This window comes from Triticum aestivum, chromosome 5D, assembly GCF_018294505.1.
Source record: "Triticum aestivum cultivar Chinese Spring chromosome 5D, IWGSC CS RefSeq v2.1, whole genome shotgun sequence".
Taxonomy (NCBI): domain Eukaryota; kingdom Viridiplantae; phylum Streptophyta; class Magnoliopsida; order Poales; family Poaceae; genus Triticum; species Triticum aestivum.
In genome coordinates, this window is record NC_057808.1 from 309208441 (window position 1) to 309280529 (window position 72089).

A 72089-nucleotide genomic window follows, 5' to 3' on the forward strand; every position below is an offset into this window, starting at 1 on the left:
CACACACCGAGTGGTGCATTAAGGACATAAGCCTTCTGCGCAGCAATGAGGATAATCCTCAGTTTACAGACCCAGTCCGCATAATTTCTACTATCAACTTTCAACTAAATTTTCTCTAGGAACATATCTTAAACAGTAGAACCAAAGCGTAAGCTATGACATAATTTGCAAAGACTTTTTGACTATGTTCATGATAATTAAGTTCATCTGATTATTTAATGAACTCCCACTTAGATAGACATCCCTCTAGTCATATAAGTGATACATGATCCGAATCGACTAGATCGTGTCCGATCATCACGTGAGCCGGACTAGTCATCAACGGTGAACATCTCCATGTTGATCATATCTACTATACGACTCATGTTCGACCTTTCGGTCTCTTGTGTTCCGAGGCCATGTCTGTATATGCTAGGCTCGTCAAGTCAACCTAAGTGTTTCGCATGTGTAAATCTGGCTTACACCCGTTGTATACGAACGTTAGAATCTATCACACCCGATCATCACGTGGTGCTTTGAAACAACGAACCTTCGCAATGGTGCACAGTTAGGGGGAACACATCTCTTGAAATTTTAGTGAGGGATCATCTTATTTATGCTACCGTCGTTCTAAGAAAATAAGATGTAAACATGACAAACATCACATGCAAATCATAAAGTGACATGATATGGCCAATATCATCTTGCGCCTTTTCATCTCCATCTTCGAGGCACGGCAAGATCACCTTCGTCACCGGCATGACACCATGATCTCCATCATCGTGTCTTCATGAAGTTGTCTCGCCAACTATTACCTCTACTACTATGGCTAACGGTTAGCAATAAAGTAAAGTAATTACATGGCGTTTTTCATTGACACGCGTGTCATACAATAAGTTAAGAAAACTCCTATGGCTCCTGCCGGTTGTCATACTCATCGACATGCAAGTCGTGATTCCTATTACAAGAACATGATCAATCTCATACATCACATATATATAATTCATCACATCCTTTTGGCCATATCACATCACATAGCATACCCTGCAAAAACAAGTTAGACGTCCTCTAATTGTTGTTGCATGTTTTACGTGGCTGCTATGGGTTTCTAGCAAGAACGTTTCTTACCTACGCAAAAGCCACAACGGTGATATGCCAATTGATATTTACCCTTCATAAGGACCCTCTTCATCGAATCCGATCCGGCTAAAGTGGGAGAGACAGACACCCGCTAGCCACCTTATGCATCAAGTGCATGTCAGTCGGTGGAACCCGTCTCACGTAAGTGTACGTGTAAGGTCGGTCCGGGCCGCTTCATCCCACAATGCCGCCAAATCAAGATAAGACTAGTAACGGCAAGAAAATTGAAAAAACCATCGCCCACAACTAATTTGTGTTCTACTCGTGCATAGAATCTACGCATAGACCTAGCTCATGATGCCACTGTTGGGTAACGTAGCAATAATTCAAAATTTTCCTACGTGTCACCAAGATCAATCTAGGAGATGCTAGCAACGAGAGAGAGGGAGTGCATCTTCATACCCTTGAAGATCGCTAAGCGGAAGCGTTACAAGAACGCGGTTGATGGAGTCGTACTCGCGGCGATTCAAATCGCAGAAGATCTGATCTAGCGCCGAACGGACGGCGCCTCCGCGTTCAACACACGTACAACCCGGGGACGTCTCCTCCTTCTTGATCCAGCAAGGGGAGAGGAGAATTTGAGGGAGAACTCCAGCAGCACGACGGCGTGGTGGCAAATGGAGCTCGTGGTTCTCCGGCAGAGCTTCGCTAAGCACTACGGAGGAGCAGGAGGAGTTGGAGGAGGAGAAAGCTGCGCCAGGCCAGGGGGTGCGGCTGCCCTCCCACCCCCTCACTATATATAGGGGGAAGGGGAGAGGGGGCCGGCCCCTCTAGATGGATCTAGAGGAGGAGGCGGTGGCCAGGGGAAACCCTAGATGGGTTTGGGCGCCCCCACCCCCTAGGAAACTTGCCCCCCAAGCCGGGAGGGGCGGCTGCCCTAGGGGTGGCGCCCCCACCTCTCCTGGTTACGTGAGAGGGGTTGGGAGGGGCGCACGGCCCCTTAGTGGGCTGGTTTGCCCCTTCCCCTTGGCCCATAAGCCCCCCCCCAACGCTTGCCGGGGCCTCCGAAACCCCTTTCAGACATGATGGCCATAGCCTGGTACCCCCGGAACAATTCCAGACTCCAATACCCTTCGACCAATATACCGATCTTCACCTCCAGACCATTTCGGAGCTCCTCGTCATGTCCGGGATCTCATCCGGGACTCCGAACAACCTTCGGTAACCACATACTATTTTCCATAACAACTCTAGCGTCACCGAACCTTAAGTGTGTAGACCCTACGGGTTCGGGAACCATGTAGACATGACCGAGACACCTCTCCGGCCAATAACCAATAGCGGGATCTGGATACCCATATTGGCTCCCACATGTTCCACGATGATCTCATTGAATGAACCACGATGTCGGGGATTCAATCAATCCCGTATACAATTCCCTTTGTCTATCGGTATGTTACTTGCCCGAGATTCGATCGTCGGTATCCCCATACCTCGTTCAATCTCGTTACCGGCAAGTCTCTTTACTCGTTCCGTAACGCATGATCCCGTGGCTAACTCATTAGTCACATTGAGCTCATTATGATGATGCATTATCGAGTGGGCCCAGAGATACCTCTCCGTCATACGGAGTGACAAATCCCAGTCTCGATTCGTACCAACCCAACAGACACTTTCGGAGATACCTGTAGTGCATCTTTATAGCCACCCAGTTACGTTGTGACGTTTGGTACACCCAAAGCATTCCTACAGTATCCGGGAGTTGCACAATCTCATGGTCTAAGGAAACAATACTTGACATTAGAAAAGCTCTTAGCAAATGAACTACACGATCTTGTGCTATGCTTAGGATTGGGTCTTGTCCATCACATCATTCTCCTAATGATGTGATCCCGTTATCAATGACATCCAATGTCCATGGTCAGGAAACCACGACCATCTATTGATCAACGAGCTAGTCAACTAGAGGCTTACTAGGGACATGTTGTGGTCTATGTATTCACACATGTATTACGGTTTCCAATTAATACAATTATAGCATGAACAATAGACAATTATCATGAACAAGGAAATACAATAATAACCATTTTATTATTGCCTCTAGGGCATATTTCCAACAAAATCAGGACTTTTTCTCAATGTTCCACCTGCCAATATCTCAGGAGGCAGCAGCTGAATTGGAAACCTTGGAAGGATGATTGTTCAATCTTCAGAGAGATCCGACATTGTCTGATGTTTGGATTTGGCCTGGAAAGTCTGGACAGTTTATAGCAAAGAGCTTCTACGACATCATGCATACACACCTCCCAACTATTCAACCCTGCAAGTGGCTTTGGCAGAGCAGATGTACTATGAAAATCAAAGTTTTTGGTTGGCTCCTCTTTTTTGACAGGCTCAACACAAAGGACATGTTGGTCCGCAGGCATTGGGGGTCTCCTACGGCTGATAATCTATGTGTCATCTGTAATGCCTTTGTTTTGGAGGATAGAGCTCATCTATTCTTTGAATGTAATTTCAGTGCCAGGGTTTGGAATTACCTGCAGATCGATTGGTCACATGGTTCAAATATTCAGCAATGTATATCTCAAGCAAGGCAGAGATTTGGGCATCCTTTCTTCTTTGAAGTTATGCTCACAGCTGCTTGGAATATTTGGATTCTGAGAAATGGGAGAACTTTCAGGGGGGTACAGGCTACTTTTGCTGCCTGGAGGGGTAGCTTTGTACATGATATTCTCCTCCTATCTCATAGGCTTAAGGATAGCATTAAGTCTAGGCTTGTAGATTGGGTTAACTCCCTCATGTAAATGTAAGTTTTTTCTTTCTTCTAAATTAGGCTTGTAATTTGTATCTTCCTCTGTACAGTTTGTTTTAAGGCTGCAATAAAGGGCTGTGGGGTTTTTACCCTACAGTAAATATTCAAAAAAACAACACATTATTTGAGATAAGAGTAACATTAAGTAGTAAGAGCAAAAAATTAAAGCAGTAAAAGCAAAAATTAAGCAGTAAGAACAAAAATACCATGATGAACTTCTCTGTGTTTGTGCGAGTCAACACATGAACGTACGGGAGGCAATGCAGAAAACTAGATGTACGGAAAAGAGATATTACAAACAAGCTATTGTCATGATAGTTGAATTGCAAACCCCGAGGCATGATAGAAGAGAAAACAAGCTAGTACTTCACATCAGTCAGATTTTCAAAAGCTACAAAACAAGAGAAAACCTGTTGGGAAACGTAGCATGCAATTTCAAAAAAATTCCTACGCTCACGCAAGATCTATCTAGGAGATGCATAGCAACGAGAGGGGGAGAGTGTGTCCACATACCCTTGTAGACCGAAAGCGGAAGCGTTTGACAACGCGGTTGATGTAGTCGAACTTCTTCTCATTCCGACCGATCAAGCACCGAACGTACGGCACCTCCGAGTTCTGCACACGTTCAGCTCGATGACGTCCCACGAACTCTTGATCCAGCAAAGTGTCGAGGGAGAGTTCCGTCAGCATGACAGCGTGGTGACGGTGATGGTGAAGTGATCTGCGCAGGGCTTCACCTAAGCACTACGTGAATATGACCGGAGGCATAAACTATGGAGGGGGGCGCCGCACATGGCTAACAATGTTTGATGTGTCTTAGAGGTGCCCCCGCCCCCGTATATAAAGGAGGGAGAGGGGAGGAGGCCATCCTAGGGCGTGCCAAGTGGGGAGGAATCCCACTTGGACTCCTAGTCCTATTCGCCCCCCCCCCTTCCTTCTATCGGAGGGGGAAAGGGGGAAGGAGAGGGAGAGGGAGAAGGAAAGGGGGGCCGCGCCCCCTCCCCTTATCTAATTCGGACTCCCCATGGGGGGGCGCCACCCCTTTGTGGGCTGCCTTGCCTCTCCCCTATGGCCCATGTGGCCCATTACTTCCCCTGGGGGGGTCCGGTAACCTCCCGGTACTCCGATAAATACCTGAAACACTCCGGAACCATTCCGGTGTCCGAATATTATCGTCCAATATATCAATCTTTACCTCTCAACCATTTCGAGACTCCTCATCATGTCCGTAAACTCATCCGGGACTCCAAACAATCTTTGGTCACCAAAACACATAACTCATAATACAAAACGTCATCGAACCTTAAGCGTGCAGACCCTACGGGTTCGAGAACTATGTAGACATGACCGAGACACCTCTCCGGTCAATAACCAATAGCGGAACCTGGATGCTCATATTGGCTCCCACATATTCTACGAAGATCTTTATCGGTCGAGCAGTTATGACAACATGCGAGTCAATAATCTAGTTCACGTCGCTATGTGATTAACACCCAAAGAGTACTAAGGTGTGATCATGTTTTGCTTGTGAGAGAGGTTTAGTCAACGGACCTGCCACATTCAGATCCGTATGTATTCTGCAAATTTCTATGTCTACAATGCTCTGCAGGGAGCTACTCTAGCTAATTGCTCCCACTTTCAATATGTATCTAGATCGAGACTCAGAGCCATCCAGATTGGTGTCAAAGCTTGCATCGACGTAAACTCTTTATCACCTCCATAACCGAGAAATATTTCCTTAGTCCTCTTAGGTAACTAAGGATAACTTTGACCACTGTCCAGTGATCCGCTCCTGGATCACTATCGTACCACCTTGCCAAACTCATGGCAAGGTACATAACAGGTTTGTTACACAGCATGGCATACTTTATAGAACCTATGGCTGAGGCATAGGGAATGACTTTCATTCTCTCTCTATCTTCTGTCGTGGTCGGGTTTTGAGTCTTACTCAACTTCATACCTTACAACTCAGGCAAGAACTCCTTCTTTGACTGATCCATTTTGAATCTTTCAAAATCTTATCAAGGTATGTACTCATCGAAAGTCTTATCAAGCGTCTTGATCTATCTCTATAGATCTTGATGCTCAATACGTAAGCAGCTTCACTGAGGTCTTTCTTTGAAAAACTCCTTTCAAACACTCCTTTATGCTTTCCAGAAAATTCTACATCATTTCTGATCAACAATATGGCATTCACATATACTTATTAGAAAGGCTGTAGTGCTCCCACTCACTTTCTTGTAAATACAGGCTTCACCGCAAGTCTGTATAAAACTACATGCTTTGATCAACTTATCAAAGTGTATATTCCAACTCCGAGATGCTTGCACCAGTCCATAGATGGATTGCTGGAGCTTGCACATTTCGTTAGCACCTTTAGGATTGGCAAAACCATCTGGTTGCATCATATACAACTCTTCTTTAATAAATCCATTAAGGAATGCAGTTTTGATACCCATTTGCCAGATTTCATAAAATGCGGCAATTGCTAACGTGATTCGAACAGATTTAAGCATCGATACGAGTGAGAAAATCTCATCGTAGTCAACACCTTGAACTTGTCAAAAACCTTTTGCGACAATTCGAGCTTTGTGGATAGTAACACTACCATCAGCATCCGTATTCCTCTTGAAGATCCATTTATTCTCTATGGCTTGCCAATCATCGGGCAAGTCCACCAAAGTCCCTTTGTTCTCATACATGGATCCTATCTCAGATTCATGGCCTCAAGCCATTTTGCGGAATCTGGGCTCATCATCGCTTCCTCATAGTTCGTAGGTTCGTCATGGTCTAGTAACATGACTTCGAGAATAGGATTATCGTACCACTCTGGCGCGGAACATGCTCTGGTTGACCTACGAGGTTCGGTAGTAACTTGATCCGAAGTTTCATGATCATTATCATTAGCTTCCTCACTAGTTGGTGTAGGCATCACGGGAACGGTTTTCTGTGATGAGCTACTTTCGAATTCGAGAGAAGTTACAATTACCTCATCAAGTTCTACTTTCCTCCCACTCACTTCTTCCGAGAGAAACTCCTTCTCTAGAGAGGATCCATTCTTAGCAACAAAGATCTTGCAATTGGATCTGTGATAGAAGGTGTACCCAACAGTTTCTTTTTGGGTATCCTATGAAGACGCACTTCTCCGATTTCGGTTCGAGCTTATCAGGTTGAAGCTTTTTCACATAAGCATTGCAACCCCAAACTTTAAGAAACGACATTAGGTTTCTTGCCAAACCACAGTCCATACAGTGGCGTCGCAACGAAATTAGACGGTGCCCTATTTAACGTGGATGCGGCTGTCTCTAATGCATAACCCCAAAATGATAGTGGCAAATCGGTAAGAGACATCATAGAACGCACCATATCTAATAAAGTACGGTTACGACGTTCGGACACACCACTACGTTGTGGTGTTCCAGGTGGCGTGAGTTGTGAAACTATTCCACATTGTTTTAAATGAAGACCAAACTCGTAACTCAAATATTCGCCTCCGCGATCAAACCATAGAAACTTTATTTTCTTGTTACGATGATTCTCCACTTCACTCTGAAATTCTTTGAACTATTCAAATGTTTCAGACTTGTGTTTCATTAAATAGATAAACCCATATCTGCTCAAATCATCTGTGAAGGTCAGAAAATAATGATACCCGCCGCGAGCCTCAACACTCATTGGCCCGCATACATCAGTATGTATTATTTCCAATAAGTCAGTAGTTCGCTCCATTGTTCCGAAGAACGGAGTTTTAGTCATCTTGTCCATGAGGCATGGTTCGCAAGTATCAAATGATTCATAATCAAGTGATTCCAAAAGGTCATCTGCATGGAGTTTCTTCATGCGCTTTACACCAATATGACCTAAACGGCAGTGCCACAAATATGTTGTACTATCATTATCAACTTTGCATCTTTTGGCATCAATATTATGAATATGTGTACACTATGATCGAGATTCAATAAACCATTTACATTGGGTGTATGACCATATAAGGTTTTATTCATGTAAACAGAACAACAATTATTCTCTAACTTAAATGAATAACCGTATCGCAATAAACATGATCCAATCGTATTCATGCTCAACGCAAACACCAAATAACATTTATTTAGGTCCAACACCAATCCCGAAGGTAGAGGGAGTGTGCGATGGTGATCTCATCAACCTTGGAATCACTTCCAACACACATCGTCACTTCGCCCTTAACTAGTCTCTGTTCATTTTGCAACTCCTGTATTGAGTTACTAATCTTAGCAACTGAACCGGTATCAAATACCCTGGGGTTACTATGAACACTACTAAAGTACACATCAATAACATGTATAGCAAATATACCTTTGTTCACTTTGCCATCCTTCTTATCCGCCAAGTATTTGGGGTAGTTCTGCTTCCAGTGACCATTTCCTTTGCAGTAGAAGCACTCAGTTTCAGGCTTAGGTCTAGCTTTGGGCTTCTTCACGGGAGCGGCAACTTGCTTGCCATTCTTCTTGAAGTTTCCTCTCTTTCCCTTGCCCTTTTTCTTGAAACTAGTGGTCTTGTTAACCATCAACAATTGATGCTCTTTCTTGATTTCTACCTTCGTCGATTTCAGCATCACGAAGAGCTCGGGAATCGTTTTCGTCATCCCTTGCATATTAAAGTTCATCTCGAAGTTCCAATAACTTGGTGATGGTGACTAGAGAACTCTGTCAATCACTATCTTATCTGGAAGATTAACTCCCACTTGATTCAAGCGATTTGTAGTACTCAGACATTCTGAGCACATCCTCACTGGCTGAGCTATTCTCTTCCATCTTGTAGGCAAAGTACTTGTCAGAGGTCTCATACCTCCCGACACGGGCATGAGTCTGAAATACCAATTTCCGCTCTTGGAACATCTCATATATTCCATGGCGTTCAAAACGTTTTTGAAGTCCCGGTTCTAAGCTGTAAAGCATGGTGCACTAAACTCCTAGGTAGTCATCATACTGAGCTTTGTCAAACGTTCAGAACGTCTGCATTTGCTCCTGGAATAGGTTTGTCACCTAGCGGTGCATCAAGGACATAATTCTTCTGTGCAGCAATGAGGATAATCCTCAGATCACGGACCCAGTCCGCATCATTGCTACTATTATCTTTCAACTTAGTTTTCTCTAGGAACATATCAAAAACATAGGGGAGCTACAACGCGAGCTATTGATCTACAACATAATTTGCAAATACTATCAGGACTAAGTTCATGATAAATTAAAGTTCAATTAATCATATTACTTAAGAACTCCCACTTAGATAGACATCCCTTGAGTCATCTAAATGATCACGTGATCCAAATCAACTAAACCATTTCCGATCATCACATGAGATGGAGTAGTCATCAATGGTGAACATCTCTATGTTGATCATATCTACTATATGATTCACGTTCGACCTTTCGGTCTCCAGTGTTCCGAGGCCATATTTGTACATGCTAGGCTCATCAAGTTTAACCCGAGTATTCCGCATGTGAAAAACTATCTTGCACCCGTTGTATGTGAAAGTAGAGCCTATCACACCCGATCATCACGTGGTGTCTCAGCACGAAGAACTTTTGCAATGGTGCATACTCAGGGAGAACACTTATAACTTGAAATTTTAGTAGGGGATCATCTTATAATGCTACCGCCGTACTAAGCAAAATAAGATGCATAAAAGATAAACATCACATGCAATCAAAATATGTGACATGATATGGCCATCATCATCTTGTGCCTTTGATCTCCATCTCCAAAGCACCGTCATGATCTCCATTGTCACCGGCTTGACACCTTGATCTCCATCGTAGCGTCGTGGTCATCTCGCCAACTATTGCTTCTACAACTATCGCTAACGCATAGTGATAAAGTAAAGCAATCACATGGCGTTTGCATTTCATACAATAAAAGCGACAACCATAAGACTCCTGCCAGTTGCCGATAACTTTTACAAAACATGATCATCTCATACAACAACGTATATCATATCATGTCTTGACCATATCACACCACAACATGCCCTGCAAAAACAAGTTAGACGTCCTCTACTTTGTTGTTGCAAGTTTTACGTGGCTGCTACGTGCTTCTAGTAAGAACCGTTCTTACCTACGCATCATAACCACAACGATGTTTCGTCAAGTTTGCTGTTTTAACCTTCAACAAGGACCGGCCGTAGTCAAATTCGATTCAACTAAAGTTGGAGAAACAACCACCCGCCAGCCACCTTTATGCAAAACAAGTTGCATGTCTGTCGGTGGAACCGGTCTCATGAACGCGGTCATGTAAGGTTGGTCCGGGCCGCTTCATCCAACAATACCGCCAAATCAAAATAAGACGTTGGTGGTAAGCAGTATGACTATCATCTCCCACAACTCATTTTGTTCTACTCGTGCATATATCTCATCTACGCATAGACCTGGCTCGGATGCCATTGTTGGGAAACGTAGCATGCAATTAAAAAAATCCTACGCTCACGCAAGATCTATCTAGGAGATGCATAGCAACGAGAGGGGAAAGTGTGTCCACGTACCCTTGTAAACCAAAAGCGAAAGCGTTTGACAACGCGGTTGATGTAGTCGAAGTTCTTCTCGTTCCGACCGATCAAGCACTGAACGTACGACACCTCCGAGTTCTGCACACGTTCAGCTCGATGACGTCCCTCAAACTCTTCATCCAGCAAAGTGTCAAGGGAGAGTTCCGTCAGCACGATGGCGTGGTGACGGTGATGGTGAAGTGATTCGCGCAGGGCTTCGCCTAAGCACAACGTGAATATGACCGGAGGCGTAAACTATGGAGGGGGGCGCCACACACGGCTAACAATGTTTGATGTGTCTTAGAGGTGCCCCCCGCCCCCGTATATAAAGGAGGGACAGGGGAGGAGGCCGGCCTAGGGTGCGCCAAGTGGGGAGGAATCCCACTTGGACTCCTAGTCCTATTCGCCCGCCCCCCCCTTCCTTCTATCGGAGGGGGAAAGGGGGGAGGAGAGGAGATGGAGAAGGAAAGGGGGCCGCGCCCCTTCCCCTTGTCCAATTCGGACTCCCCATGGGGGGGCACCCCCTTGTGGGCTGCCTTGCCTCTCCCCTATGGCCCATGTGGCCCATTACTTCCCCCGGGGGGTTCCGGTAACCTCCCGGTACTTCGATAAATACCTGAAACACTCCGGAACCATTCCGGTGTCTGAATACTATCGTCCCATATATCAATCTTTACTCTCGACCATTTCGAGACTCCTCATCATGTCTGTGATCTCATCCGGGACTCCGACCAATCTTCGGTCACCAAAACACATAACTCATAATACAAATCATCATTGAACGTTAAGCGTGCGGACCCTACGGGTTCGAGAACTATGTAGACATGACCGAGACACCTCTCCGGTCAATAACCAATAGCGGAACCTAGATGCTCATATTGGCTCCCACATATTCTACGAAGGTCTTTATCGGTCGAACCGTTATGACAACATACATTATTACCTTTGCCATCGGTATGTTACTTGCCCGAGATTCGATCGTCGGTATACTCATACCTAGTTCAATCTCGTTACCGGCAAGTCTCTTTACTCATTCCGTAATGCATCATCCTGTAACTAACTCATTAGTCACATTGCTTGCAAGGCTTATTATGATGTGCATTACCGAGAGGGCCCAAAGATACCTCTCTGATACTCGGAGTGACAAATCCTAATCTCGGTCTATGCCAACCCAACAAAACACCTTCGGAGATACCTGTAGAGCATCTTTATAATCACCCATTTACGTTGTGACGTTTGATAGCACACAAGGTATTCCTCCGGTATTCGGGAGTTGCATAATCTCATAGTCAAAGGAACATGTATAAGTTATGAAGAAAGCAATAGCAATAAAACTTAACGATCATTATGCTAAGCTAACGGATGGGTCTTGTCCATCACATCATTTTCCTAATGATGTGATCCCGTTCATCAAGTGACAACACATGTGTATGGTTAGGAAACTTAACCATCTTTGATTAACGAGCTAGTCTAGTAGAGGCTTACTAGGGACACTGTGTTTTGTCTATGTATCCACACATGTATCAAGTTTTCGGTTATTACAATACTAGCATGAATAATAAACATTTATCATGAAATAAGCAAATATAAAATAACAACTTTATTATTGCCTCTAGGGCATATTTCCTTCAAAACCACAATCTAGTAAAAATCTATGACAATATTGCAGTAAAAAACTATATATCAAAAACATACCACAACAAGGAGAAGGAAGAATCCTATGCCCAGCATGGTAAGTCTCTACTTTCAGATCAAACACAGAGTGGTCCAGAGTGAAGACCACACGATCTCCAGCACAAAGAGCATAGTCATGGGTAAGTTCGAACCAGGCAGAACCATAGAACTTGGAGTAATGGGCTTCATGCTTAAAAATAACAGCATAAGATCTACTCTCAAAAGTCAGCAAAGCAGGCTCAATCCTCTTGTAGTGCGACATCTTGGCAACATTCCTGTGCTCCTGAATGTAAGCAGCTAGGAAAGCCCTCACATTGCAGGGAATGTATTGGATTGAACAAGAACAAAATCAATAGAAAAAAATTCTATAAAAGAGGTTGAATATAAGTGCACAGGCTTGAGTATGAGTTCAAAAACCTAATTCCTAAAACCTAAAAAGGTACAATTAAAACTTGCATTCTTATCATACTAAAATCGCACACATTGTACAACAGCAAAAACATACATACATGCCTATATGATACACTAGATTATAACTTACTGTAAGCACATACATTGATAGGTACTAGGTCATACTAAAGACCTAAAATAAAAAATGCACAAGCTTGAGTATGAGTACAAAAACCTAATTCCTAAAATCAAAAAAGCTATAATTACAACTTGCATTATACTAAACTTGAATACATTTTACAATAGCAAAAGATTCATACTAGCCTATATGATACACTGGATTACTACTTACTGCAAACGGATACATTGATAGGTCATACTAAATACCTAAAAATAAAAATGCACAAGCTTCAGTATGAGTTCAAAAACCTAATTCCTAAAACCTAAAAAGGTACAATTAAAACTTGCATTCTTATCATACTAAAATTGCACACATTGTACAACAGCAAAAAGATACATACAAGCCTATATGATACACTGGATTATAACTTACTGTAAGCTCATACATTGATAGGTACTAGGTCATACTAACTACCTAAAATAAAAAAATGCTCAAGCTTGAGTATGAGTACAAAAACCTAATTCCTAAAATCAAAAAAGCTACAATTACAACTTGCATCCTCATCATACTAAACTTACATACATTTTACAATAGCAAAAGATTCATACTAGCCTATTATGATACACTGGATTACTACTTACTGCAAACAGATACATTGATAGGTCATACTAAATACCTAAAAATAGAAATGCACAAGCTTCACTATGAGTACAAGAAACTAATTCCTAAAATCAAAAAGGTACAATTAAAACTTGCATCCTCATCATACTAAAAATATCACACATTTTACAACAACAAAAAGATTCATACTAGCCTATATGATACAATGGATTATAACTTACTGTAAGCGCATACATTGATAGGTACTAGGTCATACTAAAGACCTAAAATAAAAATTGCACAAGCTTGAGTATGAGTACGAAAACCTAATTCCTAAAATAAAAAAAGCTACAATTACAACTTGCATCCTCATCATACCAAACTTGCATACATTTCACAATAGGAAAAATATTCATACTAGCCTATATGATACACTAGATTACTACTTACTGCAAGTAGATATATTGATAGGTCATACTAAATACCTACAAAAAATGCACAAGCTTCACTATGAGTACAAGAAACTAATTCCTAAAATCAAAAAAAGGTACAACTAAAACTTGGATCCTCGTCATACTAAAAATTGCACACATTTTACAACAGCAAAAAGACTCAAACTAGCCTATATGATAGACTGGATTATATCAAAAAGTTCGATGTTCATGATAATAAACTTGCACACACTACGCAACAGGAAGATTTATAGAAGCCTCCATCACAATACAAGTGCAACTAAAAGTTGCATACTCATAATTCTAAACTTACACACTAATTACACCAGCAAAAATTCATATTAGCATTGATGATATCGTGGTCTAAAACTCACTGGAATATAAGTAGTAAATACCTAAATAAAAATGCATAAACATTCATATAAGTAAAAAAAACTATACCAAAAACTTGCATACGCATAATTCTAGAACTTGCACACATTCTACAACAACAAAAGATCCATATTAGCCTACAAGATATCCTGGTCTAGTATTTATTGTAAGCAGGTATATTGATATGCACAAAAAGAAATTCAGGCTACATGAAATACAAAATATATAACTCAATTCACAGTTTCAGTTATACTAGTGTGTATTCATCAATATCAACTAGAATCTTAGCCTTGATGATAGTATATATACATTCACATGAACAAAACATAAATCATCATATATATGTTTCTTCCACATTCATCATTCTAAACTTGCATACATTTTACAATAGCAAAAGATTCATACTAGCCTATATCATACACTGGATTACAACTTACTGCAAGCAGATACATTGATAGTTACTAGGACATACTAAATACCTAAAAATAAAAATGCACAAGCTTCAGTATGAGTACACGAAACTAATTCCTTAAAATCAGGAAAAAGTTACAATTACAGACTTGCATCCTCATCATACTAAAAATGCACACATTTTACAACAACAAAAGACTCAAACTACACTGGAAGATCTATAGAAGCCTCCATCATAATATAAGTACAAATTTAAAAGTTGCATACTCGTAATTATAAACTTACACACTAATTACACCAGCAAAAAATTTATATTAGTCTTGATGATAATATATATATATATATATATATATATATATATATATATATATATATATTCACATGAACAAAACATAAATCAAGCTATGAATGTTTCTTGTGTATTCATCATACTAAACTTGCATACATTTTACAATAGCAAAAGATTCATTGACATGTCCAAAAGGAAATCAACCTACACAAAATACAATGTTCCTAATTATAAATATACTAACTTCGATTCATAATATAACTAAACTTGCACACATTTCTAATACCGAAGCTTGCACACATTTTGCATACACACAGCCATACTTGCACAGGTTTCATGAGAGCACACATACTGATACGTATAGAATTAAAGAGTTCCTATAAAAGAAAAGATAAATACAACTCACCATCCTCCTGAAGCAATCCTCATCAAGGACAACATCAAATACTTCACAGACGTCATGATCTGGCACCAATGGTACACAAGGGGCACCCGGACAACGACAAACAGGGCAAACCATAGCTACAAAAAATCTAAGAAACATAGAGTAAATAAAAAAAGACAAATTTACATAATTAAACAAAAGGGAATAAGCAGGAAGGACAACCTACATTAACTATAAAAAAAACACTATCAATCTAATTATATCTCGCAAAAATAGAATTCACAAATCTAAATTGGAACCTTAAAAAGAAATTACATAAAAAACCTCCCTAATCTTTATTAAATCTGAACAAATTGCATCTCTTTAAAGCTAAACTTCCAGAAATTCCTCAAGAAGCAAAGTGTAACAAAAAATCATTGACACAAAAAGAGTGGACATTATAAAAATCAAAATATAACATTATGAGACCACCATCCTGCTACTGCATGGGTTCAGGACACCATCCTGCTACTAAAAAATAATCAAGAAAGGCCTACAAAAAGCACACAACCTAGAATCTGCATCACAAAAAACAATAAACACTAAAAAGAATGCATCTTTACAGACATACAAGACACACTAAATTACCCAGTTCAAACCCTAATAAACCAAAACCTAAAACCAAGCCGTAAAACCAAATCACACTGCACATCTAGAAACCCTAAACATACTACACACACTACCACCAAACAGTAAGATTCAAACAAAGACAAAAAATACGTGAGAAAGAGGAGATGCACCAACGACAATCCGTCAGCAAGGAAATCCCCCGACTGGTAAATCCTGCAAACAACATAGATAAACACAGAGAAGCACATTAGTAAGCAGATCTAGCAAGAAAACAAAAAAGCTCAGGAAGAACTATGAGCAGAGGAAGCAGAAGTATCGGATCTAGCAAGAAACTACACGGACCCTATCTCGACGCATGAAGCGAAGAACACAAAGAGCAAGATAAACTAAGGCAGAGAGGGTAACCACGACAAGAATACCTGAAAAAAAATATGAGGTGCAGCAAAGGCAAATCCTACAGCAACCAATCCCCCGATTGGAAAGTCCTGCAAACACCATAGATAACCATAGAGAAGCACCCAGGTGAGCAGATCTAGCAAAGAAACAGATAGCACAAGAAGATGTATGATCGGAGGAAGCATAAGGAGGAGATCTAGCAGCAAAATCCACGAACCCTAGCTCGGGACGGGAAGAGGAGAAGACATAGACTGAAGTAGAGCGGGGGGGAGGGGGGGCACTGAACAACCACGAGGGGGAGATGATAAGACGAGAAGAGCAGTGACGGTCTACGTTACACCGAAAATGGTCCGGGCTGCTTAACGGGTGCGCACAGCGGTCGCCACCCGCGCGCTGGACGAGCCCAGCGACAACCAGATCTACTGACCCAAACTAGGGCTCGGTCGACGCTAGCTGGCCCAAATGAATAGCACAAGGCACTCCAGGAAAAAAAACTACACGCATCTCAAATCACGATCCAACGGACCAGAAATCGACTGACGCACAAGTCAAAACTCAGCTGACTGAAAAGTAGCTAAATTGCTCCGTAAAACCCAGTAGTAAGCACGTGAATGTACCATTGTTGGTCCGTATCTAAGCTTAGCTCGCTCTGACCTGGTGACTAGGCGTAGTTCACTCTGAACTGAACTGCGTCAGAGGTTCACTGCGAGATTTTATTTCATTCTATTCGAGTTCACAAGAATGTAACTACTCCCTTAGTTCAAAATTGCCACATGTATTTTGGATAGGAGGAAGTGGTTAATTTCTCTCAAAATAAAATGGTTTGGTTGTGACAAAAAGTTGATAAAAAAGTGGTGCTCAAAGCACTGGGAATGAGGGGCGGGATGGGCATAAAACGAGAACTCCACAATTGGTTTTGCAAGATCCAAAAAAATTTCTATGCAACATAGATAATCCTCCATTTCGTTACTAACTCATAGTCCTCCGAAAACCTTCATGACCCCGTCTCGCTCTTGGGTCGGGCGACCCGGGGGAAACGCAGCTGCCGCCGCCGGGTCGTCCTCACTGTAGAGAATGATTTGGTGCATCGATAATTGATTGGTCGTGCACTAGGCACATATATATAGGTACAAGGGGTGCGACCGGTATCTTGTCTCCTAAGATACACGTACATACAGAGGGAGACAGATACTACAGGTACTGCATACAGAACCCAGACCTACGTACATGTACACAAGTTCAACACCCCCCCGCAGTCGAAGCGTCGCCGGTGACGCAAAGACTGGACCGAAAGCCCTCGAAAGTCAAGGTGGGTAGTCCCTTCATCATCACATCGGCGAACTGTTGATCGGTGGGCACATGAAGAACACGAACACGACCAAGTGCGACGTGCTCCCGGACAAAGTGGATGTCGAGCTCGATGTGCTTCGTCCGTCGGTGATGGACAGGGTTGGCAGCGAGGTACACCGCGGAGACGTTATCACAGTAGACGAGCGTCGCCTTGGTGACCTCACATAGCAACTCCCGGAGGAGCTGTCGTAGCCAGGAACACTCCGCGACGGCGTTGGCCACGGCCCGATACTCGGCCTCGGCGCTCGATCGTGAGACCGTGGGTTGTCGTTTAGACGACCACGAAATCAGAGAGGGCCCGAGGTAGACGCAGTAGCCGGAAGTGGAGCGTCGAGTGTCGGGACACACAGCCCAGTCGGCGTCGGAGTAGGCGACAAGGCTGGTGTCTGGCGAGGCCGTCAGGGTGAGACCCATGGCTGTGGTGCCACATATGTACCGAAGTATACGTTTCACGAGAGCCCAATGGGTGTCACGAGGAGCATGCATGTGAAGGCACACCTGCTGGACAGCATACTGAATGTCCGGACGTGTCAGTGTGAGGTACTGAAGCGCACCGACGATGGAGCGGTAGAAGGGAGCGTCGGACGCCGGAGAGCCCTCGACGGCGGACACCTTAGCCTTCGTATCGACAGGCGTGGAAGCAGGCTTGCAATTAAGCATGCCCGCTCGCTCCAGAAGCTCGGAGGCGTACTTCTGCTGGTGCAGAAAGAAGCCAGTAACCCGGCGCACGACCTCGATGCCGAGGAAGTAGTGGAGAGCCCCCAAGTCCTTGAGGGCGAACTCGGTGCCGAGGCGAGCTGTTATCTGCTGAAGAAGCGCTGGCGAGGACGCAGTCAGGATGATGTCGTCGACGTATAGGAGGAGGTACGCGGTGGCGTGGCCCTGGTGGTAGACAAACAGGGAGGCATCGGACCGTGTGGACCAGAACCCATGTTGCTGGAGGAAGGCCGCGATCCGCTGGTCCCAGGCCCGAGGTGTCTGCTTCAACCCGTAGAGAGAACGGGAGAGCAAGCACACGTGGTCTGGATAGTAGGTGTCGACGAAACCAGTCGGCTGCTGACAGAACACCTGCTCGTCGAGATGGCCATGCAAGAAAGCATTAGACACATCGAGCTAGTGGACAGGCCAAGCGCGAGAAACAGCAAGCTGGAGAACAGCGCGAATCGTGCCCGGTTTAACAACCGGGGCGAAGGTGTCGGTGAAGTCCACGCCGGCGCGCTGGCGAAAGCCGCGCACCACCTAGCGCGCCTTATAGCGCTCGAGAGAACCGTCGGGGCGAGTCTTGTGGCGGAAGACCCACTTGCCAGTGATGACATTGGCACGGGGTGGCCGCGGGACAAGCTGCCACGTACGGTTGCGCTGCAGGGCGTCAAACTCCTCACGCATCGCAGCTAGCCAGTTCGGATCCCGAAGGGCTGCGCGAGCGGAGGTGGGGAGCGGGGACGGCGTCGAGGTAGAAGCCGCGCAGGCGTACTCGTCCGACGAGTAGCGCGTGCTGGGACGCAGGGTCCCAGTCCGAGCCCGAGTGACCACACCGGTGAGGGGTGCGGCCGTGGCGACGGGAGCCGCCAAGGGAGCCGCGGCGACGGGGGCCACGGCGGGGGCCGCGGCGGGGCTGGCCGAGGGGGCCACGGCGACGGGGGCCGTGGCGTCGGGGGCCGCAACGGGGGCCGCGCCAGGGGCCGCAGCGCCAGGGGCCGCCGGCGCGGGGAGCGCGGGCAGAGCCGGACCCGGGGCGCGGCTGGGCGGTCCGCCAGAGGGGGAGGCAGGGACGAACCGCGCCACAGGAGACTCCGAAAGGGACGGTACCTGCTGAAACGGGAACACGAGCTCATCAAAGTACACATGCCGCGAAGTGAAAACGCGGTGGGAGACTGGATCATAGCACCGGTAACCTTTGGTGTTGGGAGGATAGCCAAGGAAGATGCAAGGAAGGGACCGGGGCGCGAGTTTGTGAGGAGCAGTGGATGCGGTGCTAGGATAACAGAGACACCCGAAAATGCAGTTTGTGAGGAGCAGTGGATGCGGTGCTAGGATAACAGAGACACCCGAAAATGCGAAGACCATCATAAGATGGAACTGCACCGAAGAGGAGCTGGTGAGGGGTGTAGTTCCAGCGGGAACGACAAGGGCGAATGTTAATGAGGAGGCTGGCGGTCGCGAGCGCGTCCGGCCAGAACCGAGGAGGCACGTAGGAGTGGAAGAGCAACGTGCGGACACAGTCATTAAGCGTGCGAAGGACGCGCTCGGCGCGACCATTCTGCTGAGACGTGTAGGGGCAGGTGAGGCGAAAGATGGTGCCGTGGGACGCAAGTAAATTGCGGACGGCGACGTTGTCAAACTCCTTGCCGTTGTCAGTTTGCAAGGCGAGAATAGGACGACCGAACTATGTGGTGACATATGAATAAAAAGCGGTGAGTGTGGCAAGAGTGTCGGACTTGCGACGGAGAGGGAAGGTCCACACATAATGAGCAAAATCATCCAATATCACCAGATAGTATAAATAGCCCGTGTTGCTAGCAACCGGGGACATCCAAACATCACTATGCAACAACTGAAACGGAAAGGTGGAAATTTTTGTAGACGCACTAAAGGGAAGACGAACGTGCTTGCCAAGACGGCAAGCCTCGCAAGAGTGATCGTCGACTTTATTACATGAGAAAGAAAAACTTTGAAGAATCTGACGCATAACGGTGGAGTTGGGATGACCGAGACGGGCATGCCAAAGATCGACACTTGCGGCGAAGGCGGCGGGGCGACGGGTGGTGGTGGCGCCGGAGGGATGCACTGGATAAAGCTCGTCCGGGCTATCACATCGGTGGAGCACCATCCGTGTACGGGCGTCCTTCACAGAAAAACCAATATCGTCAAATTCAACAGTTATAGGATTCTCGCGAGTAAGGCGACGAATGGAAACAAGATTAGTGACTAAGTCAGGAGACACAAGAACATTAGACATATGCACAGGAGTGGAAGTAGAAGGAAAAGACATATGACCGACATGAGTAATGGGTAGGGAGGAACCGTTACCAACGGTGATACGGGTGGGAGTATGAACGGGGGTGGCAGATGTGAGGTTACCGGGATGAGCAGTCATGTGAGCAGTGGCGCCCGAGTCCATGTACCAGTCACCACCGCCACCATAGGAGCTCGGTGACGGGGCGGAGTGCAGTGCAGCGAGCAAGGCCGGGTCCCACGGCGGCGGCGCCTGAGGAGGGTAGAACCCTCCGTAGGCCGGCGCGGGAGCAGCCCCGAAGGCCGGAGCGGCGGCGGCGGCGTAGGAGGGTGCGGTCCCATAGGCCGGCGCGGACCCGTAGACGGGAGCCGGCGGGGGCGCGGTACCATAGCCGCTGTAGGGAGCGGCGGTCTGCGCGGCGAAGAGGGCCTGGTGACCCGCCGGGCGGGGCCCAAGGATGCCCGGAGCCGGAGCCCGAGGGACCGGCATGGAGTAGGCGTGGACGACGCCGGTCCACGGGTTGGTGTCGTACGTCCATGGGGGAGTCACCTGCTGCTGCTGACGCCCCCCTCCCCCGGCGCCTGTTGCTGCTTGCGTCCGCCACCTGGCTGCTGGGGGGCAGCGGGAGGGGGAAGTACCCCGGAGGCGCTGGTGGCGGCGGCTACTGGCGCGACGCGGGTGGGGCGGTTGGTGGAGGGGCGCCGCGGGAGGTGCCGGCGGCGAGGGCGTGGTGCTGCACACGCTTCTTGACCCCCTTCATCCGGCGCTCCTCCGGCATCAAGGTGAGGTTAGAGGCGGCGTTGCCGAAGTCCTCGTTGAGGCCGGCGGTGAGCGTGCTGAGGAGGAGGTCGTCGTCCACCTTGGCTCCAATGTCACGGAGCTCGTCCGCCAACGTCTTCAGGCGGCGGCAGTAGTCATCAATAGACTGTTCATCCTGGTGACAGTCAAAAAATTCCTGCTGCAAAAAAACGCGGCGCTGAAGCTGGTTGTCGGTGAAGAGGCCGTTCAGTTTGACCCACAGGGCGCGGGCGTCGTCGCTGGCACTCACGACCGTGTGGAACAAGTCCTTGGAGATGGTGGTGAAGAACCACCGGATGATCGTGGCGTCGATCGCGGTCCACTCGGCGTCGGCCACCATGGTGCGAGAGTCCACGGTGCCATCCACGTGATCCACGAGATTGTTCTCGCGGAAGAGCAGCGTGAAGTACGTCTTCCACGCGAAGTACGTGGAGTTGGAGGCGTCGAGAGTCACGGGGACGCGTGCATGGACGTTGATGTCGCGGATCTCGGCAGGGTCGACGGCGAAGGGGTTGGAGTAGGTGGAGGCGTTGGAAGACATGGCGATGAGATCGTGGGGAGAGAGGCGGCGGCGCGGCTAAGGAGAGGCGGCGCGGCGGCGGGAGGGGCGGCGCGGCGTGGAGGCGCGCGGTGGAGAGGTGGCGCGCGCGGGGAGGAGGGGTGGTGGCGGCGGCTTGGGGCGGCGGCGGCGGCGGGAGGTCGCGGCGGCGGCGGCGGCCCGAGGCGGCGGCTAGGGTTAGCGGAAGCTGGAAGATCGACTTGCGATAGATACCATGTAGAGAATGATTTGATGCATCGATAATTGATTGATCGTGCACTAGGCACATATATATAGGTACAAGGCGTGCGATCGGTATCTTGTCTCCTAAGATACACGTATATACAGAGAGAGACGGATACTACAGGTACTGTATACAGAACCCAGACCTACCTTTAACACTCACTAACCATTGTTGCCGCGGTGGCGGCGGGCCCTCTTACGGCCGAAGGTGCCAGGAGGAAGGGCGTGGGGTCGTACGATGGGGCGTTGCATGCAGGTCGTGGCTTCCGGCTTGCGGCAGCACGAGAGACAGTGGGCTGGAGCAGCGGCAGTGTCGTGGTGGAGTGGCTGGATTCTGATTCTGCTCGATCCGTGCTAGGTGCGAAGTGGTTGGATCTCGACTCTGCTCGATCTGCCCGTCCCACCGGAGCTGACGCCGGGCGTGGGCGCCGTCGCCGTATCCGCGGTGATTGGAGGCGGCTCGGCCATCGGGGTGCTGCTTCATGGGGCTCCAGCGTGATGACGACGCCACCATGCCTTGGAGGTCAGGAGCGGATCCAATATGGGACTGCTGATCCCTTGATGGTAGTAGCGTTCATCATCTTTGGTATTGGGGCACTCAATCATCTACGCCACCTCAGCCTACGACACCGGACTCTCTGCAGATTGTTGTAGCCACGTAAAGGTCTTCACGAGGTTCCTTCCTCTCTATCTGGAGGTTGACTTCGGTGGAGAGTTGTAAACTATGGACAATTATTTGACGCGGAGGGATGGTTGTGTAGCGGCCATGATCACACATCACATGTACCTATTGGATCGAAATATGTGGTGACAACACACAAGTGACATCCACGGTCTTTGGTGGTTAAAATTATTAAAAAAATCGAGAACCGTCCAACAGCTAATACTATCCCTCCCGCGCCGCCACCCGCGAGGCGGCCGGGGAGGGCGCCCCGATCTCCTCCGCTCGGCCCCCTCTCCCTCCCTACTCCCCCTCGCCGCCGCTGGAGGGCGCGGCCGGGCGAAGCCCGGTCTGCGCAGGCGGCGGCGGGACTTCCTTCGTCCCCTCGCGCGGGTGGTCAGGCGCGGGCCAGATCAGCCGGGCCTGGGCGCCGGACTGGTTGGCGGGTGCGGCGGCACGGCGTGCTGCGGAGTGGTCGGCGACGAGCTCCTGGCGGCGGTGCGGCGGGCGTCATGGTGGTGGTTCTCGCCTCTTGGCGCGCGGGGCTGACTCCGGGGCGGCGGCGCGGGCATGGATTCATCATCTGTTCCTGTGGGCGCGGCCTCGGCCTCCCCTGCTCGGCCGGCGGGTCTCGGTGGGGGGGGGGGGGGGGCTTCTCCCTGCTGAGATCTGGCTTGCGGGATCTTCCAGATCCCGGCAAGGATGACGGCGACCCGTGCACGAGAGATGGAGGTCTTCAATTAGATCTGGGTGAAAACCTGCTATTGGCTATTGCCAAGGCCGGCGATGGCGACGCTGTCTGCGTCGTTCCCTTCCTGAAGGCATCGTCGTGGAGAAGTTCAAGGCCACTCTCTGCTACCTCCGGGGGAAACCCTAGATCAGTAGATCGGATGACGGCGGCTCTCTGGTGTCGTTTTCCCCCATGGGGGCGTCATTCTTGGAGGTGCACACGGGCTCGAGGGACTAGAGGACGGCGACTTTGGTGGAGCGGTGCTTCATCTTTCACATCGATGGTGGCGGATCTCGGCGGCATGGTGCTGTGGAGACTCGGCGTCTGATGCGCGGAGATGGACTCGTGCAGGAGGAGGAAGCTGTCTGGCGTCATGGGGACGTCGATGGCAGAGTGGCCTGACAAGGTAGAAGCCTCAATATGATCTGAAGACGGACCTGTGGAAGATGGCGGCGACGACACACGAGTGTGTCTGACCGGATTGTGCCCCAGACCCGGTATGTGGCTCGGCTGGGGCTTCCGAATGAGTTTCGGCTTCCGGCTTTTGATATTAGGCTTAGGTGAGTGGTTTGGGTAGTGCGCCAGCTAGCACCCCCTCATCATATTGGATAGGAGTAGCGGCATATGTTGCCAAGATGGTGGATTCAGACACATTGTTGTAATACTTTGTACGGTCCTCGAGAATAATCAAAAAGTGGCCGTATGCATCTCCCAGATGCAGAGGCCGGGGGTCATCCTCCTTTTCTAATAAAAAAAAGTGACATCCACGGTGGTGCTACTCAAGCACCCGGTCTCAAGCTCCGGGGTGAAAGCCTAGGTCTGACATGTGTTTGTTATACCTGGCAATGGCGATGTTCTACGTCGCTACCTTGTTGAAGGCATTGCTCGGATATGCTCAGACTAGTTTTTCAGGATGAAAACCTAGATTATTAATATTGGATCCAGTGACGGCGGCGATTGAGCACCGCTTCGTCTTTGAAGGCATTGCCGTTGAAAAAACTCATTGTCCTTGTGGTGACATGATCCTTTCTATATTTAATTTGGCAACCTAGATTCAAATCATGGACAAGTGGGAACTCTTTTTGTTTGTATTGTATTGTCATTTTAACAAAAAATTGGGACTTGGAATGACTATTAAAAGTGAGATATTTAATGTGTTGTTGTCTGTCAATGAAAGTTATTTCATGACAACACATGGATATTAAGCTAGTACACTTGAAAAGCACCTATGAGGTGTTCGGTAGACTGCATCTACCTCAGCCAGGCTCGTTGGATATCGTTTTGGGTTGTTTTGGATGCTTGGCCTGCATGAAAATCTTGGCTCAGACGGAACTTAAAGCGTCTCTAGCTCTTCCTATGGAGGAATGCTCGAATGGGTCATTTCTGGCAAGTCAGACCCGAGCGATGCAACCCAGGGCACGTGGGTGGAGGCGGCTGCATGCGTGGGGCAGGCGCGAGACGCCGTGTTGTTTCCCGGAGCCGTGTCGTAAACCCCCCCACCCTTCTCTCACCACTCACTCTCCCCTCTCTCCACTTTCTCATCGGTGGCGGCGAGCACAAGATCTGAACGACAGGCAGTGGCGACGAGCACAATATCTGGAACGGCAGGCAGTGGCGGCGAGCATTAGAGGCAAGATATGGACGACGTGCACCGGCTTCATCACCCCTCAGGCACGCGTTCATCAACGACAGCAAGGCCTCAGTCCCTGATGGCATCAATGTACACATTGATTACCATTCTCGCAGTCAATTTACACATTAATTATACCATCCACACATTCGATTTAGTCATCGACTGAAGCTCTAGGCTTTGATTTGAGACCGAACAAAGCATATTGAGTTAGGATTCGAGGGGTTTGAATGGGATTGCATAGGATTTTCACTAAATGGGGGGTCTAATTGATCACAATCCCTTATCTATTCAAATTGAATGCAATCAAACAAGCAGTGAAGCCTAGCCGCGGCGAGCCTGGACGTGCTTGGAACGACGGTAGCCTTGAGGCTTTGTAATCATCAACCTTCATGGGCATTGTAGATTAGCCATGCTCAGGAGCCCTGACCACCATCTGGACCGTCATCCACCATCTCCTCTTGGCTGTTGTCCTCCAGAACGATGATGGCCGGCGTATACTCAAAAGCTCGAGGTCTTTATGAGCAAGCAAGTTAGATGCACCCCACTTAATCTATGGAAGATTTCACATATTCATAGCTCTATGTGTATCCTAATTGACGATCATCACTCCTTGCATTACCATCAATCATGAACGAAGGGAGTAAAAAGAAACGTAAGGGAGTAGTATGTTTTTTTCTTCTTGTTTTCCGAAGATCCCCAAACGCCCAGCATCATGTGCACTGCACGGCCGCGAATTGGCAACAGCATCTCCCAGCAAGTTCGGCGCTAGTCGGTGTGGTCTATATAAAGCGGCCTCGCCCCTTGGCTCCTCCTTCCCCACCCTTTCGCCTAGTGCCCCTAGGCCGGCCTCCGGGCTCGAACCCACTGCTCTAACAAATAATAAATCCGCGTACAAATCTACCCCCACTGACCCAGATCATCCTCATCCCCATCCGCTCCCGCCGCCGATCCGCGCCACAATTCACATCTGACTTCCCCCAATTTATCTTGCTTCGATTCGATTCTCTTGGTTCGTTCGTAGGGACTAGGGTTGGGAGCCGATCGCGCGCCGCCGGAGCCGATCGATAGGGTTAGGGTTAGAGGGGGAAGGGGCTGAGATGGAGAAGAAGAAGGCGGCGGTGCCGCTGGTCTGCCACGGCCACTCGCGGCCGGTCGTCGACCTGTTCTACAGCCCCGTCACGCCCGACGGCTACTTCCTCATCAGCGCCAGCAAGGGTAAGCCATCCGCCCTCTCGCCCGCTCTAGCCGTGGCTTGCGATGCGAGGGCAGCAGTTAGTTGTGTGGATTCTATTGCGCAGTGGAATGGATGATACGCTCGCTCCTGTGCTTGTGATGAGACGAATTCTGTTTTGGCGGATGAGTAATGGCCACTGCCGTGGGTTCTATCGGGATTTAATGTCTCATTTAGTAATCTCATCAGTGCGATTGATTGCCCAGTTTAAAGGTGGTCTGTACCAATTTGAATGGTGAGGTTATCCAATGTATCCAATGTATTGATATTCTATAGTTTGTAATTAGGGTGATAAGTAGGACGGCTACTGCTGTACTTGATCATGTGAACTTGAAATGTTTGAGATAGGAAGGGTGGAAGCTAGTAGGGATTATGGTTACCTAATGTGTTGATATTTTGTAATTTTGGTAAGTAGGATGACTACTGCATCCCACAATCATGTGAACTTTTAGATATTTGAGGTATAGATATCTCAAGAGTTTATTACCCCGATGGTGATGCTATATTTATTGTTTTCATTTAGTGTATCTTGTGTTTGTTTGTTGTCACGTAGTGCAGTTTTTACCATGTAGGTCAGATTTGGAGGACTAAGCGTCTCAATGTACTCTTCATGTCACTCTTGTTCTAGTTGTGGCCTCTTAGTTTGTCACTCATCTCAAATTATTTGTATGTTTTTAAGTCTACTGCTATTCAAGATATCTATGAAGCAACAAATCCCCGCCCCACCAACCACACACAAGCTCACATGTGTAGTCGTAGTCTCCGAGGCTAGATGCCAGATTTAAAGAATTAGTTTGGATCGCCTACTTATTGATGGTTATTACATTGGACAGAATTATTCTGTCCCTGAATTGTCTGGACTCCAGGTATTTGCAGAAAGTAGTAATTTCAAGTCTGTTCAAACGAGGGTTTGTAATTGTGTGTTATACTCACTATTCATTTTTCGTACACGCCATTAAGCTGTCACAGTTGTGATGGAGTTAAACCATACTAGTATGAAAGTCATGTTTGTGTCCATAGTTAAACCATACTAATATAAAAACACTAATATAGGCACACACTAAAATGAACATGGACCTATGAGGACAGGTATAAAATATTAAGTTATGGATAACTGTACATAGATTATTAAACATCTATTTCGTGCATTGATCTGGTTGTGTATTTTGATGTCTCAAACTTGTACTGCTGCAAAATCTATATACACTGTACAGTGTTGGATTCAAAACAAATATTCCCATATTTGACAAAAGAGGGACCGGATCTGCATCTATTTGCATCTCTAGCAGATGTCATCCCATTTGTTTTTATGTAAATGCATGTATCTTCTAGATTTACACGAGTTATTTTAATTTTGAATTAATAAGTGAATGATTAAAAGATGTTTTTGTCTTTGAGTTGAACAATAACCAATACATGTATTTTTTTTGTTATAAGTATTAGGATATTGTAACATGGCTGATAGAGGATGTTTTGTCTCTTAATTTTTGCTTGATATTAATATTACAAATACTGGAAAAGAGAGAAACGTAAACTTTAAAGCATAGCACTTGAGATTCTACCCTGTAGTAAACTTAAATATGTGTTAGAGAAATGTATTGTCTTGTTTGATTGCTGGCTATCAAATATAGCTAATATTGTGTACTTCCCTTTGCAGACTCAAATCCAATGCTTCGTAATGGTGAGACTGGAGATTGGATTGGGACTTTTGAAGGTCATAAAGGTGCTGTTTGGAGCTGTTGCCTTGACACAAATGCTCTGCGTGCTGCCTCTGGTTCTGCAGACTTTTCAGCGTATGATTTTCTTATGCATTGTTTGGTTCCAGTTACTGTATCAATTGATGCTTATCCTATGTATTGTGTCTTTTTTTTTCTGTGTGTAATGCTTCTGTGCTGGTGGTAGTATGTTCGCTCAGTCGTTTTGCCACCTCTCCGCTCCTTATCTTCTCCCGCAATGGCAGTGTTCTTCTTAGACAAAGGTGGCTGCTGGTGGCAGGGTTAGGATTAAGGTCCAGTTTGTTAGGGCTGGTTCACCAGGATTCTTGAGGCCTGGACTGTAGAATTACTAAATTAGGGTGGGGGTGTTGATGGTGCTATCAGACGCAGGATTGGAGGGGGCAGTTTGCGGTGGTGGTGGGTCGTATGTGTGCCAGTTAGGTTGAGTGGAGGCGGGGGTGGGAAAGAGGCTACGTCCGTGGACGGAACGCATGGATAACCACGACACTGGTTGGCCCAGTCAGCATGGCAGTGAAAGTAGGGGCAAGATGAGGAAAATGTTGATGGCTAGTAGTGGTGCACTAATGTGTGTCTGGTACCGCAATAACTGCATGTTTTCTTGCATCTTGATTTGGAATATTGCAAAGTTATTTAACCAAATTCCACTTATAGCCATTAAACTGCACATGCTTTGCTAATTTGGTAGTCTTGTCCACTGTTGGCTGCATTTATGGTACGAAGGCCCAAAGAATCAAACAGCATAGTAAAATATTGTACTACTTAAGTCTACTTAGGAATTAATGGGCATTCATAAGTAGGTCAATGTGCATATACATAAATCACAGACTGTTCTCAAATTTCTTCCGTTGTAAATATATATTCTAGATGCAAAACCAGGGCTTTGTACAAAATGGATTCAATGAAAGATCTGTTGCAAGTGTCTGCAGGACAATAAGAACGAGCATGTTTGCAAGAAATAATGCTAATCAGCAAGCATCATAGTTCTCTAATGTTAATACTCATAGATGGCCCCATCTTCATATTCCTGAGTTTAGCTTGCTGTTTTCATTGACATATCCATTGACACCTTCTCCATTTTCTTTTCTTCCCAGTAAAGTATGGGATGCACTAACAGGTGATGAACTACATTCATTTGAACACAAGCATATAGTCCGTGCATGTGCCTTTTCTAAGGTATTGCTTATTCAAACTGAGCCCTGCGGCATCCCTTTTTGTTCCTAATGTTGGTTGTTACCTTTATGGTCTACTAAATTAGAGCCTGATCTAATCTAATTTTTCATTCCTGCCTAAAATATATTAGCTATCAAAAGTGAACATTGGTTTCTGAAATCTGGACCGTTTTACATGTTTTACCCAATTGTTGTCTTCCATGAGCAGTTTTTAACCTAATTAAATTGCAAATGTCACTGCAGGATACCCACCTGTTGCTTACTGGAGGTATGGAAAAGATTTTGCGTGTATATGATTTGAACAAACCAGATGTTGCTCCGAAAGAACTTGACAAATCACCTGGTTCTGTCCGAACTGTTGCTTGGCTTCATAATGACCAAACTATACTGAGTTCCTGCACTGATACGGGTGGAGTAAGGTGTGTTTGTGTGTCTGGAGGAAATGCCTCTATTTTGGTATCCTAAACATGTACTGGTTGGCTATATAGCATTCTCCGTCTCGAATAACTAGTATGGGTTTTGACAGGTTATGGGATGTGAGGAGTGAAAAAATTGTCCAAACTCTTGAAACCAAGGGACCTGTTACCAGTGCAGAAGTAAGCCAGGATGGCAGGTTCATCACCACAGCTGATGGCTCAAGTGTAAAATTTTGGGATGCTAATCAGTAAGTCTTTTTCTGTTGACACTTTTCTGCATCATATGAATAGATCAATTCCTTACGTACAAACCTTTTGGTTGTTACCCTGCAGCTTTGGGCTTGTTAAAAGCTATGATATGTCGTTTATTGTGGAGTCAGCTTCACTTGAACCGAAGTCCGGGAGCAAATTCATTGCTGGAGGAGAAGATATGTGGGTTCATGTATTTGATTTCCTCACCGGTGAAGAAATAAGTAAGTCAATCTATTTGAACATTTAATCATCCATTCTTCTGTTCAATCAGCGTGGTTTGCAACTTTGCATTATCCAAACAGAAACACCAGCACCACATGTTATTTTGGTTTCATCTTATTTGTAGCTTCTGCACATGAAATCTGCTGTTAGTTACAATTAAGACCATGAAACTAAAATTCTGCGTTCAGAAGTTAATCTCCTTGAATGGCGAGCTTTTATTCTACATTTATCTGGTCATTCTTGTTGCACTTGTCATTAACTCTGAAAAGGAATTCATGCAATACAATTCGTTGCACCTTGTAGTCATTGCTGCCAAATCTGTATTTATATTATCTACTACTCTTATAAAAAACCGAGTTGGTGATGATGGTGTGCCTGCCATCCTGTAATATAGACCGTCCGATCTATATCTGACGGATAGAAAGCAAACTATGACAATTTTACAAAAGATACCCGCACCTCTCTCCACATTTACAGATAAGGCCTTGCCTCGTTCATCCTTATCTCCCACAAGATAAACTACTCATACAAATGCATCTTGATGTTCCGTGCAACGCATGGGCATTTTGCTAGTATTATATTATAAAGCAGTTGGAAAGGAACATTGGAAATGGATCAATATGTTGTTCTATATTTCAATGATGAGATTCATCGATGTAATCTTAAGCAAGAGTTCCACCGGCACCGAGACTAGTTTATTAGTACTATTTTCACTCATCGTTATTTCATGTGTTTTCTGATATTGTGCGTTGACTATTTGATGGTATTTATGTTGCAGTATTGTCATGTTACTTGTTTGATTGTGCTTCAATTGTATACTTCTCAGAAGTTATTATTGGTTCCTTGTCCTCTCAATTACACTTTGCCATGCTGACATAACCGAGTATTGTTGTATTGTGCAGCCTGTAACAAAGGGCATCATGGTCCAGTTCACTGCGTCCGGTTTGCACCTGGTGGCGAATCATACGCCTCAGGGTCGGAAGATGGTACTATTCGGATCTGGCAGCTGAGCCCACCTAACGTGGATGCTGAGGAGGCGGTCGATACAAATGGTAAACCCAAGGCTGGAGCAGAGGAGATTGCGTGTAAGATCGAAGGCTTCCACATTGCCAAGGAGGAGAAGGCCGGGGAGTAGGATTACATCGTTGGATGAGATGCTGTTGTGTTATCCTCAAAGCTGCTCTTTCCGCCTTGCCTTGCGTCTGTTCGTCAAAGCCGGTGTCCGACTTAAGTGTGGCTGGCTTGTATGAGTAGTTAACTGCGCCGTGGGAAAAATCTTGCCCTTCATCGAGCAACTGCTAGGGATTTTTTGGTACACCGAGAATAAGCCAAGAGTAGAACATTTTGTGGATGAGGTGTTGATCAGGATTAGATTGAGATGCCATTGTGTATTTTGTGTTGACACATTTTTGTCCCACCCTTTTATGTTGACGATGATAGACGAAATGGTGTTGTTTTGGTTGATATTCGCTGGAGAACATGGCAGAAAGACAAAATGATATTTCCAGCGGCACTGCCTCGTGTTGTTGGCAGTTTAGTAAACTGCATTACAGTGGTAACATCGCCTGTTTGTCGCATTACTTTGTTGCCGACCGTTTAGGTGCCCTAGAAATGCGCATATCAATGCCTTCGTGCAGCAGGTGGATTAAACAACGGTTACATTCTTACCGAGCTCGCCATCACACGAGTTTCAAGTAGTAGTACCAACTGCTCCCTCCTTCCTGGTTAACTAGGCCCCTCAACACATGGGTAGTTGAAGTCAGTCAGCAGAGAAATTAGTCGGAGGCTACCGTAACTAGGTCTTCCATATTCCAATGTGAGGGTGGTGCCCGGAGATACTGTGTGACGGCACCGCTCACCCCATCCCGTGAGGGGTAAAACCGGGAGATCCGTGGACAAGCACGCGCGCACTGGACCAGACTCCAGGCAGGCAGGCAGTCAGTCAGGCCCGTCGGCGTCGTGGACACAAAGGACGGACAGACACTGGGGTGGGGGGTCCGCCCTGCTCGCAACTTGCAGCTTTGCAGCGCCGGTACACGCCGCGCTGATAATTTCATTTTATCATAGGCCCCGCCTCCCCCTTCCTTTCCTCCCCCCACACTCTCTCTCTCCAAAATCAAATCAAACCGGAGCCAAATCAAAGCAGCTCCTCCCCGGAACACCGGCCGGGAACCCCTCCCCGCCGGATCCGCCCCCGCCCCCTCCCCCGCCTCCGCCCGCGGTTCGATCCGGCGCGGCCGCCTCCGGGCCTGCATTCGAGGGGCTCCGGTCGCCGGCGCCGAGTCGTCCCCTCTTCGGTCCGTTCTCTTCCCTTCCCCCTGCCTTCAGTGCTGCTCTTCTCCGCGCCGTGTTCCAGTTGTAGGCATTCCTGGGGCGCTCCTTGCTTGGTTCGCGCTGGGGGCGAGAGCGCGGGGCTGGCGAGGTAGGGTTTGGGCTCCGGAAGTCGCGTCCCCTCTTCCCGGGGGTCTCGGTCCTTGGTGATGAGCGGGGAGGCGACGCAATGCTGCTGTTTCACTGGGGTTTAGTGTGCCAATTTTGTTGTATTTTTTTTCTTGTCATGGTGGTTCCATGTTGTTTCCCTGCTGTGAGATTCCAACGGTACCTAGGTCCTCGCATCTAGTGCGTTCTGTACCCTTTTGGAAGATTCCGGGGTAGCTCCATGGCAGGTATAACAGGGATGTTGCGTTATTAGGTTTAGATAGACGAGCCCCAGAAGATGGTTTGCATTATCAGCAGGTTTAATTTACTCACTACTTGGACGTCCCTGTCAGTTTACTGTACATTTCTCTCGTTAGATGGAATTTTGCTAGGGATTATAGGAAGTAGGCTATGTAGCTATCACCCATGTTTGAACCAAATGCAACTTCCCCGAGTCCTCTTTGCTAGAGTTTGCAAATAAATAGAACATGTCCTATATAATATCAACAAGTTTGGGTGAATCTCACTTTCCTTTGGTGGAGTTGCCACTAATGTGTTGTGTTGGTCATTTTTGCCCCTTTTTTAGTGGATAATTTTTTGCCAGTCAACTTCATATAGTTATAACTTATTCAATCACCATACTTAAGCAGTGACAGAAGGGGAAATAAAAGATAAGCTATCAAGCATGCTATATTAATTTGCTACTTCAAACTTCAAAGTGTTTTTATATGCTGACCATGGATTAAATGATCTGTTGGACTATGCTTTGTTCCTTAAGAGATTTTTTTCTTTCGTTTTGCTGATAATATGATTGCATGATGCAGTTTGAAGTATAATTTTGGAGGATCTGACTAAGGAAGCACATAAGATCGACCTGTTCTTAATGGATAAAATACCTGCTGATTGCCCTTATCCTGGATGTTTCTTCTGTGTTATGAAGGAAGCAAACCCTAGCAAAAGAAGAGCAAGTGTGCTGAAATTCTTTAGAGAACTTCCTTCCCAAGATGATGATGGCCAAGTTCTCCCTATCAGTGGCCTTTGGAACACTGCCATGGCACACCCAAATGACCCTGAATTCATCAACTTGGGAATATTTGAGTGCATGGCAGCTCTAATATGGAAGGGCCTGAAAAACAGGCGTTGGCTTTCACATGATCAGAATATCTACATCCCATATTATGCAGCACATGTTATTGGATCCTATACGATGAATATGGAGGAGTTTGCAGAACGCGCTGTTCGTGCCGGAGTAATACCTCCATTAGTTGAACTCTTAAGAGGTAGGCTGACCTGGGTGGAGCAAAGAGTTGCTGTCAGAGCTTTGGGGCATTTGGCTACATACCCTAGTACATTTCCTGCTGTTGCTGATCATGGAGAAGTGCTTGAACTTGCAATTCAACTTGCCTCAAGCTCTCTAGAAATTGTGTACTCTCATTTTTACCAATTCGTAGATCGGAGACTTGGCTACCACTGTGATCTTCTTACACGTGGTATGGGTGGTGCTGAAATGGAATCTCGTAAAGCTGAGGAATGGGCTAGCCAACTGCAGTGCTGGTCTTTGCAGCTCATAAACTGCTTTGCATTTAAGCCTGAGTTTCTCCATGATATCTGCAAGCCTGAATTTCTAGCTAAGTTACCTGGTATGTGGGGTGGACTTGTGAATGAGAACTCACCTGCTGGTGTTGGTTTACTAAGAACAATCTGCCAGAGCAAGCTTGGACGAGGTCATGTTGCTAATATTTCTGGTGTCATTGAAGCTTTATGTAATATTGCTCGTTCTTCAGATGACTGGCAATACATGGCCATTGATTGTCTACTCTGGTTAGTGCAGGATCCTAGTACATATCATAAGGTAAGACATTCAATTTTTTTACACAATGCTCGAAGGGATGCTTAAACATGATCAAGAATTCTAATTTAGGGTCTTGTCACATGGTGCCCATTCCCATGCCCTAATTGAAATTGCCTGGATTATATTTGTTGAATTGCTTGAGCTTTAAAGATATCGACAAGTATCTGTTGTTCCTTGGAAATGATAACAAGAAAATTTGTACAGTTTAAATGTAAATTACATAATTTCTGATAAACATTAGGAAATGAAGTGTTGTACTAGTATTTTGAGCTGACAATTTTTGAGAAATGATATTAAATTTCACTTTCTATATTGGATTTGTAACATTAAATTTCGTTGGAGATAACTGCAAATTACATAACTCTTTGTAAATCTTTGGAAATGAAGAGCTGGGTATTTTGAGCTACCAATTTCTGATTATTTTTATTATCTTAAAATACTATTGTTAAGCTTAGGGTGCTGCATCTATTGTCTGTTTAAGCGGTATAATGATTTCAACTGTTAAGCATTTCAGATATTGTTTGGTGCGAGCTTGTCTGCTTTCTTTTTGTTAATGCTAGTTCAGAATGGTTACTGTTGCTGGTTATTAGCTAAAAAAGGCCTTTATCATTGCTGTAGTCCTGTCTGGATGCAACACATAATTGTTTGTTTAGCTTTGGTTTTTATAACTTTAGTTGCTTTTCCCATGTGTACAGGTTATAGATAAAATCGCCCCGACACTGATAGATTTAGCAGATATTTCCACACTTGGTGATTACAAAAGGCTGGGTGACACTATTGTCACAGTCCTCCAAGAGTGTATGCAACAAAATGGGAATTCACGGAATTCAATTAGTAGTCACACCAAAGAAGAAATTGATGAGCTCTTGAGTTTCAAGCAGAAACTGAAATCGGAAAAGAATATGCCGAAGGAGGATCTTCATATAAAACAAGCTGCAGCATTGGTTGTAAAATTGGAAGGAAATTCTCTGTTCTCTTCAGGAAATATAGAAGGAGCTGCAGCTAAGTACTCTGAAGCACTCGCATTGTGTCCAATGAAGTCCAAGAAAGAAAGAGTGGTGCTTCATAGCAACCGAGCTCAGTGTTATCTTCTCCTGCAGCAACCTTTGGCTGCCATCAGTGATGCTACCCGTGCGTTGTGCCTTCATAGTCCGTTGAATCGACATGCCAAAAGTTTGTGGAGAAGAGCTCAAGCATATGATATGCTTGGTTTAGCCAAAGAGAGCCTGCTGGATGCAATTCTGTTTATAAATGAATGCTCTCAGTCCAGTGATCCTGATCTATCCTTGAGGCAAAACAAGGTTCCTGATTACGCTGAGCGATTGGTAAAGAAGCAGATGCGTGCTGCTTGGTTATTCAGGGAATCATCCCTAAAACATGGTGGAATCCATTGTGAGGGAGATGCTAGTGATGCATTTGGTCAAGAGGCCGATGACTCTGAGTGGGAGACAGTGAGTGAAAGCGATGGTGAAGATGATGAAAGGAGAGAAGCAGATGATGAAACTGAATGGAAGAGTGGTGGTCACAGGGAAGATGCGTACGAGAAAAGCTGAGAAACAGGTTTGCAGACAAAAAGTGCTGTCCCTTTATTTATCTATTTTAACTGTGGTTTCCTTCTAATAAGTGTAGTGTAATGCATGTAAGAACATTTGATTTTTTTGAAGAATAACTATGATGTGAAAATTAAACAACTTTTCTCACCATTCCCTAATTATCCTACAAACAGGAGTGGTGTAGTGGGCAAACAGTGACAGGAATTGTAACTAAAAGTTGTATGTACCGTAGCCACCCCAAGATATTCTTTTAAGAAAAAAATTAGAAAATTTCCTGCCTCAGTGCTCAATCTATATGCCGTACACACATAATCATTAGCAATCTGCGATTTGTTTACCTTTTCCTGACTTTAGAAAGGTGACGTTTCATTATGGCTAGTACAAACAACTCGCAACTATGGTGCCTTCCTAATCCAAGCATCTGTTGTCTTTCAGGTTTTGGTGCTATCTATTGTTATCTAGTAAGATTGCTCTCATTGTGCTTGTCGTCGGAAGCAGCAACAACAACAGAAGCAGCCGCTTGCCTGCTGCCCTGCAAAAGCTAAATTAAGTTGTGGAAACTATATGAGTCTGCTACTGAAAGCTCATAAAAATGTAGCTTTCAAAAGTATGTCTGGTGTCACCGTATTGTCCGCATGGAGAGCAAGGCCAAAATTTAGCCGTTGCCCTCGCCGTGTTCTTTGGTCTGTGTGAGTTGCTATGACAGACTATTGAGAATGTTGTCTTGCTCTTGATTGGTGTTGTAAATTGAACAGAACAGTACCTTAGTTCTATCTTAAACATCATCAATTTGTGAATGAGCTTTACCTTGAAGACGCAATGCAAGTGATATACTTCTGTGCGTCTTGAAATTTCCATTTGTGTGGCACAGATGATCGAGTGCTCGATCACAACAGGAAACCTTTTTTCCAATTTACTCTAGATATCTTTGCGCTATTCGCAGTGCAGTGGAATAGTTGACGAACGTGCATGAACAGGTGATACAGGGCAAAAACCATGATATAAAGAACAGAAAAAAATAATCACTCACCGTATCATGGTTTTGGTTACTGTCGGAAGACAAACTCTTTCTATGGAATTTGATCTGTATATGAGTAATCTTTGCATCATGGTTTTGGTTACTGTCGGAAGACATGCTTTTCTACCTTTTTATGGAATTTGATCTGTATATACGTAATTTTTGCATCACAGTTTTGGTAATTGTCAGTAGACATGCTTTTCTACCTTTTTATGGAATTTGATCTGTATATATGCGTAATCTTTGCATCCTACGCGGTTGTCTGGTCTTAGACGTTTCAACCTCCAAATTCATGCATAAACTTTCAGCCCTATATTTTTCAACTTGAAAAGTCACATAAAAACATTTCAACATCCTAGCCTAGCTGTCTCAGTCCACTATTTTGAAAATAAGGTGTAAGTGAGAAGTCTTTTTTTAGGGGAAATTGTTGCTCTTTTATTCATAGTTTATCTCTTCTATAACCTCGGAGCGGACACACTCCGGGGCACATAAAGCCAAGTTTTACAAAGCGACTTACATCAACCCTTCCTAGCTAGGACATGTGCTACTTTATTTGCACTCCTACGCCGAACAACACGGTGCTCCTGAACCGCTCCAAGCAAGGTTTTGATTTCATGTACCAGATGCCCAGTGTGAGAGAAATCTTTGTTGACATCTAGCAGCTTCCTGACCACTTCCTTAGAGTCCGTCTCGAGGATGAGCTTCTGCACATTGAGCTCTTGAGCAAGCAGTATGGCTCGGCGACACGCTTGCAGCTCCGCCACTTCAGGATCCACGACGGCCGGGAAAAAATGGCATGCTCCTTCTAAGAATTCACCATGGCAGTCCCTAAGGACTACACCTCCCGCTCCCGACCCTTTGCTCTTCGCCATTGCTCCATCAGCATTTGCTTTCACCCATCCTATGTCTGGTTTCCTCCAAGTTTGCAGAACTCGCTGTTCCGGTTGTTTCAATTCCTATGCCCACACTTCCCCTCTTCACATATGCCATGCCGCTAGGATTGCGTCTTCATGGTAGTGCGGACCCGGTGGAAAGGGGAAGGTAGGAGTCAACTATGCTAGAGTTTGTGACACCGGTGGTGATGCCAGATCTAACAGTGGTTGGCGACCATTCTGCGTAGCATCCATGCAGATGACTCATGGAGTTTGACATTAACGGTTATGCCGGGTCTGGTAGTGGTTCGTGACCATCAACAACGCTCTAACATCGTGCACATGCATATGATGACAACTATGCAAGTGTCCTGGATCAACTGCAGCTGAGAGGGGGGGGGGGAGGGAGAGAGACAGAGGTCTCAAATTTTGTGTGGATCCAATGATGTGGTACATATATGGAATTGTCTGCTTGTGCGAGCAACCGTAGATTATTTTGAATTTAGGTATTGATTCTCTATCAAGCGATTACTTTGATCATGTGATTTTCATCATTGAAATGTACAACCACAACCTAACCTAAAGTTGCACATAGTTCCCCGACCACAGGAATCTAGAAATAGTAAATTGGTTCAATTTGTAAAGCATCTTTCCTCTTATAAAATTTGACATTGCACAATATTAGGGCAAATAGGAGCATGGGGTATACATTATTAAGAACACTCACGATTTATAATTAGATGCCTTTTTGACAGGAGAGTAGTTTCTAAGATGCAATTTTGGCCATTGGTTTTCTACATCTCCAGTAAAAAAGACATAAAACAACTACAAACTAATTCTTATTAATGACAAATCTATAATATTATTTTCATATAATTCAATCACGATGTATTGTTGCGTATTGCAAGTTAAAATTAGAGAATTTCGACTGCATGGTTCATAATGTTAAGTATTAGGAATTCACAAAAAAAGTTACCTATTAGGAATGGAGTTAGTTAACAACGGAACTACTCACCAACCGATACCCTAGAAATCAAGGGTTCTCTAAGCACCGACCTTATCTTTTGGAACAATACAAAGTTTGTGACGGGTGGTGGAAAGTCCACTATAATGTTGCTAGGCATGTCTTTTGATGATGTGTTATGGTCATAGCAAAAATGCAATGTAAGAAAAGGACTAAACAAGTAAGATTTTAGAGGCAAAGACGATAATATGTAAGGTGGAAATAAAAGGTTTCTAGGAATCTAAATGCATGGCGGTAGGTTTTTGATGCCACTCGCAAATATTGGAAGTCGATATATAGGGTGGTAGCAACCTCCCAAAAGCTTCAACAACTGAGTAGTCTAGCTCCTCTTCAAGTCTAGAGACAAAGTTGTTCGCGTAGATTTTTCTCGCCTTACGGTTTTCTGCCTCCACTATTGTGCATTCAATTTCATGTCTATCCAACCGAGATGTTCCGAAGATGCGCTTTCATTTTGTCCCTAGATGCGCTTTCATTTTGTCCCTATAACCAAAATTGACGTAGACCTACAATCAGTGACAAGTAATATTTTTATTGCCAGAAAAAGGTTTTTTGGTTAGTATTAAATAATCCTGAAGCTACACACGTATACCTCCAAAAAAATAATGAGGAGAATAACGACGCTTCGTCTACCGGGTTCATTACCGCCTTTGTCTTATATTTCTTGGGCGGCAGGTAAGAACAATAATGTGTGCCGGTATGGTATAACATAATTTTTTACACGGACTGATTTCCGAAATAGGGGAAAAGAGCCTTGAGAGAAGGTGATGAAAAATGACAAGTTAGAAGGAATACATTAGTGGCCACTTTCATTAGCGATTTACTTACCATTCATCTTATTTTTCTAAACTACATCGAAGACACTTAAGATCGTTGATAGGCGATGGTGCGAAGATGACAATTCATTGCATTCGCTATGTAGTGAATACGATAAAGTTAGGATCGTCAACAATGATGTCAAAACAAGAAAATGGAGACTATAACACATGAGATGATTGATAAGACAAATTTAGATCTGAGGCGCCGAGACAAGGAAGTCAGTCGCATTTTTATTTTGAGCACAATGGTGAACATATTGTAGTTGTACCAGGCCTCTCGAACAGGATTGTGCCAAAGCCCTAAAAACCCATAGATAACCCAGGGGCAGGGCCCCACGAAGCCCAGAAGCAAAGCCATTCCCCTTCGTTGTTTCCTCTTCCGTTACCACTCCACCCCAGACCCGGTCACCATTTAGGCACACCCATCGACGTGGTATCCGGCTATCCGCGCCGCCCATCCACCCTAACTCCGATCCCATCGCCGATCGCCTTCGCCCCACCCTAAAACCTCCGGCCGCCGTCGCCCCTCCGATGGCCGGCCAGCCCCGCGAACGCGGGTCCCGCGCCGCGCGCAAGGGCCGCCCCGTCCGCACGCCAGCGACCCTGCTCGCCCTTAACCCCACCCCCGATCCCGATCTGTCCGCGCAGGCCTCTGACGACGTCTCTCCGTGGGGCCGCTCGACGGCGGACGAGCTGGAGGACCGCCTCCTCAAGAGGCTGGAGGAGGCCTACGCGGCGGCGCTGGCCGGCCTCGCTGAGCTCGGCTACGCCGAGGACTCCGCGCTCCGGGCCGTCCTCCGCGCGGGCCACTGCTACGGCAAGCTTGACGACCCTGTCGATAACATCGTCGCCAACGCCCGCTCCTTCCTCAACGATCCAGACGCCCCCGGCGGAGCCGGTGGGTTTGCCGACCTCCGCCGCCTCGAGGAGTACTCCCTAGCGGGCCTCGTCTGCCTCCTTCAGAGCAGCCGCCCCACCATCTCCCGTGTCGAGGCCATGTGGTGCCTCCTCGCCAACGACCTCCGCCTCGAGCAGGCCATCAACATGGGAGCCTCCTTCACCGATAAGTCGCCCCACTCTGGCTTCTCCACCGCCGAGAGTGATGCGCCTTCCCCGGCCGCCCCCGCCCCAGGGCAGCGTGGCTACTGCCACTTCCATGCGACCACGGCCACAGAGAACCACATGTTTGACCCTGAAACATTCATGCGTCTTGCGATGCGCGCCCACACTGACAGCACGCGCCCGCACACCGAGAGCACTGCTGGCGTGGTCTCCTGCGTCAAGAACACATGGTCACGGTCCGGCGGCAGCGCTGCCCCGGCCCCTGCTGCCCCAGATGGGCAGGGGCAGCCCAAGCAGTCATTTGCTATGAAGGTGTCCACCGATGATCTCATCGAGTCTGTGGTGATGGAGCTTGAGTCGCTGGACATTGACAAGAAGGACCCTCCTGCGGAGAAGCCTGATCCCAAGAATGAGATGGTGCGTGACCTCATTAAACAGACGCGGGAGATGGAGGAGCAGCTCAAGGAGCGCAAGGAGTGGGCCCAGAAGAAGGCGGTACAGGCTGCTCGTAAACTTGGCAATGATCTCACTGAGTTGCGCATGCTGCGGATGGAGCATGATGATAACCAGCGGCGGAAGAATGATAAGCAGTCACTTGAGGATGAAACAATGAAGCGCCTCACTCGTCTGGAGTATGAGCTGAAGAAGAAGAGTGGGCAGCTTGACCGGAGTAATGCTAGTGTGCAGAAACTGGAAATGGAGAATGCGGAAATACGTGCTGAGATGGAAGCCGCGAAGCTGAGTGCATCGGAGACTGAACGGCAATGCCAGATACTGCTAAAGAAAGAGAAGAAAGACAGCAAAAAGCTTGAGCTGTGGGAGCGGCAAAAGGCCAAGCTGCAGGAGGAGATCGCTGAATGCAAGGCGAAGATCGCACAGGCAGATAAGGAGCTGGCTGGGGTCAACAAGTCAATAAGAAATATGGAGGTGAGATTAATTTTGCACAGTCTATCATGATTGTTGCTTTAGTGTCTATAAGCTTTATGTGCTTCTACTTTTTATTAGCTAGCAGTTACAAACAGGTCACAAGCACATCCTTCCTACTAGGAGAGGTTGCTGGGTTTATATCATTTGTAGCTGCATTGGAGCTAACCACTACGCTTCATGCTCAGCTGGTCATCTTATAAAGTAGTAATGATCCTGATGGGCTATGGTGCCCTCTTATAGGAGTACAACTGGTGGTAAAAGCCTAATAATTTGATAAGAAGTAAACTATTTAGGCATACAAATTGTTATGCGTCTTCTCATGGTTGTTGTTCCAGAGTTAGCACAAGATGGTCAGGCTTAATAGTGAACAAGCACAGCCAGTGATTATGTACTCGTCTGTTGGTGCTAGATGGTAGTTACTGGGGGACCCTGCCACTTGTTGATCGGCATTGGTGTAGCTATCATTCATCACTGTTCTTGTTAAAAAATTTGTGTCATGCAGCTACCAGCATCAGCGTTCATCCATAACTGTAAGCTATTGCTTAGTAACTGCAACTTTCTTGCTTTGCTGTGAGGGCCAGTATTGTTACATGCTTTACTAATGATTCGTCTTGTTTTTATCTTGTTAGTCAAAATCATAATGTCAAAACTCGTCATCCTGAAAAATAGTGTGAACAACACATAGAACAAGCCTATGCCCTCCCATGTTTTTTCTGCTTGTGGCGTGCTATGCATTTTGATCTTCTGCGCTGGCCTGGTTATACTATAGTCCCAGATTGCCAGGTAACCATGAGAAATTGGGAATCATGTTAGAGTGCCTCCCTCAGTTCCCTTTCTGAATATAATTGCTTGTTTAAAGTAGCAAATCAGTATATAACTATTTGATGTATATAACCATTGGATGGTTGAAAAAGAATATAAAATAGAATTGTATGCTAGCCTTTCGGTAAATTCATTACATGGACAAAAGTATACCTTTGTGGTGTGTTCTGTTAAAACATTGCGCATGCTTTCTCAAATTTTGGCTGTGCTTTGGAACTTTAGCATTTGTTTTTAACTCAGAGGTTATGGGCCTTATTTGTCAACTGTAGATTGTTGCTTCTTTCTACTCCCTCCGTCCCATAATATAGACGTTATTACATCCAATATGTGAGTATATTTGATCTTACATTATGGGACAGAGGGAGTACGTTATAACCTTGGCTGCTTTGCTGGCCTTGCTGTTTGAATCTACTATATCTAAATAGAAGCCCCCTCACTACCTGATTTTCCTGCGTTCTTGTGCGTCCATCTCATCATAAATTCTTTCAGCCGTTTGATTTATCACAGAAATAAAAATGTGCCACCATCTTTTATTTATTATGATAGTGTAGCGAGAATGTAGTTAATGCTAATTGCCTGTTAATGCCTGTCAGAACTAAAATATTGATTGCACCAGTTATTCCATTGTAATCTTAGGTTAGAAGTACAGTTGTTAAGTTTTCTTTCAAAGCGGTAGGTACTAAACAGGGTTATTTGATATCTGTAATTCTGTTTTATTTGTTTCCTTTCATGCTTCTTAACTTCATGTTAATTTGGTCAGTTATCACAAACCTTCTTCCTCTATTTCCACTGGAGTTTATTATTGGTTTGTGCACATTACAATATTGTTATTGCACCGTTAACTAGTTTACGTGTCTCAGAAATCCCTATTGGGGATTTAAAACTGTTATTCTTGTTTTCTGGTTTATAATATAACTACTCCCTCTGATCCATATTAGTGATCAGCGACAACTAATATGGATCGGAGGGAGTAATAAATTCATTATCTACACAACTACTACATTGTACCATAACTTCATTTTTGAAACTGTTGATATCACACTTCTATGCTTTCAATGTGTCTCGCACATTTTGGGTATTTATTTGTCTGACAGATTGATTTGTAACATGTGTTTGGTATGTAGGTTAAAATAAGAGAAGACACAAAGGCCACAGAAGACAACTTGGCACTTGCAGAACAGGAACGTGGGAAGCGGGAATCTGCGAAAGCTGATGCTGATCGCCGACTTGAAGAAATTCGCCGGAAGACAGAAGTAGAGTCCCAGTGCTACAAAGATGACCTCCGGAGGCTCCAGGATCAGTTATCCCGTCTGCAGAAGTCCATGGGTGCAAATGCGCCGACAGTTCCATCAGCCTATCCTCCGGCTATGACTGACCGCAATGCAGCGGGGGCACCCAAGCAGCCCAACCAGAAGGCACCGCCCGCATCCAACAGGCAGCAGGAGCCTATCCAGAATACAGGCCGCCGCAGAGGCTGCATTATCTGCAAGAGGGAGGAGGCTTGCGTGATGCTGCTGCAGTGTGCTCACCAGGTGCTCTGTGTCGGCTGCAACAAGCAGCATGAGGAGAAAGGCGCAGTTCGCTGCCCCAGCTGCAACGCCAAGATCGAGGAGAGGATCAGGGTTTTCGGTGCCTCCTCCAACTGAGGCACCTGGTGGTGATGCTGCCGCAGACTTGGTTTCGCTTGGGGCAAAGAAAAACTGAACTCGTGGTCATCTTTGCCTTTTCTTTTTTTACCTTTGTGAAGAAAGAGTCAGCTCCGTCTCATAAGTTTTACCTGGTTCAGCTGTTCATGGATATATGCTGAATGCTGCAGTTCTGTCGGGGTATATGGGTACATTCAAACCTTTTTTGGTCGAAAAGTTGAATAGGAGCAGAGGAACCCTTTGGGATATATGAGTCAGTTGAACTTAAACTGATGTGTGTTCTCTAGTTTATTGCTTGATTTTTGTAGATGTGCTTGATGTTCTTGCTGGTGGGGAAACTTTGGTCGAGATATCTCGCGCAGGCCTCTCCTTGCTGTCAATGGTGACCGTAAAGCAGGTATTCTTGTTTTACGCATCTGCACGCTTCGCGTTTTGCCTGGCCATGGCCATGGGGGCGTCCACCAGATGAAGGCTACATAAAGATCAATACAGATGGTAGCATTGCAGTGGACGCAAGAAGAGGAGGGGCGGGGGAGTGGCGAGAACTGTCTCCACTCTTGGTGTAAACACTACCTAGGGATTACTACCGACCCTCTTATTTCTGAAGCTTTGGCTCTTCGCGATGGTATATTTTTGCCAAGCTCCGGGGCTATGGAAAGATCATTATGCAGACTGATTGCACGGAGATAGTCAATCTGGAACTCGCGCCTTGATTCAAGAAGTTTAGTGGCGCCTATCTTACATGAAACCGGGGATCGTTTATTTCTTTTTATGTTCAACATGTACTGAGACCAGCTGATACTGTTGCCCACCTTTGTGCCAAACAAGCAAAAAAACTAGAGGTCACAGACGCCTACTTTCCTTGTAACTTGCCTCCTAGCAGATGATGCCGGGGCGGTTTCCGTTGAATAAAGATTTCCGAATTCCCTCAAAATGCAAAGTTTGCCGACGTGTCCGGTTGCGTTTGCAGACAACGCCCGATCACCTCTTATATTTCACACATCACAACCACGCTCAGAGCATCTTCAACCGGACTTGGCAAATCCAACCCCTCAAACGCCCGCGGACGCGCCCGGACGTGTCCGCGGACACTGACCGGTCAAGTCTTAAATTTGCCTTCTCACAATTGGACACCTCAATTACGATACAAAGTCATGCAACTACGTCGATGGTAGACACATCGTCCGGCTATTACATCATTAAACAATGCCATCGGAGTACCAAAATTTGGCATGTTTGGCTATGCTGGAGAAGAACATCCACGGCTGCCCTTGCCCTTGCCGTCCTTGTCGCGGAAGTACCGGTCGAAGACACAGTAGGGATCGAGCCGGATCTGCTAGTCGCCGGAGCGGATGGGGAGAAATATATGTGGGGTCGGGTGGGCCAGTGCGGGCCGGGTCCGACGTGGCGGACACACCGGGCGTCCCCATATCCGTCCCATATTTAGGCTGGATATGAGGGGTGCCGGACAGCCTGGGCGTTTGTTTGGGTCAAAATTTCATGACCGGGCAGTGATTGGCCCGTTCGCCCGGACGTTTGAGGTGGCTTTAGGGTGCCCGACTGCAGATGCTCTCACTTCCCTTATATTTTACACATCACAAGCACACTCATAATTTGACTATTTCCATTTTGATACAAAGGCATGCAACATCCATGATCTACGTACATAGAACATAGTAGAAACTAGCAAACTACCACCTCGAATATTCAATTCGGTGCCAGGTTCATCTGCACCTGATGAACAGTAAATTAAAAAAAAACTAAAAAAATTAAAAAAAAATTGAAATTGTTTTAGGTGGAAGATGTTCCAATGCGTGTTGTTCTTGCAAAATTTCAGCTTGTTCGGACATATGAGGAGCTCATGGCAAAAAAGACAAAATTGATCAAAATAGTACGGGACAGTAAACTTTCTTACACCCCAAAATCTGTCTTTTTTTCATGAGAGCTACTGAAATGTCTAAACTCGACGAAATTTGGCACATGATTCACGCTCGTTAGCATCTAGCATCATAAAAAAATCGGATTTTTTTGTTCTTTTACTATTTTAAACAAATTTACTGTTCACCTCGGGTGTAGATGCAGCCGAGAGCCAAAACGCCGCGTCCACTACCACCTACACTACTAGTTATCAGATATGTAGATGACATTCGTGCTGGAGCCACTGGCCCTGTGGTCATTGGTGGCCGGGCGAAACGGCGGTGTCTCCTCGTCGTCCTCCTCAGATGCGAAGGCCTCCTCAAGCTCCATGTCTGCCTCGTGGAGGATGCGGCGGTTCGCCTCGACCTTCGTCTTGGACTGGATGGAGTCGAGGATGACCCGCTGTTCTGTCGCCTCCTTCACTTGGGCGAGCTCGAACTCCGCAAGTGCGTCCACCGTCCCGAATTCGGCCTACTCCGGCGTCGATGCCTCATCCTCCTTCTCCTACTTCGGGACCACCATCTCCGCCCCATCTCCTTCTGCTCCGCCCACACCTTCTCGTGCTCCGGTGCCTCCACCTTCTCGTGCTCCGACACCTCCTCGTTCGGACTATCCGGAGGTAGGCCGACCGCAATGTGTGCGACGCAACGTGTGGCACGGGCCTCCTCCGTGGCGCGGATCTCCAGCTGGATTTCCGCCCGACGATCCGGCGTCGGGAGCTTGTGGTAGATGATCTTGCTGCGGACCATGACGGCGTCGACATTGGTGGACCTCAGATTCAAAGTGGAATAGAGAGAGTAGGGGGCAACGGCAGCGCATACATGACGGATGAGAATGAGACGGGGCTAGGGTTGCGTCACCGTTTGACTTAAATAGCTGGACTTATCCCTCGGGCGGGGCGCCGAAGTGGCGACATGTATGCGTCCTCAACTAGCTGGAGGAGGCGCCCGTCAGACCGAGGGGTTTCAGCGTGGGCCCATCCCTCAGTCCCAATGTGGCGACGCGTCCAAGAGTTTCAGCATATTCTCCCTACATATGGATCCGGTACGGGGATACCCGTCAACCGAATATTTAGGCTGCTTGGGTGGCAATATTCTTTTAGATAGTGACCGGACACGCTGACTGGACATTTGGGGGGATGTAGGCTCCGGTTGTTGATTCTCTTATGTACCCATTTGAAACCAGGAGAGTTCTTTACAATCAGTTTGGTGCGTTTCAAACAAGTGCCAGAAGCACTGTTGTCTCAGTCGCACGGTGGGTGGTGATACGTCTCCAACGTATCTATAATTTTTGATTGTTTCATGCTATTATATATATTCTGTTTTGGATGTTTAATGGGCTTATTTATACACTTTTATATTATTTTTGGGACTAACCTATTAACCGGAGGCCAAGCCCAAATTGCTGTTTTTTTTGCCTATTTCAGTGTTTCGCAGAAAAAAGATATCAAACGGAGTCCAAACGGAATGAAACCTTCGGGAACGTGATTTTCTGAACAAACGTGATCCAGAGGACTTGGAGTGGATGTCAAGCAACCAACGAGGCGTCCACGAGACAGGGGGCGCGCCCTCCACCCTCGTGGGCCCCTCGTGGCTTCACCGACCTACTTCTTCCTCCTATATATACCTACGTACCCCCAAACCATCGAGGAGCACCACGAAAACCTAATTCCACCGCCGCAACCTTCTGTACCCGTGAGATCCCATCTTGGGGCCTTTTCCGGCATCCTGCCGGAGGGGGCATCGATCACGGAGGGCTTCTACATCAACACCATAGCCTCTCCGATGATGTGTGAGTAGTTTACCTCAGACCTTCGGGTCCATAGTTATTAGCTAGATGGCTTCTTCTCTCTCTTTGGATCTCAATACAAAGTTCTCCTTGATTCTCTTGGAGATCTATTTGATGTAATCTTCTTTTGCGGTGTGTTTGTCGAGATCCGATGAATTGTGGGTTTATGATCAAGATTATCTATGAACAATATTTGAATCTTCTCTGAATTCTTTTATGTATGATTGGTTATCTTTGCAAGTCTCTTCGAATTATCAGTTTGGTTTGGCCTACTAGATTGATCTTTCTTGCAATGGGAGAAGTGCTTAGCTTTGGGTTCAATCTTGCGGTGCTCGATCCCAGTGACAGTAGGGGAAACGACACGTATTGTATTGTTGCCATCGAGGATAAAAAGATGAGGTTTATATCATATTGCATGAGTTTATCCCTCTACATCATGTCATCTTGCTTAAAGCGTTACTCCGTTCTTATGAACTTAATACTCTAGATGCATGCTGGATAGCGGTCGATGTGTGGAGTAATAGTAGTAGATGCAGGCAGGAGTCGGTCTACTTGTCACGGACGTGATGCCTATATACATGATCATACCTAGATATTCTCATAACTATGCTCAACTCTATCAATTGCTCGACAGTAATTCGTTCACCCACCGTAATACTTATGCTATCTTGAGAGAAGCCACTAGTGAAACCTATGGCCCCCGGGTCTATTTTCCATCATATTAATCTCCCGTTATTTTCATTACTGTTTACTTTGCTTTCTTTACTTTTACTCTTTATCATAAAAATACCAAAAATATTATCTTATCATCTCTATCAGATCTCACTCTCGTAAGTGACCGTGAAGGGATTGACAACCCCTTTATCGCGTTGGTTGCGAGGTTCTTATTTGTTTGTGTAGGTGCAAGGGACTTGAGCGTGACCTCCTACTGGATTGATACCTTGGTTCTAAAAAACTGAGGGAAATACTTACGCTACTTTACTGCATCACCCTTTCCTCTTCAAGAGAAAACCAACGCAGTGCTCAAGGGGTAGCAAGAAGGATTTCTGGCGCCGTTGCTGGGGAGGTGTGCGCCAAGTCAAGTCAAGATTTGACTCCCAACAAGAAGCCATTTTTGGCGCCGTTGTCGAGTCTACACAAGTCAAGACACACCAAGTACCCATCATAAACTCTTATCCCTCGCATTACATTATTTTCCATTTGTCTCTTGTTTTCCTCTCCCCCACTTCACACTTGCCGTTTTATTCGCCCTCTCTTTTCCGTTCTCTTCTTTTCCACTCGCCTTTCTTCCGCCATGTCTGAATCTGGGGAGGTTATCGCAAATGAAGGCAATAATAATAACATGGGAAACTTTGATGCCTTCGAGGATCCTCTTGAGGAACCTACTATCTTGCATACTAAAAGGTTTCGAGTCGGTAGTGGTAATATTATTGGGAAAGGAGTTATTCAAGATTTCTTTACTTGTGCCGGTGCTTTGCCCATCATGGGTGGCTCTATTCTTCACAGAACTAGTAGCCTTGCGGATGCGATATCTTTGCTCGTAGTTGAACTTGAAAGGCAATTTCTTCATATGCATCCTTGCATACAAAGAATTTTCCTAGAATTTTCTAATATTGAGTACTCTTCTGTTAAGCGTGCCGCTACTATCTTTTTGGCCCATGAGTTCAGATTTATAATGAAAGAGGCTAAAGAAATTTTTGCGCATTATAGGGTGGATGCTGGCCATCCTCCCATAGAAGCTATCCTTTTTAATCAAGAAGACATAATGCGTTTACAATCTTTGGATTGTGTTGCCTATAATGAAAACCTTAGAAAAAAGGTTCCTACCGATGTTTTAGTTGATAGAATTTCTAAGCTTAATAACGACTTTGCTATTCAGAATAATGGGTTAGGCTTTTCTCTTGAGCAAAGACTTGTGACTTTTTGTCAAAAGAACGCTGGTAATGATGAATTGGTTGTGCAATATAAGGGGCCAAGGGAGGAACCCATACCTCCCGAGCTTGATCTTGGGGACTTTTGTCCTATTAAATTTAAACCCTTTGATTACTTTTGCTTACCACAAAGGAAACTTGCTGCTGAACGTAGAGAATACGAAAGGAGTTTTCAAGATTTACCTTACCATTATTGTGGCAATACCTAGATCTATCCTTGTTTTTATGCCTAGCTAGGGGCGTTAAACGATAGCGCTTGTTGGGAGGCAACCCAATTTTATTTTTAGTTTTTTGCTTTTTGGTTCTGTTTAGGAATAAATCTTTGATCTAGCCTCTGGTTAGATTTGTTTTTATGTTTTAATTAGTGTTTGTGCCAAGTTAAACCTATAGGATCTTCTTGGATGATAGTTATTTGATCTTGCTGAAAATTCCAGAAACTTTCTGTTCACGAAAACAATTGTTAAAAATCATCAGAACGTGATAAAATACTGATTCCAATTGCAGTAGATCAATAAACAAATTATCTAGGTTGTCCTGTTTTGGTAGAGTTTTTGGAGTTCCAGAATTTTGCGTTAGTTACAGATTACTACAGACTGTTCTGTTTTTGACAGATTCTGTTTTTCGTGTGTTGTTTGCTTATTTTGATGAATCTATGGCTAGTAAAAGAGCTTATAAACCATAGAGAAGTTGGAATACAGTAGGTTTAACACCAATATAAATAAAGAATGAGCTCATTACAGTACCTTGAAGTGGTGTTTTGTTTTCTTTCGCTAACGGAGCTCACGAGATTTTCTGTTAAGTTTTGTGTTGTGAAGTTTTCAAGTTTTGGGTAAAGATTTGATGGACTATGGAACAAGGAGTGGCAAGAGCCTAAGCTTGGGGATGCCCAAGGCACCCCAAGGTAAATCCAAGGACACCAAAAAGCCAAAGCTTGGGGATGCCCCGGAAGGCATCCCCTCTTTCGTCCTCACCCATCGGTAACTTTACTTGGAGCTATATTTTTATTCACCACATGATATGTGTTTTGCTTGGAGCGTCTTGTATGATTTGAGTCTTTGTTTGTTAGTTTTACACAATCATCCTTGCTGTACACACCTTTTGAGAGAGACACACATGATTCCGAATTTGTTAGAATACTCTATGTGCTTCACTTATATCTTTTGAGCTATATAGTTTTTGCTCTAATGCTTCACTTATATCTTTTAGAGCACGGCGGTGGTTGTATTTTATAGAAATTATTGATCTCTCATGCTTCACTTATACTATTTTGGGAGTCTTAAACAGCATGGTAATTTGCTTTAATTGTGAAATTAATCTTCCATATTGAGTTCATTGAATATCATGAGAAGTTAGATACTTGATAAGTGTTTTGAGATATAAAGGTGATAATATTAGAGTGTGCTAGTTGAGTAATTGTGAATTTGAGAAATACTTGTGTTAAGGTTGGCAAGTCCCGTAGCATGCACGTATGGTAAAAGTTGTGTGACAATTTTGACACATAGGTGTTCTTTTATTGCTTTCCTTATGAGTGGTGGTCGGGGACGAGCGATGGTCTTTTCCTACCAACCTATCCCTCTAGGGGCATGCGTAGTAGTACTTTGCTTCGAGGGCTAATAAACTTTTGCAATAAGTATATGAGTTCTTTATGACTAATGTGAGTCCATGGATTATACGCACTCTCAACCTTCCACAATTTTCTAGCCTCTACGGTACCGCGCATTGCCCTTTCTCACCTTGAGAGTTGGTGCAAACTTCGCTGGTGCATCCAAACCCCGTGATATGATACGCTCTATCACACATAAGCCTCCTTATATCTTCCTCAAAACAGCCACCATACCTACCTATCATGGCATTTCCATAGCCATTTCGAGATATATTGCCATGCAACTTTCCACCGTTCCGTTTATTATGACACGCTTCATCATTGTCATATTGCTTTGCATGATCATGTAGTTGACATCGTATTTTGTGGCAAAGCCACCATTCATAATTTTTTCATACATGTCACTCTTGATTCATCGCATATCCCGGTACACCACTGGAGGCATTCACATAGAGTCATATTTTGTTCTAAGTATTGAGTTGTAATTGTTGAGTTGTAAATAATAAAAGTGTGATGATCATTATTATTAGAGCATTGCCCCATGTGAGGAAAGGATGATGGAGACTATGATTCCCCCACAAGTCGGGATGAGATTCCGGACTAAAAAAAAGAGGCCAAAGAAAAAAGAAAGAAAGAGAAGGCCCAAGAAAAAAAAGAAAAAAAAGAAAAAAGAGAGAAAAAAATGAGAGAAAAAGAGAGAAGGGACAATGTTACTATCCTTTTTCCACACTTGTGCTTCAAAGTAGCACCGTGATCTTCATGATAGAGAGTCTCCTATGTTGTCACTTTCATATACTAGTGGGAATTTTTCATTATAGAACTTAGCTTGTATATTCCAATGATGGGCTTCCTCAAAATGCCCTAGGTCTTCGTGAGCAAGCAAGTTGGATGCACACCCACTTAGTTTCTTTTATTGAGCTTTCATATATTTATAGCTCTAGTGCATCCGTTGCATGGCAATCCCTACTCCTCTCATTGACATCAATTGATGGGCATCTCCATAGCCTATTGATTTTTTGCGTCAATGTGAGACTTTCTACCTTTTTTGTCTTCTCTCATAACCCCCCATCATTATACTTTACTCCACCCATAGTGCTATATCCATGGCTTGCGCTCCTGTATTGCTTAAGAGTTGAAAAGGCTGAAGCGCGTTAAAAAGTATGAACCAATTGCTCGGCTTGTCATCGGGGTTATGCATGATGAGAACGTTTGTGTGAAAATATTGAAACATGGCCTAACTATATGATTTTGTAGGGATAAGCTTTCTTTGGCTATGTTATTTTGATAAGACATAATTGCTTGGTTAGCATGTTTGAAGTATTATTGTTTTTATGTCAACATCAAACTTTTATCTTGAATATTTCGGATCTGAATATTCATGCCACAGTAAAAAGACTTACATTGAGAATTATGCTAAGAAGCATTCCACATCAAAAATTCTGTTTTTTACCATTTACCTACTCGAGGATGAGTAGGAATTAAGCTTGGGGATGCTTGATATATCTCCAACGTATCTATAACTTTTGATTTCTATTATATATTCTGTTTTGGATGTTTAATGGGCTTATTTATACACTTTTATATTATTTTTGGGACTAACCTATTAACCGGAGGCCCAACCCAAATTGCTGTTTTTTGCCTATTTCAGTGTTTCGCAGAAAAAAGATATCAAACGGAGTCCAAACGGAATGAAACCTTCGGGAACGTGATTTTCTGAACAAACGTGATCCAGAGGACTTGGAGTGGACATCAAGCAACCAACGAGGCGGCCACGAGGCAGGGGGCGTGCCTACCCCCCCAGGCGCGCCCTCCACCCTCGTGGGCCCCTCGTGGCTCCACCAACCTACTTCTTCCTCCTATATATACCTACGTACCCCCAAACCATCGAGGAGCACCATGAAAACCTAATTCCACCGCCGCAACCTTTTGTACCCGTGAGATCCCATCTTGGGGCCTTTTCCGGCGTCCTGCCGGAGGGGGCATCGATCACGGAGGGCTTCTATATCAACACCATACACTACAAAAAAATACACTTCCGTGATGATACATGTTTGTCACAGTAGGTCACGTTTTCTTTCATGCATGTACATCCATGACAAATTTATGACAGAATCAAGATAGTCATACCTGTGCTATCATAGAAGTGTTCCATGACATTACCAAAATTATCATCACGAAAGTGTCCACTTCCATGACGATAAATCGCGCGTCACAGAAGTGCTTTCGTCAAGGGTGACCGACACGTGGCATCCACCGTAACGGAATGCCGTCAAGCTATCGGGTCTGATTTTGGATCCGATAACCCGTTAACAGCCCGGACCAATGGGGATTTTCCACGTGTAAAATCATCATTGGCTGTAGGAAACACGCCTCAGCTCCGTGTTGGCACAGGTGTCACTCATCCAATGGGCGAGATGCGCCTATGATATGTTGACACGTGGACCGGCCCAAAAGTGGCCCATTAAGTTTAAATGGGCCGGCCCAACTAAAGGCCCACAAGATTTTGCGGACCATAATGGGCCGGCCCAGCTAAAGGCCCACAAGATTTTGTGGGCCATAATGGGCCGGCCCAGGTAAAGGCCCACAAGATTTTTGCGGGCCATAATGGGCCGGCCCAGGTGAAGGCCCATAAGAATTTTGTGGACCATAATGGGCCGGCCCAGCTAAAGGCCCACGAGATTTCGCTGACATTAATGGGCCGGACCAGCTGTAGGCCCACAAGATTTTGAGGACCCTAGTAGGCCGGCCCATTAACTGGCTGCCATGTTTTGGGCCAAATGCCGGCCCATATTTGATCCGGTCCATTAATGGCCTGCCACGTTCCGGGCCTAATAATGGCCCATATGAGATCCGGCCCGTTAAAAGCCTACCACGTTCTGGGCCAAATTATGGCCCAGATCAGGTCCGGCCCTTTAAGAGGCTTTGGGCTAAATTATGGCCCATATCAGATTCGGCCCGTCAACTAGACGCTATGCTTTTGGGCCCACTTGCTAAAGGCCCATTTAGTAATTCGGCCTGATATTAGTTTTGGCCTGTTAAGGGCCTGTTTAACATTTCGGCCCTATATTAATTTCGGCCTGTTAAAAGCCCGTCATATAGTTGGGCTAACTACGGCCCGGTTTGCATCCGGCCTGCTCGCAGCCGATAATCTAATTGGGCCAAACAAGGACCGAGACAATTTTGGCCTGTTATAAGCCCATGACTTGATTGGCACATTCATGGGCCGGGGTCTATTTCGGCCTGCTGCCGGCCCGTGAGCTGTTCGGCACGTTTCAGGCCCAACCTACTTTTCAGCCTCCTAAAGGCCCATTGAGTTTTCTTGGGAAAATAGGGCCGGCGGTTTACTCGGCCTATTAAAGGCCCGAATCTACTAGTGGGCCAATTTACATTTAGGCCTGTTAACGGACCAAGATGATGGGGCCCATGATGCGGATCATACATGGTGATTTGCATGACGGCCCGATTATGTACCATAATTTTACGGTTTGGCCGGTTTACTGCGAAGACAGGATATATATACAGTAAAATAACTGTAGCATCATGAATAATAAAAAACCTAGAGTATACAATAAAGAAATTACAACATATTACATCCACTGGGCATCAAAGTTCACCACTATGATAATAAAGCACAAGCAGACAGCAGATTACATACACTGGGCATCAAAGATCGCCACCAGTGCAACTAAACACGCCGACAAAATAATATACAAAACCAACAACACTTCAATAGAGTTCAAGAAAGGTTAGCCCTGCTCGGGATCTGCAGCGCAAGCAGCTGAGCAAGCTGGTGAGACTGCACTTGTTTGACACTTATACCCTCCTCACTCTGAAAGATAAACAAGCAGACAGATGACAGGTTTTGCACATATAAGTATCAGTGCTGACAATTCATCACATTTCTTACTGACGAATAAAGTGACACAGTTTAAAATAGCATTAACACAATATGATATTGTTCAGGTCAAGACATGGCAGGAAATGACATTGTGAAGGAGTTGGCAGCTTCACGACACCACTGGATTACAGATCAAGAACTCATAAGTATCAATGGCTAGTGTGCTGTCAATTTATCCCATTTCAGATTGGCAAAATAAGATCACTTGCTCTGTATAGTTTAATTTACATGGTATGAAGAAGGAACTTGGTTGTACAACTGAAAACTTAAATTTAGAAGGACAAACTTTTGTTTATGAACTGGAGTACATAATAAACTTTAAACATGCAATTTGATGCAAACACCAAAAATAAACAGCTGTTGCAGTCATGCCTAACCAAATATACACAACAAAGTTTGAAGGCTTGAGAAGGACAAACTTACATTATTGGTGAAGGCAGGCTCTATAAAGCCCTTGTCCATGCTGATGGGGGGGGCAATTCAAGAAGTTTACCACAGAATCTTCTTCATAAGCATTGCCTTTATTCTACATTTTGTTAAGAGTAAATATAGATGTGACAATATAAGAAAAAATGAAGAATATTTAAGATAAGATGAAGAGTGATGCTACATAACCAAGTAGCTATAAATGTAAGTACAGCGATACAGGCAAAAGGTACAACCAAGAGCAATGCAGAGCTAAACTTCTTCAGTACCATCGGTGTTATCCAACCTTATGGTAAGAGTAAATATAGATCTTATGTGTAGAAAATGGAGGGCAAAGGAAATAAGCTGCAGAGTGATGGTACATGAACAACTACCTGTCAATATAAGTACACTGATAAAGGACAGCAGGTGCTTACAAGAACAATGCAGAGCTAAAAAATTTCATTGGCATTGGATATATTCTACACTAATGTAACCATTCATACAGATCAGATAATTTGGAGCGAACAATTGATAAGCAAGCTATCATGCATACTGCTGTCACATAATGAACCAGGTATGTATGCAAGTACAGTGATATAGGAGAACAGGTACTAACAAGTAGGGATGAAAATAGAGTGGAAACTTTCTGTTTTTTCGGAGGAAAAATGGAAATGGAGAGAAAAATATGAAAACGGAAACAGAAATTTGCAAAATGGAAGTGGAAATGGAATTTTTTATGCGGAAATAGAAACAAAAATGGAACGGTGTTTTTCGGTGGAACATGCATGGAAATGGAACTTTCCATTTCCGTGAATATGGAATTTCTGTTTTTACTATAGACCTCTAGCTGCTTTGTAGCCCAACCACCAAAGAGAACACAATGACACAATTAGTAGAATGGATCTAAGGCCCAACTTCTACTACCACACATGCACTCAGCTTGACCCTATACGCAATTGTCCAGTACTAGTACAATACTACGCTAAGTTGCTAACATAATGATATTATTTTGTAGCCATGTTAACAACTCATTAAATTTGTTTGTTTTTGTGTGTATTTCTCTATGATTCAAGGGGTTTTTAAGTTCCGATCAATGCCTATTTCTGTTTCCGTATCCGCTTTGTATTCGCTCCGTGTCTGTTTGCGGTAGTATCTGTTTCCGTATTCATTTCCGGGGTTTTTGTATTCGTTTTCGCTTCTGCAAAAGAATATGTAAACAAATATGATAGCACTCAGTCCCATCCGTTTCCGCTCCGTTTTCATCCCTACTAACAAGAGCGAAGCAGCGGGCAGCATATTTGCGATATCCTGTCGTTCTTTTCAAACCGGAATTCTTTTTCGAGCAGATTTCCTGCAAAAAAGATCCGTAAGGCACATGCGAAAAAGTAGAAGTTCAAATTGTCATGCGATATCATAGACAATACCTCATCCTCGGAACAAGACCAGTGTATAACAAGGTTTTTCCATTCAATGTCTTCTAAATTTAGCACAAGAGACTTTACCAGAAATTCGTTTATAGACTTGCCATCAAAGTGTGATTTCCTCAGGTAACACCAGTACTGCTGCAATGCTTCCTTGAAAAGCGCAAGCAAGCTTTGCTCGTCATGATTATCCATATTGACCCCCGCCTGCTTACAACAATATAATGTAAATCATTGATGTGTTCAATTAGCAGAAAACAGGAAAATAATCACCATGAATAATAGCACTTACACGTAAGTGGGACAGGAAGATGTGAAAATGGTGTTTGTCTTCACTATAATCTTCCAATGATGGGAATATATGCACGTAGTCCCTAACAACATCGAAAGCATTGTCTTTTAAACTGGGAATAACTGGAATGGGGTTCCAATCTACAGGAATTGGCCGTCTCTGCAGTTGGGATAGGTCTTCGGCCAGTGGACTTGCTGTACTTTTTGCTGGAGTGGAATTTTTCTGTGGTACGACTGGTGCTATGGCAACTGAAATCGGCATACCTTTTGCTGGAGTGTAGGTCCTGTGTGGTGGGGCTAGTGGTGTGGCCAGTGAAGTATGGGTAAAGTCTGCTGGAGTCGGTCCTACATTTTGTGTCACTGGTTGTACAACCAATATAAGTGGGGTGTTGTCTGATTTCTCTGGCACAACCACGTTTTCAAGGACTTTGCTGGTGCTCCTTCAGGTTCGGCAATCACCCTCTTCCTTTTTGATGTCTGATGCACAAGAACATCATTTGAGTGGAAAAACATGGTATGATGACAGATGGAATATGTATTGATAATGGATGGGCATGGCATCTCGACATATATGATGAGTAAACTAAGCAGATGGCGGTGCAACAAAGTAGAAGAAATGCAAGACAACATATGCAAGATACACGCAATCAATAAAACCTTGCCAAATTAGAGCAGGCACCTTGATGGGTGAACATGACATGCCATCTGCCTTCGACTCCTCGAGGTTAGAATAGTCATTAGGATCATATTCTGAACAAGAATCTACAGGTGGGGAGCGTATGAGTTTCATTGCATCCAGAATGGCACTCAATGCCTTGGTGCCAATTTTGTAAGTCATTGCAGTGTTCCACAATATTCTTCTGATGCGCGGATTCTGATATTCACTGTAATTACGTATAATATCTGAGAACCATGAAAACATAAATAGTTGTGAGATTATCTTTGTAATGCAGAGGATATTCTAATATAGGGGCGCCCCTGTAAACACTTGTGTGCTATCACTGGATTTTGATGAGAGAGCTCATGTGTGCTGTAATATGGTGCGTGCATTTATATAATCTGGCACAAGTAGACAAAAAAAAGGCTCCAGAAGTAAGGATAGTTGGCAGATGATAGGTTCAAAATATACTGTATAGAGAGTTTATTGCCAAACCATGATAACAAGAGCACACAGCAACTAGGTAGATCATAGTGTACATAAAAGGGGTACACCATAACCACGATATAAATCGGGAAAGTGGAACTGGCTTGAAAATACGGTGTTGTATTGCCGCTAGTAATTGAAAGCCTATCGATCAAGTACATGCCAGCTCTATCAGCTGTTGACTGCAGATGTCCCTGCTCCCCTTCCTGACAAGGAACATACTGTACATACTAAATACAGAATAAAAAAAGAGGAACATGTTAAAGAACATAAGAGGAAGCATATTCTTGAGGTTCCGCTTAATTGCATACAATGTTGGTTGCCCACTCATGATGAATCACAGCGCCCAAAGAAATGCAATTCCAAGTCTCTCTATATGTGGCAATTTTGAACAAGAGTCATTAGGATCATATTCTGAACAAGAGTCAACAGGTGGGGAGCGTATGAGTTTCATTGCATCCAGAATGGCACTCAATGCCTTGGTGCCAATTTTGTAAGTCATTGCGGTGTTTAGCTTCAAGAGTGGACTGCTGCTAGTGCGACACAAAGCAGCTACATAGATCATAGTGTAGATATAATGGGAAAACCGTAAGCATCAGACTAAAATCAGCAAAGTGGAACTTGCTGGAATATATGTGCTAGTATTGCCGGTACGGCTTGAAAGGCTTCGGATACCAGCTCTCTTCAACTGAAGGTGCGGTACTGTTAATATCAGTGTAACTCTCAAAGGCGACATAGCTCCCAGTATTTCCTTGCTATTCTTATAGGATTCAAGTGGGCAGGCCGCTACAAATCCTATTCCCATGTTTACAAAATCCTACGAATCAAAGAGGCCCGAAGAGTTCAAAGTGTCCATACCAACCGACCGTATAGACCTCTACACTGCAAATGTCCCTGCTCATCTTCACTACAAGGAACATACTGTACTACTATCATACTCCCTCCGTTCCAAAATATAAGTCTTGGTAGAGATTTCCACTATGGATCACATATAGATGTATCCAGATACATTTTAGAGTGTAGATTCACTCATTTTGCTCCATATGTAGTCCATGGTGGAATCTATACAAAGACTTGTATTTAGGAACAGAGAGAGTACTTATTAAAGAAGAATGGAAGAGGAACATGGTAAAGAAGAGCAAGCAGATTTTGGATAATAAAATGTTCGTTGCACAGTGCCCAGACATGATGAGCCAGAGCGCATTAAGAAAGCAACTCCCTGCTGTCTCTCTATATGTGGTGCACGTGCTTTTTCGAAAGTAAAGTAGGAACATTAGCTGACCAATTAAATGTTATCTGTTTTAGTAATATCAGCATCATATCAGATTCGTACTTGAGCAACAAGTTTGGAATTATGAGTGGCACATTGTTTAGCTTGATGGATTCAGGAGCAGTGCTAAGCAGGTACGATGATGGTACTGAATATAAAGGCATGTCTGCATTTGGGTCAGTCGACCATTTCAGGCGGTTGGATGAAGATCCTACGTCTCCTAACCCTTCTTCCTCGTCTCTGATTCTTCCCATACAGAACACCGCATGGGCCGCCGGCCGGACCATCGGCCCCCACCGCCTGTGTTCCTCCGCCACCCCCACCCCCGCCCCTACCCGCGTAGAGTTTTCTTCGTTCGGCGAGGCCCCACCACCGCCCCCAACCAAAGTCCCCACCCGAGCCCCTTCATTCGCACCGGCGAACTTCGGCGAGCTCTGAAAATCGACTGGCCTAATTTTGAAATTTAGTCTACTGTGATTTAACTAGTGTGGAATATAAAAGGGGAAAACCATAAGCATTGGGAGTATAGTGTTGAGCGTGCCATGGCGGATCTGAAGGTGCAAACCGGACAAAAGCAACTTCGCAACCAATGTTTGCTCTCAACTAGCAAGTAAGTGATGGACAAGAAATAAGAGTAAAGCAGTGGCGATCTATTTTCTTGCTGCGATAAATAAGTTGAGCAGATACGAAAGAGTACCGCCTCTGGTGCGGCGCCGTGTATGCATCTGCTGAGAATTTGATGGTGCTGCGGTAGCGATGGCTGTCAGCAGCGTGGAAGCAGATCTAGGAGGGTAGACGGTGGCGGCAGGGCGCGGTGGACGAGACAGTCGTAGGAGCGGCGCCGGCAAGGTGGACGACAACGGGGATGAAGCGAGAGGACGGGATGCAAGGATCCCGGTCCGAAGGCCGTGGATGAGAGAGGTCGATCTCTTGTAATGGACGGCGGCGTCGGGGTATCAGCTCCGGCATGGTGGAGGAGGACGGCGGTGGATGGGGTGGCGGACGAAGGAGGCTGGGGTGGAGAGGGTGTTTTGGCGCCCACGGAGTACGAATGGGGAAATGGAGGTGGAGAGGAAGGGGGGAACCATGTCTTCAGGGCGCGCTTGTCTCAAATGCGAGGAAATTTACAAACTTAGCCCCCGTTTCAAATTTCCTACATCACAACAATATTAGTCGGTTGGGGATAGGACGGTAATCTCGCATACACCGAATATTTGCCGACGAGAGTTTGTTTTTGGCGCCCACCATGTATGAATCGGGGAGGGAGTCGATTTCGGCCGAGGACACACTGTGTTTTGGCGCCCACCGTGTATGAATCCGGGTGAGAGGCGGTTATGTCATGTTTGAGTGAAATTACAAACCTACCCCTATTGAAACCTATAGAAATTGAGCAGATAGGCTTTGCGTGGCAGGGATAGGCAGTAGTAATTTCCGTCTCGCAGATTTTGGTTTCGGGCGGTTACTGCGACTTTCCCCGCTTCGTTCAAATTTTGCAGAGTGCACGTTTACCGTGCCAACTCAATTCGAATCCCGTTTGTATTCTATTTTTTTCGGGCGGGATCCATTTTCGATTGGAATAAAATTCTATATACATCATTTTTTATATATACTTTCAAAAGCACAACACCCTTTATACATAAATATGGTTTACAAATGGCATGATCTCAGATTCATAAGGTTGTATCCATCAATTTGGATTTTCAAATATTTGAAACCACTTTATGTTGAAATCCAATGTATGCATTCCTCGCTAACTGTCTCCAATTAATGTGTGTTTCATGCGGGTTCTTTTACTTCTCAAACATGTATAATGTGTTTCACACACGCAACATATAGTGTAATCCCGTTTAGACATTAATTGCATATAAACCATGCATTGTTTCTAATTAAAGAATCTATGGATCACCAATATTGATAAACTATATAACATTACACGTGTCCCCAAATTCAAATGAATATGCATGTTTGATACACCAATTTGCGTTATGATATTATCGATGTCGTGATCTCCAGTTTAAATATTTGAATCCCATTTAATCCAGATATTCGTCTCATATAACTATCACTCATGCTTATATAGGACTATCTCTCTAGACCTATACGCGTTCATCGTCTCTCGGGTATCTCTCGTGCTACCTGTATGTCGACAATGATCTTTTATCTTCATAACACACTGACGGTACTCTCTCCCTCGACCTTCATCACTCTATCTCTCTCTAAGTATATCTCGCTCCCTGCTATGTGTCTCTAACTACGATTCTCCATGTGGAATCTCTTTCTCTCACACAAACACAAAACTTTATCTTCCGGGGTCTCATTTCTCTCTACTATTCCCCTGTGTGCCACTCGCACACCCCTCATACAGAGATGTCTTTCGCTCCTTAGGTATGAGAACCTACGACTCTTCCTCTTAAATATCTCTTTCTCACACACAAACACAAACTTTGTCTCCCAGGGTCTCATATTTCTCCACTGTTCTCTTACATGTCGCTCACACACACTGTCTCTCCCTAGAGATATCTTGCGTTCCCTCATATGTTTCTCTAGCTATCACTCTCGTTTTGAAATGTCTTTCTCTCTCGCAGACACAAAACTCCGTCTCTCGGGATCTCATTTCTCTCCGATATTTGTTTGTATGTGAGTCACATGCACCCTTTCTTCATCTCTCTCACACCCACACCCATAACTCAGCCTTCTGATCCACTCGACTCCTATCTCTAACGCACACTAGCTAGCATCTTTATCTTTCTATTTATCTGTTTCTCCATCAACCTTCTTTCATTTATAGGTTGATCTCTTTTGCGCAATCGTTGTGCCTCACTCCCTCTGCTCGCCATAGATGCATGCTCCAGCCCACACCACTATCTCTTAAAGACAAAAACACATGCTCAATTGCCGGGCCTTCTTCCCTGCATTCTCGCATGCATGCATATTGTCATACCGATCCGTCTCTCCCATGTCGTTGATCTTAGCTTATGACTTATGTCTTGTTTCTTTTATCTCGATCATGCGCGTGCGCACACACACACATCCCACGTATACATGTATACCTCTCAGACATGCATGTTGAAGGTCTCTATGTCTCCATACGTAGTTAATTACCCTCAACCCTAACGCCACATCGAATCGTTCTCTTCTTGTGTGCACATAACTTCCGCCTGGATGGGTAAAACACACACTCACACTTAACAATCTCCTTGTAGCTACCCCCACTCTTCCCCTATACCCCAAAACCAATAAGACCATCCCTTCGTTTAATTCCCGCCTACATGCACCATCGATATATAGTAGTCTTCCTTGGTGTCTCTCGAACAAGCACGTTCTCTCGATGTCGACTACTCTCATGCGCACACACCTTCTCTTCCCTCTCTACGGACATTTTCTCTCTCGCACCCCATCGTTGGTGGCCTCTGCCATACACATCACCTCTCTATGATGAAGCCATGCACACTTAAATTACATCCGCCACCGAGGACCCCGCGACACACACACACACACACACACACACACACACACACACACTGAGACTCCATCTCACACACACGTGCTCTAGGCGGAGCATTTGTTCCTACCACCCTTCATCCATCCTTACCCGTATGATAAACAATCACCTTAATTTACTTGTATAACATGGACAAATTCCACTTTACTTTAGTAGTTAGCAAACTTATCATCTGTACCCTTATAAAAAACCGAGTTGGCGATGATGGTGTGCCTGCCATCTTGTAATATAGACCGTCTGATCTATATCTGACGGATAGAAAGCAAACTCTGATAATTTTACAAAAGATAGCCGCACCTCTCTCCACATCCTTATCTCCACCTCATTGCTGAGCAATTAAAAAAGAAAGTCTCCGGAACAATCAAGCATGGTGGCCGCTGCCGCCTGCCGGCGCCGTCCATCCCCATGCCTCCGCTCATTCCGACCACCAGTCACCACCACGCTCCACTCCTCCTCACCTTATCTCTCATCTTTCATTTTTTCGATGACATTCTCGAGATACCAGTTTTTCGATAAAATTCTCGAAATATCATTAGTTTTTACACATGGGATTACTCCTGCATGGGTAAATCACAACATGTGTTTTGTAAAAAAAGGCATATTGATGTTCCGTGCAATGCACGAGCATCTTGCTTGTAATTATATAATGCAAATCATGAGCAGGAAGTGACATTTTTTTACACAACCACGTTAACATGGCCACGTAAATCACTAGCTAAAGTAAATACCATTATACTTATATCCCGATGCAAAAGGTTGAGTACATGTTCGAAGAGTAGAGTCGCACACACGCACTTTATCTCTCAGAATCTCTCTCTCACACACACACACCAGTTACGTGACGCCCACTTAAGCAGACACGTATGTTACAATTTGTGCACCTGCGGGTACACGTGATGCTACGCATTTATTTAAGCCGGACGATGAACCCAAACAGTAGCTGCATTCATTCCGCTCCCGCCGCCTCTTCTCTGGTCGCCGTCGCCCGATAGCCATGGCCCGGCCGAAGGTAACAACATACTCCATACTCCCGCCGGAGCGGCTGTTTAATCTGGAAATTTTAGTGGTCAAGCATGCATCTTTTTGTGCTAGCACTCCAATATAAGGGTTGACCGGTCGCTTCCCGCGGACGTGCGCGGGCGGTGGAAGAGGAAGGAGAAGGGAAGCGGGCTGTGGAGTAACATTTTTACCACAATTTCTTAGGAAACTGAGTACAATAATTGAGTAGTTTTGCAAACTACCAGTACTACACATGAAACGGTTCAAAACCTATACTCCCTTGCCAGCGCGCGCTTCCTGCGTGAAACGTACAGCGTCGCCCTGGAGCGTCAGTGCCGCATTAATGCCCGGCCAGAGCGGAGGCGACCTCTCACTGGCGCCGGCTTTGAAGCGGCGTGACGGCCAAGAGAGCGCCGCTTCCCGGTGCACCGACTGCTCCGCGTCGAGGCTGGCCATAGGCCCTGTTTGGATCCATGGGTTAGAGTTAGTTTGAACTAGTTGGGGCTCAAATATCCCTAAAGTATCCAAGCATGAGGGTTTAAATTGGAGCAAGTTGCACCAAACCCACCAAAAAAAACTATCCCACCCAAGAGGTGCTAACTGGAGATAGTTCTCATTGGGACCACTGAAAAATCACTTCTCTCTCTCCATTGAGTGCATTTATTGTCAATCTAACCCAGTCACCCAAACACCTCTTTGGCTACTGTTAGTTCAGGGTTAGTCATGAGTTAGTCTAACCTCTAGCTAAGTTAGAGTATCCAAACAGGAGCAGTATAGGACATGCAAGTTGCTCAAAGCATACAGTCAAATTCGTACGTGAAGGATTTTTTCTTTTTGAAAACGGAACGTGAAAGGAATTTTTTTAGAATGCTCTTGGCATGTCGCTAACATGTGATGAGTTAACCGACCTCAATAGACGGCAAAAACGCCAGCCCGCCGCACTTTGAGAGAGACGAGGAGGGAGAAGCGATACGAGCTGCTAGATTACTAGAGATAGGTGTCGCATGGAAGCCAAGAAATATGGTGATAGAGTGGGTTAGCCATGTACTAGTATGATGTAACTACACTGGGCTGCCGTGTTTCGTACTCTTCCATCCACTGTGGAGATGATTGGTTGATTTTATATCGCTGAATAATATAAAATATTATGAGTGCAGACGCTCCACCCCGAGGTTCCTTACTCCTTCTCGGTCGTCGGGAATCTATGTTCTTCCACTCTATTTTTTTACGTGAGCTTTGTTCATCCTTTTGCCAACACGCGACACATCTAGCATCAAGGTGCACGTGTCATGCAAGGATCGTTCCATCTATATGAAGAACACGTGGGACTGGAACTATGAGACGGACATGTACCGAGGAGTGGACGTGCGAACCTGTGTGACGTAGCGCAATAAGTGAAGTAGAAAGGCACAAATAGTATGAACATGCGTGGCATATAGGCATTTGTCTCTTACTACCACTAAATGTTGTACGTGCAATGCCCGGTGATGTTATGGAGTACGTGACTAAGTACTCTACTACTACTATATTAATTGGAGGCACATATTAGGTTTTATATTTGTTTACGTGTATGCCCCGAGACCTTCGAACTAGACGTGTCTTTCTCTCCGGGTCGCACTTTGTATCGTTCATACCACTAGTACAATAGTACTACTACGTGTGGTCTCCGACCCAGAAGTGGAGACGCTCTACCACGCTGTTCATGTCCCACTCCTTTCGCTGACGTGTGCGACATCCAGCACGTGCCGTGTGTTTGGCACTCCTTCGTCGTAAGAGTTGAAACGCTAGCATTCATTAGAAATAAAAAATAAATATAAATCACCAGTGATACTATACCACGCGGTTTCCTTGCTCCTTGATATCGGAAATAATACTTCCGCTCGCCGACATGTGGGACGTCGACCATCCTGGTCCACTTGCCATGCCCGTAGAACTCCAAGGGAGAGTCACCCCGGTCATCGCGCCGCAGTAATTGCTAATGAGCCGTCAAATCACAGGCCCAACCTTACCCACTGTGAAGTTGCTCGGACGAAGGAACCATCATGACTTCGTTGAATTCCGCTTCTTGAAGAAAACTACTGTACTAGCAATACTGCTAGCTACAGTACTTACTCCAGCAGAGGCCTCCTTTGGTTCATAGGATAGGAATTTTATAGGAATATGAAAATCATAGGAAGTGAGATGACATGCATCTCAATTCCTATAAAGAAAGAGATGCCATTTGATGCATAGGATAGGAATTTTTCCATCGAGTCTAGGCTAATGTACTGGTAATTTGCTCTAAAAACTACAGTAGTAACTAGTAGTACTGTTACATGCTCGTAATTAATTAAACAAACGTACGGGCGACATAGACACACACACTAACTACTAGTACTACTACTTCTCACATGCTGGCCATACGCCGTCGTTCTCCTTCCCGGCTTTGTCGGCGACACCCCACCATGCTTGGATCTCCGCCGACCTCTCCGCAGCAGCGCGTGCGTCCTCTTCTTTCTTGCGGCGGCGGGCCTCTCTTTTCTTGAGTGCTTTCTGACTTTTCCGCTCCCTCTATGCGGCTTTGGCTGCCTCTTGCTCTACCGCCCATTCGGCCTTGGTAGCTTCAAATTCCGCCCACATAGGTGTGAGGTCGCGAGCGGCGATGAACTCGGCACGCCGGGATGCCACCGCTTGCCTACCATTCTGTGTGCGGTCATGGGCGGCGAGGAACTCGGCGCGGCGGGATGCCATCGCTTCCTTACCGGTTAGTGTGCGGCACGATGGCATGAACGACGGCTTGGTGACAGCTCTGGGGTGGAGTGGCCGGACAACCGTAAAGTGCATTGGTTTGTCAAGAGCTCAAGGACAGAAGATGAAGGAAATTTGGATTCCCATTCAATCCTGGTCATTTATTACTGAGTAAAATGCATTGGCGGTCATTGAACTTGTCTTGATAGCTCACTTTGATCATTGTATACGAGATATGGTGATTATACGGTCACTGGCTCAGCGTATAGCTCCGTATTTGTCTGGTTGACCAGTCAAACAGTCCGCATGCGCCTCATCAGCTCGTGTTCGTTATCTATCTATCTATGCGGGCCTACCTGTTAGTGGAGAAAGAAATAAAACCAAAATTATGCGTATGTGACATTACTGTTTAGACGTTTGCTGGAGGCCTCCGCAAACACCGAGCATGTATTCACCTGGCTCAACACCAACGGTCATACTCGTGACTCGGCGCCTTGCTCATGTATATCATCCATCACAATGACAATCTATAAAATAGCCTAGCTAGAGAGGGTACTATGGTGCGGAGTATGTACTATCGTGAGCAACCGATCATAGTGCCACTGCACAGGAGTGTGCGTCTGATCGATTCGTCCATTATTCATAAGTTATGTATGGTTGTGTGGTGTCTAATGGTGGTCGTCGAATGCTAGCTGGCGACAAGAGCGGTTGCATGGACGCCTGGTTGTCAATACGTGCCGCATACGCTTCAAAGGCTCGTCATCCATGAGTTCACATTTTACCACCACGCCAGCGTCTGACCGCCCTGGCCTACCGAAACCCCTTCGATCGCTAGCGCGCGCTTCCCGCCTGAAACGATCACCGTCTCTCCAGAACGTCAATGCTGAAGGAAATATGCCCTAGAGGCAATAATAAAGTTATTATTTATTTCCTTATATCATGATAAATGTTTATTATTCATGCTAGAATTGTATTAACCGGAAACATGATACATGTGTGAATACATAGACAAACAGAGTGTCACTAGTATGCCTCTACTTGACTAGCTCGTTGATCAAAGATGGTTATGTTTCCTAGCCATAGACATGAGTTGTCATTTGATTAACGGGATCACATCATTAGGAGAATGATGTGATTGACTTGAACCATTCCGTTAGCTTAGCACTCGATCGTTTAGTATGTTGCTATTGCTTTCTTCATGACTTATACATGTTCCTATGACTATGAGATTATGCAACTCCCGTTTACCGGAGGAACACTTTGTGTGCTACCAAACGTCACAACGTAACTGGGTGATTATAAAGGTGCTCTACAGGTGTCTCCGAAGGTACTTGTTGGGTTGGCGTATTTCGAGATTAGGATTTGTCACTCCGATTGTCGGAGAGGTATCTCTGGGCCCTCTCGGTAATGCACATCACTTAAGCCTTGCAAGCATTGCAACTAATGAGTTTGTTGCGAGATGATATATTACGGAACGAGTAAAGAGACTTGCCGGTAACGAGATTGAACTAGGTATTAAGATACCGACGATCGAATCTCGGGCAAGTAACATACCGATGACAAAGGGAACAACGTATGTTGTTATGCGGTCTGACCGATAAAGATCTTCGTAGAATATGTGGGAGCCAATATGAGCATCCAGGTTCCGCTATTGGCACGTCTCCGGTCATGTCTACATAGTTCTCGAACCTGTAGGGTCCGCACGCTTAAAGTTAGATGACGGTTATATTATGAGTTTATGTGTTTTGATGTACCGAAGGAGTTCAGAGTCCCGGATGAGATCAGGGACATGACGAGGAGTCTCGAAATGGTCGAGACGTAAAGATCGATATATTGGACGACTATATTTGGACATCGGAAAGGTTCCGAGTGATTCGGGTATTTTTCGGAGTACCGGAGAGTTACGGGAATTCGTATTGGGCCTTAATGGGCCATACGGAAAAGGAGAGAAATGCCCCAAAGGGTGGCCGCACCCCTCCCCATGGATTAGTCCGAATTGGACTAGGGAGGGGGGGCGCCCCCTTCCTTCCTTCTCCTTCTCCCTTCCCTTCTCCTACTCCAACAAGGAAAGGAGGAGTCCTACTCCCGGTGGGAGTAGGACCCCCCTTGGCGCGCCCTCCTCCTTGGCCGGCCGCCTCCCCCTTGCTCCTTTATATACGGGGGCAGGGGGCACCCCATAGACACAACAATTGATCTATTGATCTCTTAGCCGTGTGCGGTGCCCCGCTCCACCATAACCCACCTCGATAATATCGTAGCGGTGCTTAGGCGAAGCCCTGCGTCGGTAGAAAATCATCATCGTCACCACGCCGTCGTGCTGACGGAACTCTCCCTCAAAGCTCGGCTGGATCGGAGTTCGAGGGACGTCATCGAGCTGAACGTGTGCTGAACTCGGAGGTGCCGTACGTTCGGTACTTGGATCGGTCGGATCGTGAAGACGTACGACTACATCAACCGCGTTGTGCTAACACTTCCGCTTTCGGTCTACGAGGGTACGTGGACAACACTCTCCCCTCTCGTTGCTATGCATCACCATGATATTGCGTGTGCGTAGGAAATTTTTGAAATTACTACGTTCCCCAACAAATGTCGCATTCACTAGCCTTAATTGCAGGTGCAGTTGGTGTGTCACTGACATGCGGGCCTGATGCCCGTTGGGCCCACATGCCAGTGAGACAACGCACCTACGGTTAAGTCACTGAAGCAGCGTCCGCATTCATGCCCGACGCGACCTCTCACTGGTGCCGGCATTGCAGCAGCGCGACGATCGAGAGAGCGCCACCCGCGCGGCATCCCGGTGCAAGCGACTGCTCCGCGTTAATGCCACCACGGCTGCCGACGAACCTACTCCGGTGCCAGCCGTCCACCCGTCTGCCGCGGCTCATTGCCATTCGCCCGCTATATTAACTTGAGCCCCAGCTCCCAGCCATAGCCAAAGACCCACACTCATTCTCCTCCGGTCCCTTCCTTCTGTTGGCACCACTCCAACCATGGCCTCCGGGCACTCCAAAGCTCTCTTGGACGTACTGTCGCAGGAGCAGACGAAGGACATCGGTGGCTCCGCTCCGGGCGCGCTCCAAAGCTCTCTTGGACGTACTCTCGCAGGAGAAGACGAAGGAGATCGCCGGCTCCCCCCGGCCGCCCTCCGCCGCCACGACCACGAAGCCAGCACGCGTGCGCGGGCGCAGCCGGCAGCGAGGAAGAGTAGTACACGGTAGGTCGCCACCGCTCCTCCACTCAGTCGACGCCAAGCTTGGTGGGATAAAAATCGGCGGTCGATTAGCCGCTTGGCGGCGACGTGGAGGCGGAAATCTACATAACCTTGTGCTCCGGAGGAGGAGGTTATCAAGGCGGATAAGGAGGAGGCAAAGGCAATGGCCGGCTTTCTCGGGTTCATGGCCGGACATGGTGGTCGGGGCCCGGCGATCATTTAGATTAGGTTTACAGTAGGTTTTAGTACGGTTTGTGTGAAATATGTAATGAATTTTGTCCAGTTTATAGGAAAAGTTCTCGAAATGTAATGAATTTCATCCATTCAATTTGAAATTTGCTTTGTTTGCACGAATTTCGTCCGGTTAGTTCATATAGTTGTCGAAAGGTATGCGGGCAGCATTGGATGGCGTCCACCAGTGTCCTCAGACAGATGCCGGTGTAAATTTGAGGGCCAGCGCTGGAGATGCCCTAACTATCATGCTATAATCGCTAACAGTGCTCCATTATTTCGCAGGGAACAGTTATCCCTCGATCAAAATCAGACCCGCCGTGTTTCGCACTCCTCCCACGTAAGAGTGTAGACTCTTGCTTACATAAAAATGGAGCAAGTGGATGGCACTGTAGCACGTCATATCACTCAAACTAGCCCGCCTAACGCGCGGGAAAGCACGGCCCTCGTCATTTTGTTCTAGATTTCTATCAATCGGTCGCACGAAAATGTTACGCTTTGCAAGTTCAAAAGGAAAAGGCGGCACACTTACAACTCGTACGTGTCACGTTCACGTCGCACCCCCGACAGTCCGGCTCGCACGCCGCTCACCAGAGGGGACACGCGTTGTCTTGCATTTTCACTGACATGTGGGACTGCAATTGAATAAACCGTTTATAGCCGAAATCTAATCGCTCGGCGGGCGTCGGCTGAGAGGAGAGAGACGGGGGAGGGAGAAGAGATCGCCCGCCCGCCGTGCACGGACTCCAAGAAATATGTGGTGATAATGTGAGGTGGGCCATGCGGGAGTCCGCACCGCTTCCAAGCCCGCTTCTTACCGCCCTGGCCCACCAGAACCCCTCCCCCACCCCACCACCTCCCCGCGCGCGCTCCCCCCTCAGAGGCCAGCTGCCCGCATTCATAGAAAGTAGTACCAGTAAAATTCTGGGCTATAAAGGGCATGTACAATGGTTGATAAGATAGTCTTATCATAAGTCTTGCATGTAATTTAGAGATGACAAAAAACATGTGTACAATGGATCATCTCTTAGCGTTATCTTCAATAACTAGTTATTCCTAAAAACATGGTGAAACATATTGTGCTAAGAGATCATCTCTTGTCTTCTCGACAAGCCCGCTTATGTGGAGGAGAGAGAGGCATTGACAAAGTCAAGGAGTGGGATCTGCAGGAGCTCGTCTCTACACGTGCTCCTAGGTATAAAAAAACTAATTCTAAAAAAAGAGGCATAAAAAACAATTGTGTCTAAAAAAAGAAAGGTAAAAAACATTTGAGAGGAAATAGATAGAGAGAAAGTGAGAAAAAGTTGTAACCTTATAGTCAACACTAGGGTAGTATTACATGAGGAAGGAGCGAGTGGTGCACATGCCAAGTTCACTGGGCTGCCGTGTTTCACACTCCTCCGTCGTAACAGTGGAGACAATAGGTTTCATCAAAAATAAACAATGAATACTCGTTGCTCGTCCACTATATCGGAAAGAATACTTTCATTTTCCGACATGTGGGACGTCGACCATCCTGGTCCACCTGCCATGCACAAAATTATCCTGGTCCACCGCGGTCGTAGCGCAGGCTCAACCTTTCCCACTGTAAGTTAGTCGGACGAAGGAACCATCATGACTTCGTTGAATTCCGCTTCTTCAAGAAAACTTACTCTACCCGCAGTACTGCTACCACACGCGAAGACTGGACGACACTGTACCACGTCATATCA

At 45.6% G+C, this 72089-nt stretch overlaps 3 protein-coding genes and 1 long non-coding RNA gene across 4 annotated transcripts; 3 read left to right on the plus strand and 1 right to left on the minus strand.

Moving 5' to 3' along the window:
- Positions 1–11978: 11978 nt before the first annotated feature.
- Positions 11979–16386, minus strand: LOC123121387 (uncharacterized). Its single transcript, XR_006459685.1, has 3 exons — positions 16310–16386; positions 16116–16181; positions 11979–15909 (listed from the first exon to the last, which is right to left on the minus strand). It is a non-coding gene; the product is annotated as an uncharacterized lncRNA (long non-coding RNA).
- Positions 16387–25806: 9420 nt separating this feature from the next.
- Positions 25807–31493, plus strand: LOC123121391 (serine-threonine kinase receptor-associated protein). Its single transcript, XM_044541348.1, has 7 exons — positions 25807–26216; positions 27890–28025; positions 29060–29141; positions 29381–29556; positions 29664–29801; positions 29887–30026; positions 30930–31493. The coding sequence occupies exons 1-7, from the start codon at positions 26099–26101 to the stop codon at positions 31160–31162; spliced, it is 1023 nt and encodes a 340-aa protein (XP_044397283.1). The 5' UTR covers positions 25807–26098; the 3' UTR covers positions 31163–31493.
- Positions 31494–32122: 629 nt separating this feature from the next.
- LOC123121390 (uncharacterized) lies at positions 32123–36647 on the plus strand. Its single transcript, XM_044541347.1, has 4 exons — positions 32123–32324; positions 33270–34297; positions 34993–35857; positions 36286–36647. The coding sequence occupies exons 2-3, from the start codon at positions 33329–33331 to the stop codon at positions 35848–35850; spliced, it is 1827 nt and encodes a 608-aa protein (XP_044397282.1). The 5' UTR covers positions 32123–32324; positions 33270–33328; the 3' UTR covers positions 35851–35857; positions 36286–36647.
- Positions 36648–39951: 3304 nt separating this feature from the next.
- LOC123121389 (MND1-interacting protein 1) lies at positions 39952–44305 on the plus strand. Its single transcript, XM_044541346.1, has 2 exons — positions 39952–41568; positions 43515–44305. Exons 1-2 carry the CDS (start codon positions 40111–40113, stop codon positions 44034–44036), a joined length of 1980 nt encoding a protein of 659 aa, XP_044397281.1. The 5' UTR covers positions 39952–40110; the 3' UTR covers positions 44037–44305.
- Positions 44306–72089: the final 27784 nt, after the last annotated feature.

Excerpts from the sequence above, each read along its gene's own strand:
- LOC123121391 (XM_044541348.1), top strand. The coding sequence starts at position 26,099 with ATGGAGAAGAAGAAGGCGGCGGTGCCGCTGGTCTGCCACGGCCACTCG. Across the intron at positions 26,217-27,889 it reads CCTCATCAGCGCCAGCAAGG|ACTCAAATCCAATGCTTCGT; the intron begins GTAAGCCATCCG and ends TTCCCTTTGCAG. Across the intron at positions 30,027-30,929 it reads CCTCACCGGTGAAGAAATAA|CCTGTAACAAAGGGCATCAT; the intron begins GTAAGTCAATCT and ends TGTATTGTGCAG.
- LOC123121390 (XM_044541347.1), top strand. The coding sequence starts at position 33,329 with ATGGATAAAATACCTGCTGATTGCCCTTATCCTGGATGTTTCTTCTGT. Across the intron at positions 34,298-34,992 it reads ATCCTAGTACATATCATAAG|GTTATAGATAAAATCGCCCC; the intron begins GTAAGACATTCA and ends CCATGTGTACAG.
- LOC123121389 (XM_044541346.1), top strand. The coding sequence starts at position 40,111 with ATGGCCGGCCAGCCCCGCGAACGCGGGTCCCGCGCCGCGCGCAAGGGC. Across the intron at positions 41,569-43,514 it reads AGTCAATAAGAAATATGGAG|GTTAAAATAAGAGAAGACAC; the intron begins GTGAGATTAATT and ends TTTGGTATGTAG.